The 58,429-nt window shown below is 40.9% G+C and overlaps 1 protein-coding gene across 1 annotated transcript; it reads right to left on the bottom strand.

Annotated features, from left to right (window-relative positions):
- Window positions 1–32,190: 32,190 nt before the first annotated feature.
- Window positions 32,191–36,210, bottom strand: LOC138871721 (uncharacterized). Its single transcript, XM_070149618.1, has 2 exons — window positions 35,786–36,210; window positions 32,191–32,377 (listed from the first exon to the last, which is right to left on the bottom strand). Exons 1-2 carry the CDS (start codon window positions 36,208–36,210, stop codon window positions 32,191–32,193), a joined length of 612 nt encoding a protein of 203 aa, XP_070005719.1.
- Between the last annotated feature and the right edge of the window lie 22,219 nt (window positions 36,211–58,429).

Raw genomic sequence — 58,429 nt, 5'->3', positions numbered from 1 at the left:
CAGATCCAAAGCGTACCTGATTACAGCAATTACACAATGAGAAAATGAGTGGAAATTTAAGGAGAAGCAGCAGCAGCAGCAGACTTGATTCAATAAACCAGCAACCAAACAGACTTGAAAACCAACTTTTAGTCAAAAAACTGACCCCAGAAATCCTTTGTAACTTTCAGGTAATGTAACTAACAAGGAAGTTGGGCTAACTCCCATACAAATGACAATAAATTTCAGTGTTTCTTAGGCTCAGTTGTTTTTTTTTTCACTATTTTTTATCTCTGAAATACCTTGAATGTCAAGTTAGAGAGCCTTTATAGGCAAGGCATTTAGGGCAGCTAGATGAGGATCAGATTTGCACCTAGACTCTTTTGCAATTTTCATTTTAGCTTAAGTACCCCTAGTTTAATTTTCAGAACTTCAAAATAGTCCCCAATCCAGCTTCTTAGGAAGCTTTCTATTCTGTTATTAGAGATTCTTTCTCTTAGAGTTCCTAAATTACCCCTTTAAACGTTGTTAATTACCCCAGAAATCCAAACAAATACGGATCAAATTGAACCAAGTCCGTACTGGCCTGAGTCTACAAATTCTGGGCTAATCCTTTTCTTTTGGGCCCAAATTCGACTCGGAACTTCACAGAGGATTCGATGAAGAAGGGAAAGAAGGAGGCCAATCAGAGTCATTAGACTCTCTAAACTAAGGTTTTAAAGGCCCAAAACAAACGGGCAAATCTAATAAAACTACACTAATTCATGAAGATACTAATTAACCTAAAAAGAAACACATGTAGAAATGATTGCAATAACGGAAAAACAGAAAAAATCAAAACACAAACAAAAGAAACAGAGGAAGATGAGAAGGGAAATGCACATGAAAATTAAAACTCAAAAGGCAAAGAACAAAATACCTAACCATGGCCTGGACCATAAGAAATGCAAAAAACCTTCGAATCTTCAAATTTTCCGGCCAAGTTTGACATTAATCATGTGTTCTTATCAAGAACACATGAATAAAGTCGAACTAGACCTAAATCCTTACTGAAATCTCGAATTTAAGGTTTTTGGGATTTTAGGGCTTGACTTAGATTTAAGATTCGAGGAGCTTGGGTCTGATTCGATGGTAACTGGTTTGTGATTTAGGAAAAGGGGGTCACGGGGCTCATGGGTTGTAATTTTAGTGGTGAGCATAGGTGGCGCCGCCACCCTAAAGCGGCGAGACAGTGGGGGCGGCGTCTAGGGTTCTTGGGGATTCTCTGAAGGGACGAGGGTGAGAGAGAGATGATGAAAGGGAGGGGCGGAGAGTAATTCGGACATATAAGTATTAGAGGGAACCCAGTTCCCGTCCGTTGGATTAAAAACAATCAACGGCTCAGATCAAAGGCTGCCAAAACGGTGTCGTTTTGGGTTGGGGTGGGGCTAGACCGGGTAGGAGACGGTTTGGGCCGGCTTTAGTTGGGTTTGGACGGGTTTCTGAATTGGGCCTGAGGATTAAAATGAAATATCCCAAAAATCTGATCTCCCACTTCTTTTCTTTTTAATTATTTCATTATTCTTTTTTACTCTCTTTTTTTTAAAAAGAAAAATAAAAATAAAAATAAAACCTAAACTAATTCCTAAATAAAATTAATCCTACCACATTGAATTAATTAACTAACTAATAATTACCACAATTAATTAAAAATCAAATTAAAGGAAAAACTACCAAAATTCAAAACTAAAATTAAAAAGTGCAAAATAAGTTATATATTTTTTTTTTGTGATTTTTCCACATTTTATAAAACAACTAATTTGATAATTAATCTAAAAATGTGAAATTAAATCATAAATGCAAATGCAACATATTTTTGTATTTTTCATTAATTAAACAAAGTTAACATGTGCAAACAAATGCAAACAATTAACAAAAATGCAAATAATGGGAAAATTTATTTTGTTTTGAAAGATTTGACTGCACCCCTGCTTCTGAGGTTGTCTACATATCCTTGTCTATAAAGGAATCAGGTCAGTGTAGTTCGAGAAGTTTTGGTAGCTGGGACTACCATGAAGCTGTGATTTCATTGTTGTTGTTGTTGCTGCTACTGCTTACTGAACCCCTTATTACACCATGACAAAATAAAAAAAAACTAGACTAAACTATGATCTATGAATTACAAAAGCCCTATCAATATCTTCAAACTTGATCTTGTGATTCTTATTGCCTTGTTGACTTGTATTCTCCCGGTGAAGTCCCTTTGTTGCCGACTTGAATTGTAATCTGAGATACTTTCCCTTTTCTCCATTGGACGCCTGACTGCTGAACTTGAATTGTATTCCCGTGCTCTCTAGGTGGGTGCCTGATTGCTGAACTTGAATTGTATTCCCGTGCTCTCCAAGTGGGCGCCTGACTGCTGAACTTGAATTGTATTCCCGTGCTCTCCAGGTGGGTGCCTGACTGCTGAACTTGAATTGTATTCCCGTGCTCTCCAGGTGGGTGCCTGATTGCTGAACTTGAATTGTATTCCCGTGCTCTCCAGGTGGGTGCCTGACTGCTAGACTTGAACTGTATTCCCGTGCTCTCCAGGTGGGCGCCTGACTGCTGAACTTGAACTGCTTCTCCCTATTCTCCAAGTGGGTACCTGATTTCAACAAAAATAGACAAAACAAAGAAAACTTTTTGCCCCAGTTTGGTAGTTGGGCACATATGTGAGTGTTAAACTGAATCATATTACCAAATATTACTAAGAATTTGAAAGCTAGATCGTGTTATCCAAGAGGGTCCTGACAGCTCCTAGTTAAACGACAGTTTTAAATCTAAATTATATCTCCTAAAGGTATTACTTCCGCTACATCTTGTTATCTAAGCCGATCTTTAAACTACACCCCATTATCCAAGAGGGTCCTAACAACTCTTAATTTAAACAATAATTTTAAATCTAAGTTATATCTTCTGAGGGTAAGAAAGTATTAAAGCTACATCCCATTATCCAGGAGGGTCCTGAAAATCAAAAGTCAAGTTTTATCTTAAGAGTGACTATTTTATGGCTAAATTATATTACCCTACACCAGAACTTACGCTAAATTTTGTTATCCAATGGAAATTTTAAAGCTAGGTCCCATTATTTAGGAGGGTCCTGACAACTCTTAAGTAAATCCTATATTAAATATGCAAACTTTGAAACCAACTTATATTCCTTGGGGTACATTAGATTTTGCTACTTATGATTGTTTCGATTTTTAAACTAGGTCCCATTTTCCAGGAGGGTCCTGAAAATCGAAAGTCAAACCTGTCTGGTGCTTGCTTTTCCCCTACGGAGGGCTTCTCTGAAACAATCTTTTTCTTCCCCTATTTCAATCACAAAAAATCTTGTCAGTTTAAAATGTGGTGGTTGGTTTGTGGCATTCTTGCTGAAAGTGGCCTCCCCACTATCGTGCTTTGTTTTGATTGACTTCCCCTAAACTGGCCAAGAACCGCTTGACTTCCCGACTGACTTTCAAATCCCTATGACTTTGGATGACCTGAGTGTTCTATACCCAAACCGTTGTGTTACATCTCTGACCCATCTATTTGAACCTCTGCATTTCCTACAAAATTACTAAACCGTTTCACCGATGGAACTTCCACTGACCTTTTATATCCCATTTCACATTGTACTATCTCTAGCAATGCCTTGACCGCCCTGTGCCTTGTGCAATTTTGGAAGTTGGAAGTAAGATTTGAAATTCCTTCTTATTTGCTTAAACAGAATTGACATTGGTAACATCTTAGAGAAATAAACCCGAAAGAAATGAAATGCAATGACTTTCAGAATTAAGGATCCAAAAACTGGAAAACTATCTGAAGGGGAAAAAGAACAGAGACTTATCTGAGTGGAGCAGCTGGAACCAATGATCATGACATGAATTTCGGATTAATCGGCCCAATCTGTCCAACCAATCAACTTTCAGTTGTCGTACTTTGCCCCGAGATCTTCAAAACTCAATTTCTTCGCCAAAACCTTGACCTTGTTTGACCTGCGGTGCCCTGAAGGGTTTTCACCGATAGACCTCTCTCATTTGTTCATCTCTCAACTCACTTTCGCCTTACGGTGCCTGTGAGGGTTTTAACCAATAAGACTCTCTCATTTTTTATTTCTCTCAGCTCTCGTTGCCTTACGGTGCCCGTGAGGGTTTTCACCAATAAGACTCTCTCATTTTCAACATTTTTCTGCTTGGAAAAGTGTGTTGCCCCTGATATGAATTACCTCTCCTTTCTTGACTTGGCATTTCTCGAAGACTGATCGGAATGTCTTTCTTTGGACCGTAATGTGGGCTTTTGGATAGGGTTTGAAAGAAAGGGTATCAAAGGCTCAAAGCAATTCAAAATGGGTTCAAAATTACAACTTTCGAGATCAGATTTCTTACAACAACCACAACTTCCGCACCCAGTTTCTTTGCTTGGGGACTTTTGGATTTTATTTTGATGGGACCGAACCGTGAGGTTGCCTAAGTATCCTTAAAAGGGATCAGGTCGAACGTAGTTCATGTCATAGAAATTGCTTTGTTGTTGTGACTTGTCCTTTTTCTTTTATTTTCCCTTTCTTCTTCTTCTTTGTTTTTTCTTTTGTTGCTTTTTCTTCTTTTTCTCTTTTTCTTTTTCCCTTTTTTTTCATTCTTTTCTTTCTCTTTTCATTCTTTTCCCTTACTTATCTTTTGCTCTCATGTTTCTGAATTTTTCCACTGATTCCAAAAGAGGTGTATGAAAGAAAATAAATAAGGCTCAAGGGGATAACAAAGGACAAAGTGTTTAGATAGCAGAACAAAATGCCTTCGTCATTCCAATCTTCAAAACATGCCAAGTACAAACAAATACAATTTAAACAAAGAAATCATACATAATATCTCTTAACCGCATCGGAATTGATGGCCATTTATACACACTCGCCTTCTATGTCTATTAAATACAAAGCACCATTGGATAACACTCTAGTTACGATGAACGACCCCTGCCAATTTGGGGCGAACTTGCCTTTAGTCTCTGCCTGATGTGGAAGGATACGTCTCAACACTTGTTGACCCACTTCAAACTTCCGCGGACGCACCTTCTTATTATATGCTCTTGTCATTCTCTGTTGATACAACTGGCCATAACACATTGCTGCCAACCTTTTCTCATCGATCAAACTCAATTGTTCTAGGCGGGTTTTAATCCATTCATCTTCGTCAATTTCGGCTTCTACGACAATCCGAAGGGATGGGATTTCTATTTTCGCGGGTATCACTACTTCCGTGCCATATACCAACAAATAAGAAGTTGCCCCTACTGAAGTACGAACAGTAGTTCGATAACCCAACAATGCAAAAGGTAGCTTCTCATGCCATTGCCTGGACCCTTCCACCATTTTCCGAAGTATCTTCTTTATGTTCTTGTTGGCTGCCTTGACTGCTCCATTCGCCTTGGGGCGTATGGGGTGGAATTGCGACGTGTAATCTTAAACTGTTGACACACCTCTTTCATCAAATGACTGTTGAGATTAGCGCTGTTATCTGTGATGATCACCTTTGGGATCCCGAACCGACAAAGATATTTGAGTGCACAAAATCGACCACTGCTTTCTTGGTCACAGACTTGAAAGTTTTAGCTTCAACCCACTTGGGAAATAATTAATGGCCACCAGAATAAACCTGTGCCCATTGGACGCTACTGGCTCGATTGGTCCAATGACATTCATGCCCCATGCAACAAAAGGTCATGGTGCAGACATTGTGTGTAATTCAGATGGTGGAGAATGAATCAAATCTCCGTGCACTTCGCATTGATGACACTTGCACACGAAACTGATACAATCTCGCTCCATAGTGAGCCAATAATAACCTGCTCGAAGAATCTTCTTTGCCAGCACGTACCCACTCATATGCGGTACACAGACTCCAGAACGTACTTTGGTCATGATAGTCGTGGCCTGTCTAGCATCTATGCATCTTAACAATCCCAAATCTGGGGTTCTTTTGCACAACACTCCTCCACTAGAAAAAAATCCACTTGTCAAACGACGAATTGTTCTCTTTTGATCACATGTGGCTTGTATCTGATATACCCCCATCCTAATATATTCCTTTATATCGTGAAACCAAGGCTCACCATCAAGTTCTTCTTCTACCACATTGCAGTAAGAATGCTGATCGTGGACCTGAATATGCAATGGGTCAACATAGGCCTTATCTGGATGGTGTAACATTGACGCCAAGGTAGCTAAAGCATCAGCAACCTCATTATGGATCCTTGGAATATGCCTGAACTCTACTGCCCGAAACTATTGACAAAGATCATGTAAACATTGCCGGTACGGTATAAGTTTTAAATCCCTTGTTTCCCATTCCCCTTAGATCTGGTGCACCAGAAGGTCCAAGTCTCCCAAGACCAAGACTTCCTGGACACCCATGTCCGCAGCCAACCTCAAACCCAAAATGCATGCCTCGTACTCAGCCATGTTGTTAGTGTAATAGAAATGAAGCTGAGCCGTAACATGGTAGTGATGCCCTGTTTCGGAAATAAGTACAGCCCCTATCCCGATGCCTTTCATGTTAGCAGCTCCATTAAAGAAATGTTTCCAACCTGGCTCTCCAACTGGTTCCAACTCATCAATGTGCATTACCTCTTCATCAGGGAAGTAAGTCTTCAACTATTCATATTCTTCATCCACCGGATTCTCGGACAAATGGTCGGCCAATGCCTGGGCTTTCATCGCAGTCTGGGTCATATAGACGATGTCAAATTCTATGAGCAAGATCTGCCACTTTGCGAGCCTCCCTGTAGGCATAGGCTTCTGAAAGATATACTTTAACGAATCTAAATGAGAGATGAGTTAAGTAGTGCAAGATGACAAATGGTGCTTCAACTTCTGTGCTACCCAAGTTAGGGTGCAATATGTCCTCTCAAAGTGAGTGTACTTAACCTCATAAGATGTGAACTTCTTGCTGAGATAATAAATGGCCTACTCCTTCCTACCGGTGATGTTATGCTAACCCAACACACAACCAAATGAATTGTCTCGGACCGTCAAATACAGAATCAAAGGTCTCCCCAGTTCTGGTGGCGCCAACACAGGTGGGTTTGACAAGTAACCCTTTATCTTATCAAATGCTTCTTGACACTCATCTGTCCATTTGACCGCAACATCCTTATTCAACAGTTTGAAGATAGGCTCACAAGTTGTCGTGAGTTGAGCAATGAACCTGCTGATGTAATTCAATCTCTCTAATAAACTCATCACCTCAGTTTTGTTCCTTGGGGGTGGCAACTCTTGGATAGCTTTGATCTTTGACGGGTCTAATTCAATACCTCGACGGCTGACTATGAATCCCAACAATTTTCTAGATGGCACACCGAATGCGCATTTTGCAAGATTGAGCTTAAGATTGTACCTGCGAAGCCTTTGGAAGAATTTTCTCAAATCTCTGACATGATCATACTGCTTTCTAGACTTTATGATTACATCATCCACATAAACCTCAATCTCCTTGTGTATTATGTCGTGGAATATGATTATCATTGCCCTCATGTAAGTTGCCCCAGCATTTTTCAAACCGAAAGGCATGACCCTGTAGCAATATGTTCCCCATGGTGTGATGAATGTCGTCTTCTCCGCATCTTCCTCATCCATTAAGATCTAATGATAGCCCGTAATAGTCCACAAAAGACCCAAGCTCATGTTTGGCGCAATTGTCAATCAGAATGTGGATATTTGGCATTGGGAAGTTGTCCTTGGGACTCGCCTTGTTGAGATAACGATAATCAAACACACCCTGGTCTTGCCATCCTTCTTTGGAATAGGTACTATATTGGCTAACCAAGTGGGATACCGAGTGACCCGAATAACCTTTGCATTGAACTGCTTGGTGACCTCTTCTTTGATCTTCACACTCATATCAGTTTTAAATTTCTTCAGCTTCTGCTTGATAGGAGGGAATGCCGGGTCAATGGGCAACTTGTGAAACACCAAGTCAGTGCTTAAACCTGGCATTTCGTCATATGACCATACAAAATTATCTTTGTATTCAAACAACGCTTTAATTATCTCCTCCCTGAGTTGAGGTTCAAGATGGACACTTATCTTAGTTTCTCTGATATTATCTGGGTCCCCTAAATTGATTTCTTCTATATCACTCATGTTAGGCTTGGATTTTTCTTCAAAATGGCTTAATTCTTTACTAATCTCTTCAAAGGCCTCATCCTCATCATATTCCGATTCATCATCACACTCTATTTCTTGAATTACTATTTCTGAATTAGATTGGCTTTTAAGACTGGGCCGGAGATTCCTAATGCATGTCATGCCATTGAAACCAGCATAAAAAGAACTGTACAAGGAAGAAAAGAAAATCAAACTAAAACTATCAGGAAAGAAGAAAAAGGGAAATTGCATTTCATTGAAATTAACGATAACAAGGTTTATACATCCAAACGGACAGAACATAGAATCTGAATTACAACCCTGGAATAATCCAGATAAACTAAAAGAAAATCAAAGCAAACTACCAAAACTCCTTCCTGGTGGGGAGAGGAGTAGCTTCCCAATTGTTAATCTTTGCACTGGGCCCAACAAATTACACATCCGCCTTGCTAGAACCCTCTCCAGCTTCCACCATGTTCACATAGGCGAATAACCTCTCGAACCTTTCAATCAACTATTTATCAAGACCACCCACAGAACTGGGAACTGTTGTTACTGGGCGTTTCTTGGTGCCAGGCCTGACAAATGATCTGGAGAGCCGTGGGATGGGCTTTGGAAGGACCCAGGCTCTCTATTTAAACTTTCCAGCTCTTTTTATGTCTGCAACTGTGGGCTTGAACCCCAAACCAAATGTATCCAAATTTTTGGGGAGAGACACCGGCTGTACGATACCTTGGGAAGATGCACCCAAACCCTTTCCTGGTATAAAACCATTTTTCAACATTTCAACGGCTACCATGACTGATGCAACAGCTACCCTCGGAATTGGGACGCACTTCCCTTCTGGAATTTTCTCTACTGACACCGTGTAAAAAACCTGGTAGACCCAAGGACCCTTATTGTCTTCAACCTTAATGAACGGAACAATGGTATCACCGGGAGCACATAAATTATCCTCGCCATGCACAACGATTTCCTGTCTATCCTATTCAAACTTTACCATCTGATGCAGTGTAAACGGGACTGCTTTGGCAGCATGAATCCAGGGTCGACCCAACAACAGATTGTAAGAAATAGCCACATCCAGCACTTGGAATTCCATGGTAAATTCAACTGGCCCTATCGTCAGCTCCAGTATTATATCACCGACTGAATCTTTGCCTCCGCCATCAAATCCTCGAACATAGATACTGTTCTTGTGAATTCTCTCATCCTCCACTTTCAACTTGTTTAAGGTGGAGAGAGGGCAAATGTTGGTGCTGGAACCATTGTCGATCAACACCCGAGTAACCACGGAATATTCGCACTTTACCATAAGATAAAGGGCCCTATTGTGCTCAGTGCCCTCTACGGGCAACTCATCATCAGAAAAAGTGACTCGGTTTACCTCAAATATCTTGTTAGCTATCTTTTCTAAGTGGTTTACTGAGATTTTGTCAGGAATGTGGGCCTCATTCAGCATTTTCATCAAAGCCCAACGTTGCTCGTCTGAATGAATCAATAAAGACTATAGTGAAATCTGAGCAGGTGTCTTCCTCAACTGCTCCACAATGGAATAATCCTGCACTTTCATCTTTCTCAAAAATTCCTCTGCTTCTTCCTCGGTCACAACTTTCTTCACCAGCACTGGGTTATCTTTTGAAATCTTAGCCTTTCTCAACTCTTCAGGGGCAAAGCATCTCCCCGATCGAGTCAAACCATGGGTCTCACAAACTTCTTCTTTAACCTCTTTCCCCTTGTAAGTCATTGTTACTCGTTCATAATTTCATAGGACAACCTTGTTGTTGACTATTGGTAGCTGAGTTATAGGTTTGATAATGATAGGATCTGTACGAGCACCCTCTACAATTATGACAGGCTTGTTCACCACCCCTGGCACCATCACTTTTGCTTTTTCTTGTTTCACTGCAACACCACTCGAAAACCCCTTCTTGCCTACCGTAGATGGTTCATTGTTTGTCCCTTTCAACTTGATCACTGACTTCTCACTTGTTGACCTTTCAATCAACCTGACTTCACTAGACCGAATCATCATGATAGTTTGTGAAGGCTTCTTGGGCTCTCCTCCCCTATGCACTATCTCGATCATATTTGTCTCAGGATGGGCCAGCGACAGATTCTAGTTGATATTGGGCGCCTCCGGAGCTTGGACCTTAATCCGATTAGTATCAATAAGCTATTGAATAGCTATTTTCAATTGTCAGCACTTCTCTATGTCATGCCTCGGAGCACCAGAACAATATTTGCAAATCATAGAGTGATCAAGATTCCTCGGGGGAGGGTTTGACAGCTTTGGCTCGATCGGACTCAGCATACCCAATTGTCTCAACCTGTGGAACAAACTAGTATAGGATTCTCCCAATGGAGTGAAGGTTTTCTTCGTTTTCAACCTCTTGTTCTTAAATGCTTGGTTGGGCAGGAAACCTGATCTAGTGGTTTTCGGTAGGCTCTTGGGGGTGGATAGGCATTTTGTGGAGATGGGTATGTATTTTGTGGGACTGGCGCACGCCATTGTGCGTGGGCCGGAGGTTGGTTGTATGTTTGGGCATGGTGGACAGAAAAATGGGGTCTTGTGGTGGGTAGTAGTGTTGGGGTGGATTATACGGGGTATGGGGGTAGGTTTGGTGGTAGGGACGAGGCTGATGATAGTAGTGAGGTGAACCCCTGGGTCCGAACCAAGCTCCTGAATCAATCGTTGCTACATCCTCTTTCTTCTTCTTTCCAATTACTCCCCCAGTTCCGCTTTGAATAGCTTGGGTGGTTGCCTTAATAGCCGAATAACTCATGATTTTGTTTGTCTTGAGTCCTTCTTCTACCATATCACCCATCTTTACCACTTCATTGAAGAACTTACCTATAGCTGATACCAGATGGCCGTAATAAGTAGGTTCTAAGGCCTGCAGAAAATAATCCACCATTTCACTTTCTTTCATTGGAGGGTCAACCCTTACTGCCTCTTCTCTCCACCTAAAACCATACTCCCTGAAACTCTCATTGTGCTTTTTCTCAAGTTTCTTCAAAGACAGATGATCTGGAATAATCTCGAGATTGTACTGGAAGTGGCAAGCAAATGCCTGGGCTAGATCATCCCATGTGTACCACTCTAGTACCGAACCACTTAGACTTTGACTGAAATATGCCATTAGCAACTCATCTTTCCCTCCAGCTCCCATCATTTTGCTACAGAAACCTCTCAAATGTGCTACTGGATCACCGTGACCATCATACAAATCAAACTTAGGCATCTTAAACCCTGCCGGTAATTGCACATCTGGAAATAGACATAGATCTTTGTAAGCCACACTTACTTGACCTCCCAACCTCGCATGTCTCTGAATGACTGTTCCAGGCTTTTAACTTTCCTGAACATCTCCACCTGTTCGGGATTTTTAGATGGTTTTTCGATTTTCGCAGGGAGGTCAAAATGAGGAGTGTAGGAATAGGGTTCTGGAACCTTGAAAGTGGGCTCCCGGGGATAATACTGGTTGTTGTGAGTCTAGAACTGTCACACCTCCTTTTCGCGCGCCCGGCCCCGAAGGGTTAAATGCGCGGGTGGAGTTTTTCCAATTTAAGTGACAATATTTGAAATGGGATTATTTATTTAATTCAGAGTCGCCACTTGGGAAAGGTTTGGTTTTGGTGTCCCAAGTCACCGGTTTATCTTGAATCCCAAATCGAGGAAATTTTTGACTTTTCCAAATGAAGTCTGCGAACCAGAAATTCTAAGTAAGGAATTCTGTTGACCCGAGGGAAGGTGTTAGGCACCCTCGAATCCCGTGGTTCTAGCACGGTCGCTTAAATTGTTATAATGGCTAAGTATCTGATTTAAATACAGGTTGTGACTTATGTGCTTTTATTAAGTTTAAACCGCTTTTATTATTATCATTTATTTTATAGAATTGCAACGTCGTGAAAATGCATCTCGAACCACGTCACAGTCAATGCACCCGTAGTTGTTAATACATTTTGACTCCGTTGAGACTTGGATTTGGGTCACATCAATGTGCACCCGATTTTAAGAATATAATTTACTTAAAGTCGCGCCTAAAGAATCTAAACGCGTTATTATCTTTGGGGAAGGCAGTGGAATTCACTAAACAGTCCGTCCCAAATTCTAAGTATTTATCATGATCAATTATTGAGGGCCCCGCAATTTGCATTTTTATTCGGCGAGGCTCGTCTCATTATTTTAGAAGGGTACCCTACAGTGGCTACATTTCTACTACGTTTATCTTTAAAGGGAAGGATGATACCGAACTTTGCTTGTTTGAGCAAATACAGACTGAATCCTTATTATGTTTGCTGAACCTAAATTTGTTTGATTACCTGATTGATTGTCCATGAGGTGAGAGTTACCTCATGCTTTGTCTTCATCGAGTGAATACGCTTATTAATCTGCTAAGTGAGATTGCAAACAAACTAACAACATGTATTGAGTTCTGTTTAACAACCTCCAAATTCTATTTTAACACTCTAACCTATTTGAAATTGATAAACGAAATCGGCTGTTTATTAGGAAAATTACTACTAATTGAACTCAAGATGACTATTAGTTTTTCTCAACAATCATCACATTATTTCGAAACAAAGAATCTATACCGAAACCCGATATCGAACCTGCATTGGAACAAATAAAACTGACAGGAGAACTGGCATTCATAGCCAGACTCTTAATGTGACTGCATGAGAGTTTGTTTGGGATACATTTATCCCAGACCTAATACCACAGATTTGTCAATTCAGTGGTCTAGGCAAAAATACATACAAGTGCCTGCCATGACTCTATGTTATACAGTCATAATTAAGCCAAACAGAGCGTTATACTGAACTGAATGTATACTAAATCAGACATGTTGTCTATGTCATACTGTCATTACTATTGAACAATGTTATCTAACAGTCCATCTCAAACAGAATGTATGCTAGTTTATACAAAGTATTTGCAGTTTGCAGTAAAAATACAATCCCAACTAACATTCGACCTATTTTTTAACACCCATGTTATAACATGAATAGCTGTTCGTTTCTTTATTTCTGTTTCAACTTCAAACTTTCAACAATACAATGTTTCAGAGGTTGTGTACCTGGAAATATTTGACAATTGAAGAAAAGGGCAGTCAGCAGAGTACAATGACAACAAAATGCAGCAGCAATCACAGCACTATCAGTAGCAGCAGGGCAGAATAGAAGCAGGCAAAGCAATACAGCAAGAAACAGGCTCGAGTGCAGAAATGCCACTATGGCCAATAGAAAGCAATAGCCAAATGACAGCAACACCCAGTGGAGTAGAATCAGAACTCCAAGCAGACCAAATCAGTCGTAAACCAATGGAAAACACTTGACTAAATAGACACAACTGGAACTTCAAAGAATCAGAATTGATTTCAACAAGTTGAACAACTCAAAACCCAAATAACAAATAGGAAGAAGCAATTTCTGATTGTAGATTGTATACTTTCTATCTCTTAACCTCCCTCTATCTGTGTTTTCCTAAAATCAGTTCTATCCTTTTCAATCCTCTCAGTCTAAATATCCCTCTATGTCTGTATCTCTTTGTATGTCTTTCGAGCTCTCTCTTTCAAAACTCCTCACAGTGTGTTTCCCCTTCTTCCTCTATTTTCTGATCTCCTCCTCTGTATCTCTCAATGTGTTTCTCCTTTTTCTCCGATCTCCCCTTCTGTATGTCTATATCCCCCTTTATAAGCCTCAAAACTATCTCTTTTAACAGCCTGTTTTTCAGAATATCACAGTACCCTCCCATGTGCCTTCCATTTTCCATCCCAACTTTAGCTAATTAAGTATTAGACCCCATTCACATTCCCTGGCAGATTCAACTTTTCCATTTTATTAACTAAAAGCAAGTATGGGCAGTAGAATATATCTGACAGCATATGCTGTCAAACCATTTTAAAATTGAAAGCCCTTTTATGCAGGAAAACAGGCTGTGCACAAAGCACATGAGGTGCACCAATGCACATGCTGTGCACGAGTGCACATGCCTTCCAATTCAGAATTTAAACCAAACAATCCTTTTTACATTACTGATCAATTCAAACAGCTACAAGTAAACAAAAACTGGTTCTTAATTGACTCAACAAATGCTTAGCAGAAGTAAATCGATTTGTTATTGTTCGGACAGTTGAAACTAATTGACGACACATGTCGACTCGACTATATTAGCATTAACATACACAATCGTAACCAAAAATCCGACATTTAACAGTATCGACCCATAATTCGAATTATACTGACTGAGCAAAGTGGTACTCGAGGAACCAATTGCTCAGTCAACATTTGAAGCTCAATTATTGTACAACAAATACATATGTCTTATCAGAATAGGAGGGGGGATTTTAGACAAACAAACAGAGGTTCAGGCAAAGCGGTTGAAGCACAGTTGATAGAAGTCAAGGACAGAAAACGAACAGACCCTTACAACAATCAAACGAACCAAAACAACTAAGAAAAGAAAGAAACTCACCTTAAACCGCAAAAGATCAAAACCTTAACTCGGACTTGGTCAGGCCTTTCTTAAGGCTGAACGGACTTTAAACGAAGTGTTTCTCAGATGAGAAACACTTTGATTAAAGTCCATTAGACCTTAATCTCTTCGGTTGAACCAGTGACGGAGGAACACAAAACTTTCAAAACTTAGATCTGGGATTCAGGCTTCCCTGATCAGATTCGGACCAAACCAAGTATGGTTTGGTCATGAGGAGGGTCTGGGGAGTGTCTGGTGTGAAGCTGGGGTTGGTTGGTGTAGATCGAGTTTTGACTCGAATCTTCAAATGAAGATTCGAGGACCTGGAGGGTGATTCGAACTAAACGGTTAACAGGTCTATGTTCAGGGTGGTGAGGGGGTTCTATGGTGTTCAGGGCAAGGTCACCGGCGTTCATGCCGCCGGTTTTTCATGGTGAGGAGTACAGGGGCGGCACTAAAATATTTCAAAACAGGTAAAGTCAAACAAAATAAAATCACGGACGAAGATGCCTATTCATGATTTTCTATTTAACGACCGGATTACGGTTCGAATTATGCAGGACACATATATTTTTTGAATTTTGTTTTAATAAAGTAAATAAATAAAAATGGGCCGAAGTCACAAATAAATCAACAAGGTGCCGCATAGAAATCTAAAAATTGTACAGCAGGGCCAATTATTATTTTTTATTTCTTTTTGGAGCGATTGTCGTGCGAAACAAAAATCATGTGCTCACAGCTGCCCCTCTTTGTTCGGAAACATGAAGGGTTTTCGTGCAAAGATAAAGTGAGCGTATATGAGCGATTTTTGCCTATAGACCACTCCGTATGAAGCATGTTTTTTTTGAAAGATCTGACCGAATCTTGCTTCAAAGATTTCCTACATATCCTGGGCTAAACAGGAATCAGGTCAATATAGTTCGAGAAGTTTTGGTAGCTGGGACTACCATGGGATTGCGATTCTTGCTGCTACTGCTGTTGCTGTTGTCACTGCCGCGTCACTGACCGCCTTATTACAACCAAACGAAAATTAGAAACTGAACTAACTACTTATATGTATGTCAACTGCTAGTTACAAGATTCCTATCTATGATTCTTTTACGACTTGATCTTGGGTCTTAGCTGATTCTGCTTGTAGACTCCGATCTGAATCTTGATGCTTGCGAGTTGCGGCGACTTGTTTAACCTCTGGGATACTGAGTGAGACGCAATTGGCAGGGTTTAGGACCTTAGTCAAATGTTGGAGTCGATCTGCTCTCCATTCACTCTGATATCTCGGGATGTCTTCTTTTGTCTTTTTCTTCTTTGATTCTGAGTCGAGACTCATCTCGTGGGTCATTTCGATCCGTGTGGCTCGAGGTTAGACCTGCGGGAAAAAACAAACAAACGAACGAAATTTTCTGCCCCAGTTTCACTAGGAAAATTTCGTTAATTATTCACCAGGAAGTTCATAAAATTGATGAAAGAGGATATGCATGCTCAGTTCAGGGTTGGAGCCCTAATACCGACTAGATGGGGAAAGGTTCAGTTTAGGGTTTAAAACCCTAATGCTGATTGCATGAAAAAGCTCAGTTTAGAGTTTAAAACTCTAATGCTGGCTGAAAGGAAAAAGTTCAGTTTAGGGTTTAAAACCCTAATGCTGACTAAAAGGAAAATTCAGTTTAGGGTTTAAAACCCTAATGCTGATTGCATGAAAAAGCTCAGTTTAGAGTTTAAAACTCTAATGCTGGCTGGAAGGAAAAAGTTCAGTTTAGGGTTTAAAACCCTAATGCTGACTAAAAGGAAAATTCAGTTTAGGGTTTAAAACCCTAATGCTGATTGCATGAAAAAGCTCAGTTTAGAGTTTAAAACTCTAATGCTGGCTGGAAGGAAAAAGTTCAGTTTAGGGTTTAAAACCCTAATGCTGACTAAAAGGAAAATTCAGTTTAGGGTTTAAAACCCTAATGCTGATTGCATGAAAAAGCTCAGTTTAGAGTTTAAAACTCTAATGCTGGCTGAAAGGAAAAAGTTCAGTTTAGGGTTTAAAACCCTAATGCTGACTAAAAGGAAAATTCAGTTTAGGGTTTAAAACTCTAACGCTGATTGCATGGAAAGCTCAGTTTAGAGTTTAAAACTCTAATGCTGGCTGGAAGGAAAAAGTTCAGTTTAGGGTTCAAAACCCTAATGCTGACTAAAAGGAAAATTCAATTTAGGGTTTAAAACCCTAATGCTGATTGCATGGAAAAGCTCAGTTTAGAGTTTAAAACTCTAATGCTGGCTGGAAGGAAAAAGTTCAGTTTAGGGTTTAAAACCCTAATGCTGACTAAAAGGAAAATTCAGTTTAGGGTTTAAAACCCTAATGCTGATTGCATGAAAAAGCTCAGTTTAGAGTTTAAAACTCTAATGCTGGCTGAAAGGAAAAAGTTCAGTTTAGGGTTTAAAACCCTAATGCTGACTAAAAGAAAAATTCAGTTTAGGGTTTAAAACCCTAATGCTGATTAAAAGGAAAATTCAGTTTAGGGTTTTAAAACCCTAATGCTGATTGGTTGGAGATAAAGCTCGAGAATACTACACGATCTATTTTTGAGTTTTCTTGTTTCAATAGAAGATAAAAGGGAGTTTTGCGGGAACTTACCTTTTGAGTGAATTCCTTATTGCCAAAATGTTTCTTGTACCCGTGTACCTTCTTCTTTGGGCGACACCCGCTTCTTGCATGGTTGTCTTGGATCATTCCTGTTTCAACTTTTCAGACAAAGAACAATTGTTAGTTCGGAAACGACGGTTGGTTCGGTGACCTTGATCGTTCCCAATTGCTTTGTTGCGTCTCTATTTCTGTTGCGAAGTCCCGCCATTGATTTGATTCGAATGGCGAAACCTTTAGACTGCTCAGGCTTGTATTTCCGGATTCTGTGATGATTTGCCTCGTAAGGCCTCTTTTTTTCTTTTTGTCCCGTTTTGATTGAAGGTTCTCAACGGGGATTTTATTGGAGGTGTTCTGTGGGAACTTGTACAAAAGGAAGCTATGTGGGGGGGAATATTTACAAAGTGGATTCTTTGTGCGGATTCTGTACAATGGGGTATGCTGGGTTTTTGTTTCAAAACGGGCTTCCCAGGGTTTGTTGGGGTAAGCTTGTTGGGGAATATTTACAAAAGGACTCGCTGGGGATGTGCTGATGAAATTCCAACGGGGATTTTTTTTTTTATACTGGGGAGACTTTGTGGGAGATTGTACAAAATGAGAAACTCTGTGGGGATTTGTACAGGGGGAGACTCTGTGGGGATTTGTCCGAAGGCGGACTTGCTGGGGAAGATTTCAAGATTTCTCTCTTTCCTCTTTACTCTGAAACACCATCAAATGTCATGATTCATCATGCTTGGGTAATCATACCAACGAGATGAGGCGCTTTCCTTCATGAGACGGGATTCCGTGCAAACAAACCATGCCACCTGTCCTTTCCGGTGTGTCCTAAACTCGGGGTTAAAAATGCAAAAGGGATTCGAAAAGAAACAAAGAAAGGGGAAAACAAATCAGAAAAGGAATACCCTTTTCGGGACGAGAAAGACTTATCTGAGGAAGATAACGCTGGCTTTAAATGACATGACATGCTCTTTGGACTGGACGTCTGACCTTCTAAGAGCTTGCGTTTTCCTGAACCAGAACGGATCTGTGATTCCAAACTGGTGGCATTCTGCCGAAACCTTCTTGGGGTAGAGTCATTCTTTTTCGGCCAACAGCGCCCTTTGCGGGTTTTCGCTGGCTGACCTCTCTCATTTCTCTTCTTGTCATCGCTTGATAGCACTCTTTGCGAGTTTCTACTAATCAAGCTCTCTCATTTTGGTTTCTCTACTCCCGTCGCCTCGTGGTGCCCGAAGGTTTTCACCGCCGAGACTCTCTCATTTTATCTCTCTCAATTCAGAGTGTGATGGTCTTCGTTTGTGACGCTTATTGATTCCCCACCATATTTGGTAATTGATTTGAAGGCTTGTGCTTGGTAAAGAGAGGTAGTGATACTAACTTCTCAACTGCTCGACGTGCCCCGGTTTTCAATTTCAGGGTGAATGGGATTTTATTGTTGGTGTGACTGAACCTCAGGGAGAGGCTGCCTACGTATCCTTTCGGAATCAAGTCAAACGTAGTTCAGGCCTCAATCAAATTTTGTTTTTGTTTTCTTTCTTTGTTTTTTTTTCTTTTTTTTTGTTTTTCTTCTTTTTTTTTCTTTTTGTAGAGAGGGTTGGGTAGTGTTTGGGGAGTAGTGGGGAATAAAACCTTCGCCATTTTCAAACGTGTCAGGACCACTGGAGTATGATTTAGACGTAGTACCTCTTGACTGCATCTGCATTTACTGCTGTGTCGGGGTCATTTCCTTCGATATCACCTAAATACAATGCTCCTCTTGGCAATATTTTCCTTACGATGTATGGGCCTTTCCAATTCGGGGCGAACTTTCCTTTTGCTTATTCATGATGCGGCAGAATACGCCTTAGTACCAGCTGACCTACTTCGAAATTCCGGGGTCGGACTTTCTTGTTGGTATAACTGTCTGTGACAAACCGCGGCCATTCGCTTTTCATCAATCAACGTCAATTGCTCTAGCCGAGTCTTGACCCACTCGCTGTCCTCGATTTCTGCTTCGACAATGATTCGAATCAAAGGAATTTCTACCTCTATCGGTATTACAGCCTCGGTCCCATAAACCAAAAGATAAGGAGTCGCTCCCACCGATGTGCGTACCGTAGTGCGGTACCCCAATAATGCAAAAGGTAACTGCTCATGCCACTGTCGGGAACTTTGTATTGTTTTCCTCAAAATCTTCTTGATGTTTTTATTTGCAGCTTCCACAGCACCATTGGCTTTCGGCCGATAAGGAGTAGAATTCCTATGCGTTATCTTGAACTGCTCGCATACATCTCCCATCAAGTGACTGTTCAAGTTTGCTGCATTATCTGTAATGATAGTCGCAGGAATACCGAAACGACAGATAAGATTTGAGTGCACAAAATCTACTACAGCTTTCTTAGTGACCGACTTGAGAGTGACAGCTTCTACCCATTTTGTGAAGTAATCGATGGCAACCAGTATAAACCTGTGTCCATTCGAGGCCTTTGGTTCAATTGGTCCAATGACGTCCATGCCCCAGGCGACAAATGGCCAAGGCGCAGACATGGGATGCAGTTCCGTGGGAGGTGCATGAATCAAATCACCGTGCACCTGACACTGATGACATTTCCGAACGAAGCTGAAGCAATCCTTTTCCATGGTCATCCAGTAATAACCTGCTCTAAGGATTTTCTTCGCTAAGACATACCCGTTCATGTGAGGTCCGCACACACCTGCGTGTACTTCGTGCATGATCTTTCTCGCTTCCTCGATATCGACACATCTGAGGAAATTGAGGTCCGGGGTCCTCTTATACAACAATTCGCCGCTCAGAAAGAAACCACTTGCATGTCGCCTAATGGTCCTTTTTTGATCTCCAGTAGCGTGCTCGGGGTATTCTTGTGTCTTCAGGAATTTCTTGATGTCATGGTACCAAGGCTGCGTATTTGATCCCGCCTCGATTACACTGCAGTAACCGTGTCTTTCCTTGATTTGGATTTCCAAAGGATCGACGTGGGCGTTGCCCGGGTAGGGTAGCATTGAAGCCAAAGTAGCAAGTGCATCTGCCAGTTCATTGTGACACCTCGGAATATACCTGAACTCTATTGATGTAAAGCGCTTGCTGAGGTCCTCCACATGTTGTCGGTATGGGATAAGTTTGACATCCCGAGTTTCCCATTCGCCTTGAGCTTGCCGGATGATCAGGTCAGAGTCTCCCATAATCAGCAAGTCTTCGATATCTTGATCGATTGCCATATGCATGCCCATAATGCAGGCTTCATACTCGGCTGTATTGTTTGTGCAAAAGAAACGCAGTCTAGCTGTGGCGGGATAATGCTGACCGGAAGGCGAGATCAAAATTGCCCCAATCCCTACACCCTTGGCGTTCACGGCTCCGTCAAAGAACATCTTCCAAACATGAGCTTCTTCCGAGATCACTTCTACGGTGTTTACCTCTTCATCTGGAAAGTAGGTATCCAATGGCTGGTATTCCTCATCGACCGGATTTTCGGCCAAATGATCAGCTAACGCCTGGGCTTTCATGGCCGTGCGAGTGACATAAACTATGTCGAATTCCGTAAGCAAGATTTGCCATTTAGCCAGTCTCCCAGTAGGCATTGGTTTCTGAAATATATACTTCAAAGGATCCAACCTGCTTATGAGGAATGTAGTGTGGGCTTGGAGATAATGTCTCAGCTTTTGAGCAACCCATGTGAGAGCGCAGCATGTCCTTTCCAGCAGAGTGTATTTGGCCTCGTAGCCGGTGAATTTCTTGCTCAAGTAGTAAATTGCTTGCTCCTTCTTTCCGGTTACGTCATGTTGCCCGAGGACGCAGCCGAAAGAATTCTCCAAGACTGTCAGATACAAGAAAAGTGGCCTTCCTGGTTCCGGAGGGACCAAGACTGGGGGATTCGAAAGGTACTCTTTGACTTTATCAAAGGCTTCTTGACACTCAGGTGTCCATTTGATCGCCGCATCTTTCCTTAATAGCTTGAATATGGGCTCACACGTGCTTGTCAGCTGGGCAATAAACCGACTGATGTAGTTCAACCTGCCCAAAAGACTCATCACGTCTTTCTTTGTTCTTGGGGGAGGCAGATCTCTGATGGATTTTATCTTAGTTGGATCTAGCTCGATACCTCTCCTGCTTACGATGAAGCCCAAAAGTTTGCCCGACGGAACTCCGAAAGCACATTTGGCTGGGTTTAGCTTCAAGTCATACTTCCTTAGCCTATCGAAGAATTTCCTCAAGTCTTGGATGTGATTATCCTGCGTTCTAGACTTGACTATCACGTCATCCACATACACCTCTATTTCCTGATGCATCATGTCATGGAAAATGGCAGTCATGGCCCTCATGTAAGTAGCTCCAGCATTCTTCAGACCAAATGGCATGACCCGATAACAGTAGGTGCCCCAAGGCGTGGTGAAAGCAGTCTTCTCGGCGTCCTCTTCATCCATCAGTACCTGATGATATCCAGCATAACAATCTACGAAAGACTGTATCTCGTGTTTGGCGCAATTATCAACGAGGATGTGGATGTTGGGCAGCGGGAAATTATCTTTAGGACTTGCTCTGTTTAGATCTCGGTAATCTACACATACCCGAGTTTTCCCGTCCTTTTTCGGTACTGGAACCACATTCGCCAACCATGTTGTATATTGGACTACCCGGATCACTCCTGTTTTCAGTTGCTTGGTGATCTCCTCTTTAATTTTGTCACTGACCTCGGTTTTGAACTTTCGTTGCTTTTGTTGAACCGGAGGACAATCAGGATGAATCGGCAATTTGTGAACCACTAGATCGACACCTAGTCCCGGCATGTCATCATATGACCAAGCAAACACGTCTTTAAATTCAAGAAGAAGTTGAATTATCGCCTCTCGCGTTTTCTTGTCCGTGTGAATGCTTATCTTGGTCTCCCGGATTTCTTCCGGGGTTCCTAAATTTACCGGTTCAGTGTCATTCAGATTCGGCTTAGGTTTATTCTCGAAATATTCCAACTCTCGGTTTATCTCCCTAAAAGCCTCTTCCGCATCATATTCTGGTTCTGGGTTCATTAATTCGCAGTTAAATAACTCATTGTGATCCGGGCGTGAAGTCCGCAAGCATGTCATATTTAAAGCCGCATTATTAGGACTGAAAAGGAAAATAAAAGGAAAAATGATAAAAATCAGAACAAAAGAAAGAATAGGAAAGCAATGATGATTTTTTTTTATATATTTTCTTTGGAAAATTGGAAGACAACAATGTTTATAACTAGGAATTCAAAGCAACAATTGAAAAGAAGAAAACGTTCAAGTTATGTCCTGGAGATAACTTGTGACACAGGAAAGGTGGCAGGACAGGTCTACCCGGACTTCCGTCTAGTCGGGAATGGCGTAGACTCCCAGTTTTGGAGTTGGGCGCTCGGCCCCATGTACAGCATCTCAGCAGTGCTCGTTCCTTCACCTGGCTGAACCATGTGGATCTCGTAGAGCATTTCCCTCATTGCCCCACATATCTCCTCAATTTCCTCAGCTGTGAAGACCTCATCATCTTTTTCTTCAATGTACCTCGGACTCATGAAAGTTGCATATAAATCTGGCAGTGGTTGTGGTAACTTCCAACCCTCATTTTTCCTTTTCTTTGCCCACTCTTGGTCTGCTGGAGTAGGTTTGAAACCTAGTCCAAAAGGTTTCTTGATGATAGGCAAAGTAATGGGTTCTGTTATTCCCTGAAGGGTTCGTCCAAGTCCCTTCCCTGGCCTAAATCCGTGCCGGATCATTTCTTTGGCCACCATAACCGAGGCGTTAGACAAGAAAGGCTGGGGGCAGGGTATTCCCTCTTCGTGCTGCTCTGCCAGTACAACCTCGAAAGCTTGATAGACCGTATGTTCGCTTCCTTCTCTTGGTTCAAGGTACGGGATGGATGGGTCCCGATAAATGGCATGCTCATCTTCCCCATGGACCACGATCTCTCGGTCTTCGTACTCGAACTTCACCATCTGGTGAAGAGTGGAAGGCACGGCTCCTGCCGCATGGATCCAAGGTCTGCCAAGGAGGAAATTGTAGGATGTGTCCATGTCGATCACCTGGAAGGTTACTCGAAATTCGACTGGTCCTATGACCAACAACAGGTCTATTTCTCCCATGGTATCTCTCTTGATGCCGTCGAAAGCTCTTACGCAGACATTGTTGGGTCGGATTCTTCCGGTCCCAATTTCCATTCTTTGTAGCGTGGAGAGCGGGCAAATGTCAACGCCTGAGCCTCCATCCAACATTACCCGCTTGACATAATAGTCTTCGCATTTAACTGTTAGATGCAAAGCCTTGTTGTGTGCTGCTCCTTCCGGGGGTAAATCATTCTTGCTGAAAGAGATTTGGTTGACGGCGAAGAATCTTTCTGTCATCCGCTCTAGTTGCTCCACCGAGGTTTCAACTGGTACATATGCTTCATTCAGGGTTTTCAGCAGGATCTTTTGATGCTCGGTTGACCTCATCAATAATGACAGCATGGATACTTGCTCAGGGTACTTGCGCAGCTGATCTATCACTTCGTAATCCGGCATTTTCATTTGTTGGAAGAACAATTCCGCTTCCTCAACACTTACGGGCTTCTTTGGCGGGAAGCGCCTTCGTGTGGCGTTGTTCAGTTCTTGGGTATTTGAATACCTTCCAACGAAAGTATTTTCTGGGAGTTCTCCCATGACCTCTTTACCTTTGTACATCACCAACGTCTTTTGATAATTCCACGGCACTGTGGACGGGTTGGTCATTGGCTTTTGTGGCACGCGTTCGATAACCACTGGCTCCTTCAACCGAGGTGGTTGAATCGTCCCCCGGACCACATAGGCCCCTTTTGGCATGTACATAGGTTTTGTCTTTTTGATCCCGGATTTCTGCGTCTTCTCAGCTTGACCTCGTGGTATGTAAAGAACTCCACCCTTTGCTGGTACCACTTTCTTCTCCACCTTCTTTTCAGGCTTGCTCTCTGCAGCCTTGGCCTCCTCACCCTTTTCTGATTTCTAGTCTATTTCAGGCCTCTTCCCCGTGTAGACAATGGCAATTATGGCTTTCAAAGCAGGGTCGAACTCTTTGTCTTCACAAATCATGCCGATCAGCGGCCCATTATTGTGAGCCGGCAATGGATTGTTAGTCACATTTGGGATCTCTTCGTCCCTTAGCACTATTTTTCCCTGCTCTATCAAATTTTCGACCACTCTTTTCAATGACCAGCAGTCGTTTGTATCATGTCCCTCGGCTCCTGAATGATAGGCGCATCTGACTCCGGCTTTGTAAGAAGGCGATGTTGGGTTTTGCCTCGTTTGGGGAATTGGTTGCAAGAAACCCAACTGGACTAGCTTAGGGAACAAAGTAGAGTATTGTTCACCGATGGGCGTGAAAGTCCGCCTTCGAGGTGGCTCCTGAGGGCGAAAGTTATTCTGCGGGGGTTGTGGGTTATAGTGGTTGCGGTAAGGGGGCTGATTTCTGGGAGGTGGAGCTGGGCCTCGGTTGGTTTGTTGTGGTGGATGGTTATAAGGTTGGGCATTCATGACCATATAAGGTTGATGAGCATATGCCACATTTGAGTGGGGGTAATAGTGTTGTGGGGCTCTTTCCGGAAAATGGGGCCTGGGATGACGATACTCCCTTGCTTCAGAGGCTGCCATAGTCGTTTCTTCCTTCTTCTTCCCCCTTGTCGTTCCTCCGAACCCACTTTGGACGGCCTGGGAGGTTGCCCTTATGGCTGCTTGACTCAAAATCCTTCCCGTTTTCAACCCATTTTCCACCATCTCTCCAATCTTGATCGCTTCCGTGAATGGCTTACCCATGGCCGACATCATGTTTTGGAAATAGTCAGACTCTTGAGCCTGGAGAAAGGTAGTGACCATTTCCACTTCATCCATGGGAGGCTTCACTCTCGACGCCTGTTCACGCCACTTAATAGCATACTCTCTAAAGCTTTCCGAAGGCTTCTTCTTCAAATTCGACAGAGAGTTTCGGTCTGGCGCAATGTCGATGTTATACTGGAATTGTTTTACAAAATCTCTGGCGAGATCATCCCATATATGCCATCGGGACATTTCCTGATCCATATACCATTCCGAAGCTATCCCTACTAGACTTTCCCCAAAGTATGCCATTAGCAGTTCTTCTTTTCCGCCGGCTCCCCGCAATTGGTTGCAGTATTTCTTAAGATGTGCAATGGGGTCACCGTGCCCATCGTATTTCTCAAACTTGGGGGTCTTGAAACCCGTTGGCAGGTGCACGTGAGGAAACATGCACAGGTCGGCGTAAGAGACGCTCTTTTGCCCGCTCAATCCTTGCATATTCTTCAGACTTTGTTCAAGGCTTCTCATCCTTTTGGCAATCTCATTTTGTTCTGCAAATCTGGGGTTCTGATCCTGCCCGGGTGCAAGCTCGCACTGAGGCGGTAGAGGATTAGTATTGGTAGCGAACCTAGTTGGTTCCATTGAGAACGATGGGGCTTGGAATGTAAAAGATGATGAGTCAAAGCTTGGCTTGTATGTGGTAGGTTGTGCCGTAACCGGGCAAGGCGATGCAGTAAAGATGTTCATGCTTGCATCAGTGGCCGACATTCGGGGATGAGGTTCAGAAGGCGATCCAGCGGAGAAGGCTGAGGTGGCTGGGTACCCGAATGGGGTAGCAGGATAATTTATGGGGACATTAGAAGTCCCACTTGACCTGGAGAATAATTCAGGGAATCCGGGGACGACACTTGGCGGCTCTTTCCCATTGTTCCAGTCGTCCAGCATTTCCAACATGCGGAGCCGTAGGATTCTATTTTCCTCCGCAGTTGTGGATTCAGGTGTGAGGGCGGCTGAGATTGAGCTCTCCTCAGAAACAGGGATCATTTGCAATGGAATTTCAGAAGACATTTCCACACTTCCTTTCGACCTGGTGAAGTAAGTGTGAGTACTGCTTCTGGCCCTAACAACAGGTGGTTGAACACTTCTCCTTGACCTCGTGAAATATGAGTGCGAGGCCAGACTTTCACCAAACCAACCGTCTTTTCAAAAACCCTGGAAAAATTCTCAATGACAAACGCACGATTAATTTGTAGCAAATAACAGATAGTTAATCTCACATTGGGCATGATGCACCTATAGAGCTAAGTGGATTACTATATGTTTGCTACGAGAGCATGCGTCATTCCGGCGTTCTTATTAGTTTTCTTTTCTTTTTCTTTTTTTGTTAGTTTTCTTTTTTTTTTCTTTTTTTTTATTTATTTTATTTATTTTGCAGTAAAAGAAATGTGACCGGATACGATGAGGATTGCCTACGTATCACGATGCCTACGTGAATCAGATCATTACGTAGTTCGAAAAACACGAATGAGCGTAAAAGAAACAAACTCTTTATTGTTGAAACGTTCTATTACAAGCTACATTTTGCAAAAGAAAGAGCCAACTTTGAAAATAAACCTAGACTCAAAATAGACTGAAAATCACCCTGATGGAAAAACAGGCAGAAGATGCTAAGATACAGATTTGACCTATGAATGCATTATGGTTTTAAAAATTGGTTTCCGCGGGGCATCGTTCGGCCTCGCCGCGGTCCTAGGCGTGAGATCCCTCTCAAGTTGCTCCAGCTCATGCATAGTCTGCTTGACATAACCCATTACTGCCGAGAGGACGGTAACGCTGGACATGTTCTCACATCGTAGACATCGTCTGGTGATGGCATGGGCAATGGCCTTGATCCTATCTCTGGTTCGCTTCCTTTCTATGAGTAGGCGTTTTATCTGATCGCTACATATCTCGAATACTTGAGTATCCTGTATATGCTGATGCTTCAATCGCCGTACTTCCAAATTCATCTGGGCCATTGAGTCGTACCAGTATCTGCTCTCAATTTGGAAATCCTTGGCCTGCTTAACTGCTTTGATCTCAAGTGCAGCCATCTCTCTCTTTATCTTAGCAACAGTCTTCTCGTGGTCGCTTTCCAATTGATTCAGGTATCTGCGATGCTTATCTGCTCTTGTATCCCACTGCGCTTTGAGTTTTGCTATGACATCTTCAGACTTCTCCAAACCATCTTGCCATTCTCTGACCTCGCTTTTTAGCCTTTTGATCAAGTGCTCGTCTGATCGACGCCTTGGTTGTTTGTCTATATCCAACCTTATCTATTTGATCTGGGCTCTGAGCATTTCATTTTCTTGAATTAACCTGTTCCGCTCTCCCAGATCGGTGGCAATTTGCACGTTGTGCTCACATTTCATGCCTTCTACTTGTTTCTTTAACCTGCTGATTTCGGCACAATAGCCTTTTTCCTTTGCTAACCAATCCCAATGCCTTTGCGATGACTCGGTGAAATTCCGGATGTGGGGTCTCTTAGCTGGCCTTTCATGCTCAAGTTCCCTTCTATACCATGCAAGGTAACCTGGCGCCATTTCCCCTTTGGCTCGATCCCGCACGCAAGTATCTGATTTCAAGTGTTGACTCTCATTCCAGATTTGGCGAATCTTTGCTTCTGTGAACTGTCCGTTAGGACTTATCTCAACTGCTTGAGCGCTAAGATCTTCCTCATGAGGTACTGTCTGGCATCTTCCGAATTGTCTCAAAAATCGGCTGGGTGCGTAAGGTTGAATGCTCTTAAGCCCCATCAGCAAGAAATGAGTTTTAGCTGCAGACATATATAGGATCTCATCAACAGGCAACCATCCTAGCGTCCATTGTATTTGGCTGGCAGTAAGAGCTTGCAAGAACGAGGTCCATGCCAGGACTCCTTTGGGCCAAATGATCTCTCTGGTTCTCGTGTAAGATTCTTCTATGCGGGTCTTTTCCGGGGAACCATGGCTCAAAATCTCGGAATGATGGCAGAGGTGCTCGGTCATCCATATCTGTAGGAGCAAGTTACAACCTTCGAAGAAATTTCCCCTAGCTTTACAAGCTGTGAGAGCTCGAAAGATGTTGGATACCACCATAGGCGCGAGAGTACTGTCACTTTGCGTGAGTAAAGTGCTGACGACCCCAGATATCTTCAAATCAATGTTTCCATCTTTCCTTGGAAATACCAGAAGGCCCAGGAACATCATCATGAATGCTACCCGTCTGTGCTCGTCCCACTTCTGACGAATTCCTTTGCTGCACAGTTTGTTGATTGGATTATTGAATCCCCCCTCATGACCGTACCTATCATATATGAAGCATGGAGTACAGAATCCGGCTGCTAGATCCGGGTTGTGGACTGTTCTAGGTATTTTCAATGAATCTAGGAACCGATGTACCGTGACGACTCTTGGGGCGACCAAGTATTTTTCCCTCAAGGGAAGCTCAGTATTCCCGATGTATCCGGCCATTTCTTCCAAAGTCGGGGTGAGTTCAAAATCAGAGAAATGGAAAACATTGTGCGCCGGGTCCCAATAGGTAATCAAAGCTCTTATGATATCTCCCCGGGGCTGGACTTCCAACAGACCCACAAGACCTTTCAGATATTTCTTAACCTCATTTTGTCCTTCAACACCTAGATCATTCCACCATAGCCGTAACTTGACAGGGATTTTGGTCATTATTGAAAAATGTTCATTTTGCATCGTGCTCATCCTGCACATTTATTAAGGTGATTTTAACAAAACGACTTGACTCAAAATATTTTAAACAGAGGGGATCAAGTTTTGAACACGGCCTTTAAACACTTCGGGGATGAAGAGTTTAAGGCTGTGCGGGTCAACTGGACAAAAATGCTAAACAAGACCCAAAAGGTGGCTGTTTATGCAAAGTCAGCCTTCCGGCGTCCCTTTCGGGAACGTTTGGCTATTTATGACAAAACAGCGTCACCTGATTTATTTATGACCCTTTTAAAATTTGACACACGTTTTTTTTTTTATTTATTTATTGATTTTGGCTGTTTTAGCAAAAATGGGGGTTGAACCCGACGAGGGTTGCCTACGTATCTCACATCCGGTGAGAATCAAACCGGCGTAGTTCGGGCTATCGTAAAATAGGAAAAAATCGAATAAACCTAGAAATCAGGGATGCGTATTTTTTACATTTTTTTTTTTGAAAAGAGATAAAGATTAAATAAACTATTTATTTTTTATATTATTTTTTTTTAGGAAAAATTTGGACTATTAGTCTGAATTCATAAAAGGGGTACTACGAAAGAAACAACACATTTTTTTGAATTATGAATTTTCGATTTTTTTTTTACTTTTAAAATAAATACCTTTTCTTTTTTTTTGATTTTGAAAGTGATAAAAGAAAATTTTTATATTTTTTTTTAATAACTCTCAATAAACAAGACAGTTTTTTTTTTAGAAAAATTCCGGCGAGGTTTTGACACTACTTGGACATTGGTTTTATTTTCTAAAAATAAGTAATTATCTCCCCTACGCTGCTATTTTCCCCTTTTTTTTAGGAACCGGTCGACATGCGGAACCGAAGCAAATAAATGCACAACACAGATAGGAATGCAGCATGATGGTCTTTTCCATTTCAGGTTGCCTGTCCTAGACGGACCCAACCCCTGTGTTGAGTCCCCTAAGTCAAATGCAATATGATGCAAATAAGCGTTCCTACTAGGGATCCGGCATGAAGTTTAGTTATTCTAGGTTCGTAACCTGGGTATTTGTTCTAGACTGTGTACCCGAGCGGACAACTCGAGTCGAGGAAGGGGCTACGTACCGGGGACCCGCGAGATCGTCCGGCTTTGTAACTTGTCCGACCTCTTTCTTATTTAAGGTATTGACACTAACAGAATAGGGAGTCTCGACCAGCGAGCTTCTCCCCGGAGGTAAGAAGAGAAGGGTTTCGGCACAGTTTATATACAGTTCAGATAATATCAAAGCGGTAAAAACAACATTTAGCACGTTATGCACAACACGTAATAAAGATCAGATAATAAATCCAAGTATAACAATTATTCTAAGCTCGAATTCTTGAACCCTGAACCAGTGGTTCTGGGTTCTCCATCCCCAGCAGAGTCGCCAGAGCTGTCACACCTCCTTTTCGCGCGCCCGGCCCCGAAGGGTTAAATGCGCGGGTGGAGTTTTTCCAATTTAAGTGACAATATTCGAAATGGGATTATTTATTTAATTCAGAGTCGCCACTTGGGAAAGGTTTGGTTTTGGTGTCCCAAGTCACCGGTTTATCTTGAATCCCAAATCGAGGAAATTTTCGACTTTTCCAAATGAAGTCTGCGAACCAGAAATTCTAAGTAAGGAATTCTGTTGACCCGAGGGAAGGTGTTAGGCACCCTCGAATCCCGTGGTTCTAGCACGGTCGCTTAAATTGTTATAATGGCTAAGTATCTGATTTAAATACAGGTTGTGACTTATGTGCTTTTATTAAGTTTAAACCGCTTTTATTATTATCATTTATTTTATAGAATTGCAACGTCGTGAAAATGCATCTCGAACCACGTCACAGTCAATGCACCCGTAGTTGTTAATACATTTTGACTCCGTTGAGACTTGGATTTGGGTCACATCAATATGCACCCGATTTTAAGAATATAATTTACTTAAAGTCGCGCCTAGAGAATCTAAACGCGTTATTATCTTTGGGGAAGGCAGTGGAATTCACTAAACAGTCCGTCCCAAATTCTAAGTATTTATCATGATCAATTGTCGAGGGCCCCGCAATTTGCATTTTTATTCGGCGAGGCTCGTCTCATTATTTTAGAAGGGTACCTTACAATGGCTACATTTCTACTACGTTTATCTTTAAAGGGAAGGATGATACCGAACTTTGCTTGTTTGAGCAAATACAGACTGAATCCTTATTATGTTTGTTGAACCTAAATTTGTTTGATTACCTGATTGATTGTCCATGAGGTGAGAGTTACCTCATGCTTTGTCTTCATCGAGTGAATACGCTTATTAATCTGCTAAGTGAGATTGCAAACAAACTAACAACATGTATTGAGTTCTGTTTAACAACCTCCAAATTCTATTTTAACACTCTAACCTATTTGAAATTGATAAACGAAATCGGCTGTTTATTAGGAAAATTACTACTAATTGAACTCAAGATGACTATTAGTTTTTCTCAACAATCATCACATTATTTCGAAACAAAGAATCTATACCGAAACCCGATATCGAACCTGCATTGGAACAAATAAAACTGACAGGAGAACTGGCATTCATAGCCAGACTCTTAATGTGACTGCATGAGAGTTTGTTTGGGATACATTTATCCCAGACCTAATACCACAGATTTGTCAATTCAGTGGTCTAGGCAAAAATACATACAAGTGCCTGCCATGACTCTATGTTATACAGTCATAATTAAGCCAAACAGAGCGTTATACTGAACTGAATGTATACTAAATCAGACATGTTGTCTATGTCATACTGTCATTACTATTGAACAATGTTATCTAACAGTCCATCTCAAACAGAATGTATGCTAGTTTATACAAAGTATTTGCAGTTTGCAGTAAAAATACAATCCCAACTAACATTCGACCTATTTTTAACACCCATGTTATAACATGAACAGCTGTTCGTTTCTTTATTTCTGTTTCAACTTCAAACTTTCAACAATACAAGGTTTCAGAGGTTGTGTACCTGAAAATATTTGACAATTGAAGAAAAGGGCAGTCAGCAGAGTACAATGACAACAAAATGCAGCAGCAATCACAGCACTATCAGTAGCAGCAGGGCAGAATAGCAGCAGGCAAAGCAATACAGCAAGAAACAGGCTCGAGTGCAGAAATGCCACTATGGCCAATAGAAAGCAATAGCCAAATGACAGCAACACTCAGTGGAGTAGAATCAGAACTCCAAGCAGACCAAATCAGTCGTAAACCAATGGAAAACACTTGACTAAATAGACACAACTGGAACTTCAAAGAATCAGAATTGATTTCAACAAGTTGAACAACTCAAAACCCAAATAACAAATAGGAAGAAGCAATTTCTGATTGTAGATTGTATACTTTCTATCTCTTAACCTCCCTCTATCTGTGTTTTCCTAAAATCAGTTCTATCCTTTTCAATCCTCTCAGTCTAAATATCCCTCTATGTTTGTATCTCTTTGTATGTCTTTCGAGCTCTCTCTTTCAAAACTCCTCACAGTGTGTTTCCCCTTCTTCCTCTATTTTCTGATCTCCTCCTCTGTATCTCTCAATGTGTTTCTCCTTTTTCTCCGATCTCCCCTTCTGTATGTCTATATCCCCCTTTATAAGCCTCAAAACTATCTCTTTTAACAGCCTGTTTTTCAGAATATCACAGTACCCTCCCATGTGCCTTCCATTTTCCATCCCAACTTTAGCTAATTAAGTATTAGACCCCATTCACATTCCCTGGCAGATTCAACTTTTCCATTTTATTAACTAAAAGCAAGTATGGGCAGTAGAATATATCTGACAGCATATGCTGTCAAACCATTTTAAAATTGAAAGCCCTTTTATGCAGGAAAACAGGCTGTGCACAAAGCACATGAGGTGCACCAATGCACATGCTGTGCACGAGTGCACATGCCTTCCAATTCAGAATTTAAACCAAACAATCCTTTTTACATTACTGATCAATTCAAACAGCTACAAGTAAACAAAAACTGGTTCTTAATTGACTCAACAAATGCTTAGCAGAAGTAAATCGATTTGTTATTGTTCGGACAGTTGAAACTAATTGACGACACATGTCGACTCGACTATATTAGCATTAACATACACAATCGTAACCAAAAATCCGACATTTAACAGTATCGACCCATAATTCGAATTATACTGACTGAGCAAAGTGGTACTCGAGGAACCAATTGCTCAGTCAACATTTGAAGCTCAATTATTGTACAACAAATACATATGTCTTATCAGAATAGGAGGGGGGATTTTAGACAAACAAACAGAGGTTCAGGCAAAGCGGTTGAAGCACAGTTGATAGAAGTCAAGGATAGAAAACGAACAGACCCTTACAACAATCAAACTAACCAAAACAACTAAGAAAAGAAAGAAACTCACCTTAAACCGCAAAAGATCAAAACCTTAACTCGGACTTGGTCAGGCCTTTCTTAAGGCTGAACGGACTTTAAACGAAGTGTTTCTCAGATGAGAAACACTTTGATTAAAGTCCATTAGACCTTAATCTCTTCGGTTGAACCAGTGACGGAGGAACACAAAACTTTCAAAACTTAGATCTGGGATTCAGGCTTCCCTGATCAGATTCGGACCAAACCAAGTATGGTTTGGTCACGAGGAGGGTCTGGGGAGTGTCTGGTGTGAAGCTGGGGTTGGTTGGTGTAGATCGAGTTTTGACTCGAATCTTCAAATGAAGATTCGAGGACCTGGAGGGTGATTCGAACTAAACGGTTAACAGGTCTATGTTCAGGGTGGTGAGGGGGTTCTATGGTGTTCAGGGCAAGGTCACCGGCGTTCATGCCGCCGGTTTTTCATGGTGAGGAGTACAGGGGCGGCTCTAAGGTTTGTGGGTTTGGGTAAAGACGACGAGGCTGGGGTATTGGATAGGGGGGTAGGGTACGATTATGAACTTATATAGTTAGCGGGTGGACGGATCTCGGCCGTTAGATCAATTTAGATCTACGGTCTGGATCTGGTGGTTAAATGGAACGGTGTCATTTCAAGTGTTGAGGGTTTGGGTTCGGTCCGGTTGTAAACGGGTCGGGTTCCTCAGTGGGTTGTGGGGAAGTGATCTTGGCCGTTGATCAATCTGAGATCAACGGCCCAAATCACACTGGACCAAAACGTTGTCGTTTGGACGTCCTGGGCATCAGGTGGCCTGGACCTGGCAGGCCTGGGTCTTGGGCTGTTTGTTTGGGCCAATTTTGTTAAAATTGGCCCAAGTCCGGAAGGGAAGGGGTCCTTTCTTTATTTTTTTTTATTTATTTCCTTTTTTCTTATTTATTTTAAAACAAAACTAAGCCAAAAAAATCAAATTAAAATTAAATACACACTCAATACAATTATTTGCACACACACTAAAATATTTCAAAACAGGTAAAGTCAAACAAAATAAAATCACGGACGAAGATGCCTATTCATGATTTTCTATTTAACGACCGGATTACGGTTCGAATTATGCAGGACACATATATTTTTTGAATTTTGTTTTAATAAAGTAAATAAATAAAAATGGGCCGAAGTCACAAATAAATCAACAAGGTGCCGCACAGAAATCCAAAAATTGTACAGCAGGGCCAATTATTATTTTTTATTTCTTTTTGGAGCGATTGTCGTGCGAAACAAAAATCACGTGCTCACAAGAACAGAGGCTCACTGGAGGATAGGTGTAATGCAGCAGGTAGGGGTGCCACAAAAATAGGAGTGACTGGTGGAGGAGGGTAGGGGATTTGTTTGGGTAGTGGAGCTTGTGATGTATGGGAAGTGGTGTCGTGGCATTGTTGGTAGAGGGGAAAGGCCGGAGATGAGTTCACAGTGGGAGGTTCCTGGGGCTGAGCCAGTGGCAGGATAAAAGTAGGGTTGGCGGGGTAAACTGGCGGTGGGTGCCCTTTCGCCCATGCTTGGTACATTTCATCCATCTGCTGTTTCAGCTTATATAACTTATCTTTTAGATTAACCTCCGATTCTTCCACCTCTTTTGACGGATCGACAATACTTGCCTCAAGTTTTTGGTTGGCCATGTTCAGCTTGTTTTTGGACCGGGTGTTATAGGAGTGAGTTTCTAGAATGCCAATCAAACTAACCACCTGCCTTAACTGGAATTTCATCAATAACAAACTTGTTAGCGATTAGGGCTTTAACAGATAGGCAACCGCACATTTAAGGAGTGAATGAACCTAAGCAGTTAACCATTTCTATTATGCATTTGATCGGTTGCTTGCGTCATCCTGGCTTTTTCTTATTTCCATTTGCAACTTCTCTTTTTTCTCTATTTTTTCTCTTTTTTATTCTTGCCTTTTCTTGCTTGATCTCTCTTTGTTTTTATTCTCTCATGTCTTTTTCTTGTTTTGCCATTGTTCCCTCCCCATGGTTTCTTATTTTTCTCTCTTTTCTTTTCTTGTTTTTCTCTTCTTCTTTTTTTCTCCTTTTCTTTTGGTTATGGTCGAATCCTATGGAGATTGCCTATATATCGTGACCCTGCATGAATCAGACCAAGAGTAGTTCTGGGAGATAAGTGCATAAAATAAATAACAAAACATTTATGGGATTTCAAATTTTTCCATAAAATAAAACAGTTTTGATTACAACTACTCATTCTACCAAATTATAAAATTAACAGACTCAAAAAGGGAAATTAACAGAATCTAACTCAAAACAAGACCAACGGACGCTGATAGAAAGGTGAAAACAACAGACTCAAAAACCAACTAATAGACTCCAATAAAAGAAATACAGACTCGCAAACAGACTAATAGACTCTAATGAAAATCATGAATACATTAATGCCTCAAATGCTCATGGGGCCCGCGGGACATCATTCGGTCTCGCCACGGGCCTATATGCAAGATCCCTTTGAAGCCTCTCCAAATCACTCATTATCTGTTGGACAAACGTCATCACTGCTGCAAAGAAAGTGGTGCGAGTCATATCCTTACATGCTTGGCATTTCACAATAATGTAGTCGGCAATGGCTCTGACCCGCTCTCGGATTCTACCCTTTTCCTGAAGCAGACGCCCGACCTGTTGATTCCGGGCTTCTAACACCTGAGTGTCATGGAGATGTTGATTTTGCAACTGTTGCATTTCTTCCTCCATCCGAGCCATCAAATCATAACAGTGTTCCCTATTAGCTTTAAAGTCCCTGGCCTGCTTGGCTGCCTCATTCTCGAGGGTAGTCATTTTTCTTTTCAGGCTGGTGATTGCCCCTTCATACTTTCTTTTCATTTGCCGCACAAATTGTGCCCGCCCTTTTGCATTTTCCGCCAATTGAGCCCGAACTTTTGCCAGACTGGCCTCAGACTTTTCTAGGTCATCTTGATACTCAAGGGCTTTCTTTTTTAGACTGCTTATAAGCTTTTCATCCGCTCGGCTTCTTTTCGGGTTTCTAGCAGCTATTTTCATCTTCCAGATTTGAGCTTTGAGGGCTTCATTTTCCTGAGTTATCTTCTTCTTCTCGCCTTCTTCGGCGGCTTGCAACCCATTCTCAAACTGAAGGTCCATGACTTGTTTTTCCAGCCTGCTTATGGTGGCTCGGCACTCATTTTCTTTGGTCAACCAGTCCCATTGCACCTGTGCTCTGTCGGTAAATTGTTGGACATGGGGTTTCTTTGCGGGCCTTTCGGGCTTATGATAAACTCAGGAACTTTTACCATACCAAGTAGTGTAACTAGGCTCCACCTCACCTTTGGATAGATCTCGTACTTGAGTTCTAGGCTCTAAGAATCTGCACTGATGCCAAATCCGACGCATTTTTTCTTCTGGAAAAGCGGTTTTTGGTTCCAACTCAATAACCTTCCAACTCAAATCCTCATCGTGTGGGATGGTCTGGTACCGGCGTAACTGACGTAGAACTTGGTGCAGAGCATAAGGCTAGATACTCCGAAGACCCATCAACAGCATAAAGCATACCTCAGCCGACATATAAATTACTTCACTGACCGAGAGCCACAAGAATGTCCATTCGATCTTATTTGCAGTCAAAGATCTCAAATGAGCATGCCATGCTTCCGTACCATCCGGGAACTCATAACCCTCTACCCGCTTTTCATGTTTTTCAATGCACTCGAGGCAAGTCATACCACAATTCAAGTATCCGGGACGGTGGCAAAGGTGTTCCTCCATCTATAATTGTAACAGCATATTGCACCCTTCAAAGAACTTTCCCCCTTTTCGACAAAGGGTCAGAGCTCGGTAAATTTCTACCAAAATCATCGGCACTATGGTCCCATTTGCCTTTTTCATCATAAAGTCGGCTATACCCACGAGTCCCAACTCTATGTTCCCGTCTTTTCTGGGGCAAATCAAAGTACCCAGGAACGCCATTATAAACGCTAATCCTCTCCGAGCTTCCCACTTGTCTTGGTTTCCCGCGTGAGTAAGACCGGTATCTGGCGTCTCAAAGCCACGGGGATTCCCGTAATGTCGGTAAAAAAAGTAGAAGGTACAGAATCCTTTAGCCAATTTTCCGTCTCGGATGTCCTGACTGATGCTTAACAAGTCCAAAAATTTGTAAGGGGTTACTGTTTCCGGTGCTACCGGGTATTGATTTCTAAGATTTCTCTTGAAATCGGCGTAGCCTGCTATCTCTTCTAGTGTAGGAGTTAACTCGAAATCAGCAAAGTGGAATACATTATGTGCTGGGTCCCAAAATGGCATTAAGGCCTCAATTATGTCCTTTCTCGGCTTAACCTTCAAGAGCCCGACAAGACCACCCAACGCTTTTGTCACAACTTTCCTGCTATTGTCCCCTAAATCATGCCACCACATATGTAGCTCCAACAGGATCTCTTCACGGACTGAGAAAGGTTCATTTTGAATTGTGCTCATCCTACACATTTATTAAGGTGATTTCAATTAAAAAAACTATGACTCATTTTGACTCAAGAAAAATGACCATTTTTTCAAAAGTTTCACAAAAATATCCGGCTTTGACAATACGGCCTTTCAGCACTCTGAAAACGAAGATTTTAAGGCTATGTTCGCTAACCGGCAAAAACCTTGAAAATGACCAAAGGTGGCTATTCTTAAAAAAACGGACTTCCGGCGCCCTTTTGGGGACATTCGACTATTTTAGACAAGAATGACATCACCTTACTTATTTGCAATAAAATTAAAAATTTTGTTCTTTTTGGGCTATTTTTGCAAAAAAGGAAGTTGGACCCGATGGGGTTGCCTATGTATCTCACACTCTGTGAGAATCAAACTGGCGTAGTTCGGGCAAATAAAATAAAACCAACTATTTTTCAAAACAAAACCGTTTTTTCCTTTTTTTCTCATTTTTCTCAAACAATTCGACAGAGTTTTAGTACCATTTAGACATTTGTTTTCCCAAAACAGGTGATTTAACTCACTTAACCCGCATATTGCTATTCTCTTTTTTCCAACTTTCTCCCATTATTCAAAAGTCGGTCAGCATGCAAATCTAAATCACATAAATGCATAAGTAGCAAGTAAGATGCATCAGGATGGTCTTTTTATTTTTGGTACACCTATAATAGTCAGACCCAACCCCTGTGTTGAGTCTTCAAAGTCAAATGCACGTGATGCAAGCAAACGTTCCTATTAGGGATCCGATATGAGGTCTTGTTATACTAGATTTAAAACCTGGGGTTATTGTTCTAGACCTGGCTTACCCGAGCGGATAACTTGAGCCGAGAAGGGGCAGCGTACCGGGAATACAGAAGCTTTACCGGCTTTGCAACTTGTCCGAACCTCATTCTAAAATTTAGAATATGACTCTAACAGAAGAGAAGTCACACTAAGTGCACACTCCTCCATGACATAGAAGACTCAGAGAGAAGAAGGGTTTCGTGGCAGTTAATATACCGTTCACAGAATATCAAAGCGGTAAAAGCAACACGTAACACATTAGGCCAAAACATGTAACAAAATTAGATAATTAATAAAGACAACTATAACAATTCATCTAAGCTCGAATTCTGAACCCTGAACCAGAGATTCTGGGTTCTTGTCCCCAGCAGAGTCGCCAGAGCTGTCACACCTCCTTTTTACCTACACCCGTAAAGGGTATAAGGGAGTTTTTTTCAATTTAAAGTGACAATCGAAACGGGATTATTTTTTATCAAAATCAGAGTCGCCACTTGGGATAATTTTTGGTGTCCCAAGTCACCAATTCAAATCCCGAATCGAGGAAAAGATTGACTCTATATTATAGTCTGCGAACCAGAAATCTGGGTAAGAAATTCTGTTAACCCGGGAGAAGGTGTTAGGCATTCTCGAGTTTCGTGGTTCTAGCACGGTCGCTCAACTATTATTATTGGCCTAATTATCTGATTTTAAAACACTTTCAAACCTGTGTGCTCTTTAACTTTAGCCGCTTTTATTCTTTTTTAGGAAGATTGCAACGTCATCTAAAACACGTCTTTGGACCACGCCACATGAAATGCACCTGCAGTCCGAGACACATTTTATTTAATGTTTCTAAGATTTGGATTTGGGTCACATGAATTGCACACCCGAGTTTAGGAAAGTAATTTAAATTATGCGCCTAAAGCAACTACGCCTTTCAACTTCGCGAGGGACATGAAAATTCAACTAAATGGCACACCTTGATTTCTAAGGATTCAAATATTAATTAAGCGAGGGCCATGCATTTTGAGATTTTATTCTGGCATGGCACACCTCGATCCCAATTTTGAAGGAAATTTGAAACTAAGCTCTTGAGAGCCACAACTTGTACATTTGGCTAATACGGCACACCTCAAACTAATCAATGGGCCTAATTAATCCACTAGAGACTAAAGGAAATTTCGAATTTATTTAAGGCTGAAGACTAAACTCAAATGAACAGACAGTTAGCTAGGTGATGAACGAAAACCTAACTTTGGTTTGCTGAAGAGGCCCAAACCAAGGATGGGGGCCTCGTTACTCGTCGTCACTTCCTTTGGCAATCGAACAACACAGTTGGCTTAATATGAAGCCCAAGTTGGGAAGGCAATTGCTAAAGAGGAATTTTATCACCACTAGGCCAACACAAGGGGGCCCATTTCAGTGTTTCAGTTGGAAGATTTCAAATCTGAACAAATATGGACAAAAACTTAGTCACATGTGAAGAAAATTTGAACATCAATATACATCCTATATGGAAAGTATGATTCCTAGTGATAACAAAACCCTTTTACACAAATTGTTCTTCATTCAACATCAAAATTCAGAGGTCCATTCGTCTGCTATGTTCTGATTTCATACTAACATATTTAAACAAACTATGTGATTCAAGCTTTTAAAGAAAATCATGTAAAGAACTAGATTGAATCTGATAAATTCTCAAGACCAAAATCAAACTTGACTTCCATTTTAAGTTCCCCTATTTAAAAAGTTCATTACATGAACAGGGGCAAAATTAAACGACAATCTTTCTGAAATCATTGAACTATACCTCAAACTATATAAGAGCAGGTTTAAAAGATTAATTGGAAAATAAAGCATGAATCAAGTCTGTTAGACCAAGGGTCTGAACTAATATGCATTTTAACCATGGCTATGAAAGGCACATCAAAAACCATACAGTTTCAGCTAATTAAACTAAGAGTCACAGTCCTTAAATAGTACACATTATAAAGTCTAAAACAGTCTTGAATCAGTTGCATTCAAAGAAGTTCAAATCTAAACATTAAAACAAAATGAAATGCACATAAGAAGCTAGACTAGACTGAACACAAAACCAAATATAGCCAATTCAGATGACTGATCATGCAACAAGGAACTAGTATTGATCAATTTCTTCAACTCGAATTACAGGGCTTCCTGCTTGCACTTCACATGCTAACAGATCAGAACGTACCTGATTATAGCAATTACACAATGAGAAAATGAGTGGAAATTTAAGGAGATGCAGCAGCAGCAGACTTGATTCAATAAACCAGCAACCAAACTGACTTGAAAACCAGCTTTTAATCCAAAAAAAATGACCCCAGAAATCCTTTGTAACTTTCAGGTAATGGAACTAACAAGGAAACTGGGCTAACTCCCACACAAATGACAATAAATTTTAGTGTTTCTTAAGCTCAGTTGTTTTTCTTTTTTGGTACTTTTTATCTTTGAAATCCCTTGAATGCCAAGTTAGAGAGCCTTTATAGGCAAGGCATTTAGGGCAGCTAGATGAGGATCAGATTTGCACCTAGACCCTTTTGCAATTTTCATTTTAGCTTAATTACCCCTAGTTTAATTTTCAGAACTTCAAAATTGTCCCCAACCCAGCTTCTTAGGAAGCTTTCTATTCTGTTATTAGAGATTCTTTCTCTTAGAGTTCCTAAATTACCCCTTTAAACCTTGTTAATTACTCTAGAAATCCAAACAAATACGGATCAAATTGACCCAAGTCCGTACTGGCCTGAGTCTACAAATTCTGGACTAATCCTTTTCTTTTGGGCCCAAATTCGACTCGAAACTTCACAGAGGATTCGATGAAGAAGGGAAAGAAGGAGGCCAATCAGAGTCATTAGACTCTCTGAACTAAGGTTTCAAAGGCCCAAAACAAACGGGCAAATCAAATAAAACTACACTCATTCATGAAGATACTAATTAACCTAAAAAGAAACACATGTAGAAATGATTGCAAGAACGGAAAAATAGAAAAAATCAAAACACAAACAAAAGAAACAGAGGAAGATGAGAAGGGAAATGCACATGAAAATTAAAACTCAAAAGGTAAAGAACAAAATACCTAACCATGGCCTGGACCGTAAGAAATGCAAAAAACCTTCAAACCTTCAAATTTTCCAGCCAAGTTTGACATTAATCATGTGTTCTTGTCAAGAACACATGAATAAAGTCGAACTAGACCTAAATCCTTACTGAAATCTCGAATTTGAGGTTTTTGGGATTTTAGGGCTTGACTTAGATTTAAGATTTGAGGAGCTTGGGTCCGATTCGAGGGTAACTGGTCTGTGATTTAGGAAGAGGGGGTCACGTGGCTCATGGGGTATAATTTTAGTGGTGAACGGAGGTGGCGCCGCCACCCTAAAGCGGCAAGAGAGTGGGGCGGCGTCTAGGGTTCTTGGGGATTCTCTGAAGGGACTAGGGTGAGAGAGAGACGATAAAGGGAGGGGGAGAGTGATTCGGACATATAAATTTTAGTGGGAACCCATTTCCCGTCCGTTGGATTAGAAACAATCAACGGCTCAAATTAGAGGCTGCCAAAACGACGTCGTTTTGGGTTTGGGTGGGGTTGGACCAGGTAGGAGACGGTTTGGGCTGGCTTTTGTTGGGTTTGGACGGGTTCTTGAATTGGGCCTGAGGATTAAAAATGAAATAGCCCAAAAATCTGATCTCCCACTTCTTTTCTTTTTAATTATTTCAATATTCTTTTTTACTCTCTTTTTTTTTAAAAAGAAAAATAAAAATAAAAATAAAACCTAAACGAATTCCTAAATCAAATTAATCCTACCACATTGAATTAATTAACTAACTAATAATTACCACAATTAATTAAAAAATCAAATTAAAGGAAAACTACCAAAATTCAAAACTAAAATTAAAAAGTGCAAAATAAGTTATATATTTTTTTTTGTGATTTTTCCACATTTTATAAAACAACTAATTTGATAATTAATCTAAAAATGTGAAATTAAATCCTAAATGTAAATGCAATATATTTTTGTATTTTTCATTAATTAAACAAAGTTAATGTGTGCTAACAAATGCAAACGATTAACAAAAATGTTACAAAAGTCTACGAAATTGCAAATAATGGGAAAATTTATTTTTTTTGAATTTGTGGGAGTAATTCATATAGGGCAAAAATCACGTGCTCACAAGCATTATTGGTGGAGGAGGATGAAGAAGGATATTGTTGTATATGTGGCTCGGTATTTGAATTGTCAACAAGTGAAGTATGAGCATCATAGACCTGGTGGTTTGTTTCAGAAGATCAAGATTCCTAAGTGGAACAGGGAGCGTATCACTATGGATTTCGTTCTTGGACTCCCACAGACTCGGAGGAAGCTTGACGCAGTATGGGTTATTGTTGATAGGCTGACCAAGTCAGCGCATTTCATTCCTATGGCAGTCTCCTATTCTTCTAAGAGGTTAGCTGAGATCTATATCCGGGAGATTGTTCGTCTTCATGGTGTGCCCATATCTGTCATTTCGGACCGAGGTACGCAGTTTACCTCACATTTTTAAAGGGCTGTTCAGCGAGAGTTGGGCACACAGGTATTTCATCCTCAGATAGATGGGCAGTCCAAGCATACTATTTAGATTTTGGAGGATATGCTCCGAGCTTGTGTCATTGACTTTGGAGGCTCGTGGGATAAGTTTTTTCCTTTAGCAAAGTTTGCCTACAACAACAGCTACTAGTCGAGTATCCAGATGGCTCCTTATGAGGCTCTATATGGTAGGCGGTGTCAGTCGCCAGTTGGATGGTTTGAGTTGGGAGAGACTCAGTTGTTGGGTACGGATCAAGTACAGTATGCCTTGACAAGGTCAGGATTATTCAGGATAGGCTTCGTACAGCTCAGTCCAGGCAAAAGACTTATGCGGACCATAAGGTTCGTGATTTGACATTCATGGTCGGTGAGCGGGTATTGCTTCGGGTGTCACCTATGAAGGGCGTGATAAGATTTGGGAAGAGGGGCAAGCTTAGCCCTAGGTTCATTGGCCATGTTGAGATTCTTGATCGAGTGGGAGAGGTGGCTTACAGACTTGCGTTGCCGCCGAGCTTATCAACCATGCATCCAGTGTTTCATGTGTCCATACTTCAGAAGTATCACGGTGATCCATCCCACGTGTTTGACTTCAGCACTGTCCAGTTGGACAAGGACTTGTCCTATGAGAAGGAGTTGGTAGCTATTCTAGACCGGCAGATTCGTCAGTTGAGATCGAAGAGTTTCCCTTCTGTTCGTGTTCAATGGAGATATCATCCTGTTGAGGCATTGACCTAGGAGTCTGAGCCCGATATGCGGAGCCGTTATCCCCATCTTTTCTCCGACTCAGGTACTTCTTTCTTATATCTGTTCGAGGACGAACAGTTGTTTTAGAGGTGGAGAATGTGGTGACCCAAAAGGTCATCACTTGTGTTGCAAGTCCATTCAGTGTCATGAGTCCTTAAAACCTCCTTTTTGTCTCACCTCGATATACGTGCATAGTCCGGACGTGTATCTGAAAAGCTATTTTGTGAAAATTTGTGAAAAGGGATGAATTTTGCTTCTAAAATGAATTTAAGTTGACTTCAGTCAACATTTTGGGTAAACGGAACTGGACCCGTGATTTGACGGTCCCTGAGGGTCCGTAAGAAATTTTTGGGACTTAGGCGTATGCCCGGAATTGAATTCTGAGGTCCCAACCCCGAGAAATAAATTTTTGAAGAAAATGTTTTAACTAAAAATTTTAGAGTTTTGGAAATTTGAAATGCAATTGAATGTGATGGTATAGGGCCCATATTTTGGTTCAGGAGCCTGGTACAAGTCTTATATGTTAAATATGTATAAATCGGACCCTCGGTTGTTAAAAATGGAACTTAAGAGTTTATGAGATATTTCTTTGATCTTGATTCTAAATTCGTTGTTAAATGTGTTAATTTAGCGATTTGATCGCACGAGTAAGTCCATATGATATTTTGGAGTTAGTATGCATATTTGGTTTGGAGCCCCGAGGGCTCGAGTGAGTTTCGGATAGGTTCCGAGATATTTTTATGCTTAGAAAAAATTGCAGGTTCAGAGAAAGTTGCAGGTCTCTGAAGTCAGGTCTCTCGTTCCGCGGAAAAACCTTCGTGGCCGCGGTGGGGACTTCGCGATCATGGTGGGAATCATGTGATCCGCGATGGGGCAAGGCCATTCCTTTGCTGCCGCGCTCGATTTCTTGCGGTCCGTGGTGGAGCTCTATGGCCGCAGTCCATTTATGCGATCCACGGAGTGGGCCTAAGAGGGGTATATTTAAACGGGACCTTCAGTTATTTTTCACTTTTCAAAACCCTATAAATATAAGAGACTATTTTCCAAACACTCTTTCTTCTCCAAAACCCTAGTAAGTGATTTCTAACTTATTTCTTTCACTCCTTAACTTCTTTTAACAAGATTTCATCCTAGAATCTAGCTTTCCATGGTGGAATTAGGAATTTTGGGTAAAACCTAATAATATTGAAATTTGGGGATTTAGACCTTAAATTGAGGTCGGATTCCAAAACCAATTATATATCCGGGCTCGGGGGTGAATGGGTGATCGGGTTTTGGTTCGAATTTCAGGTTTGGACCAAGCGGACCTAGGGTTGATTTTTGACTTTTGGGGAAAAACTTTATAAAATTTATTTTATGAATTGGAGTTGATTTATTTAGCATTTATTGATATCATTAAGTAAATTGTGGCTAGATACAAGCGAGTTGGTGGTGGAAACAAGAGGTAAAGCGGTAGTTGAGGCTTGAATTGTATTCTTGACATCGAGGTAAGTGTTTGGTCTAACCTTAGCTTGAGGGATTAGGAGTTGAGTCTTATTTGCTATGTGTTAATAGTTGAGGACGATGTATAGGCATGGTGACGAGTATCTAAACGTTGGTGTCAAGCATGCCTGTGAGTCTTATACTATGATTAATGTGACTCTGTTTGTATTGTTCCTGCCTTATGTGATAATTTCTATTGTTGAGAAAAGTTTGTAGAAGAAATATTGGTATTTGAATATTGAAAAGCATTGGCTCAAGTTGTAAAACGATTTGTGGAAGTATAATTGGCAATTGAACATTATAGAGCATTGGCCCAACTTGTGAATTGAGTTGTGAAGTAAATGTGAAAAAAAAAAAAGAGGATCATGATTTTATCTCCCTTGCTAGGATGTTGTTGTCTTAATGTTATTTTCCTTGCCGGGATATTATTGTTGATATTGTTTCCCTTGCCGGGATATGATCGTTGTACTATTTTTCCCTTATCGGGATTTTTATTGTGAATTTATTGATTCCCTTGCCCTTATTGCTTTGTAATTGTTGTTTGGGTGAGGAAGTGTGTTAAAGCATGAAGGGTGATGTCGTGCATTGTTTTGGTGAGAGAGTGTAAAAGCATGAAGGGTGATGTTGTGCCGCACGATGTACAATTCTGTGCCAATTATATTGATTTTAATGGTGAGGACGAGAGTAAAAGCACGAAGGGTAATGTCATGCATTATATATTGATTTTTATGGTGAGGACGAGAGTAAAAGCACGACGGGTGGTGTCTTGCAGATTATATTGATTCTTATGGTGAGGACGAGAGTAAAAGCACAAAGGGTGATGTCGTGCACTTGTTTGATTTCTGATTCTTGTTGATAATTGAGTTATGGTGTACCTTATATTTACCTGTTGTTCTTCTGTTATTATTTGATGTTTCTCCGTAGCATGTTCCCCCTCCCATCATTAACTGTACATTCCTGCTTTTATTTTCTATTTTATATGATTTAACTGCACAGGTTTATTTGGTAGTCTGGTCCTAGCCTCGTCACTACTTCGTCGAGGTTAGGCTAGGCACTTACCAGCACATGGGGTCGGTTGTGCTGATACTACACTCTGCACTGTGTGTAGTTCCCGGTACAGCAGTTTTCGGACTGTAGCTTTGGGTTGCTGCCTTCAGTCCAGTCAGAGATTTCGAGGTAGTCCTGCAGGCGTCCGCAGGCCTTGGCATCTTCTCCTGTCCTTTTATTCTGTTACTTTTATATATTTCAGAAACAATGTTGTAATAAATCTTTCAGACCTTTAGTTGTAGTATTCCTACACAGTCTGTGAAGTTGTGACACCAGTCTTGGGTAGCTTAAGTATGGATTGATATTGGCACCTTTATTAATATAGTACGTTTCAGTCTTCCGCTTTTAAATTTTCCGTTGTTTATATAATGTTGGTCCTTAACTGCTAAAGGATTAAAAATGAAAAAAAAGGTAAATAATTCAAATAGCCGGCTTGCCTAAATTTCACTAGTAGGTGCCATCACGACTCCCGAGGGTGGGAAAATTCGGGTCGTGACAAAGTCCTAGCTACGTTTTTACAAAGTCAACATTGACCAAACAAAGTTTGCTTGGAATTTAGCTATCACATGTTCTAGCGAATGATTGTGAGGGATTAGTGCCAAGAAAATATCCGTAGCTATATTAGTAACGGATAACATATTTTTCTAGCTAATAAAATTTAGCTAAGAGCATATTAGCTACGGAATTGAGCTAAGGTCATTTTCCTAGCTAAAGCGACGTTAGCTAAGAGTGTCGGTAAGTTAGCTAGGATTTTGGTTTTTAGCTAATGGCTTGTTCTTGTGATGACCTAAAGGGTCACCACCTGTTTCCCTATCCATTTTGTGCTTCTGAAGACCTCATTTAGAGTCGCCTCGATTTGCGTGCGCATTCCAGGCGCGAGGAAATTGTAGGAAGTATCCATTTCTAGGACCTGAAAGGTCACCTCGAAATCCATAGGACCAATAGTCAAAATCAAATCGATCTCTCCTATGGTATCTCTCTTGATGCCATCAAAGGCACGCACACAGACATTGTTAGGCCTAATTCTCTTAGTCCCAATCTCCATTCTTTGCAAAGTTGAGAGAGGACAGATATCAACTCCAGACTCGCCATCTAGCATGACTCTCTTCACATTGTATGTTTCACATTTAACTGTCAGATGGAGGGCTTTGTTGTAGGCGGCCCCTTCCGGGGGCAAATCATTCTTGCTGAAGGAGGTCTGATTGATTGCGAAGAATTTTTCTGCCATCCTTTCCAGTTGCTCATCAGTGGTTTCAATTGGGACATAAGCTTCATTGAGGGTTTTTATCAACACCTTCTAATGCTCGATTGAATTCATTAATAGAGACAACAAAGAGACCTAAGCATGATACTTTCGGAGTTGGTCAATTATCTCATAGTCCGCAGTTTTCATTTTCCTGAAGAACTCTTCTGCTTCTTCAGCACTAACTGGCTTCTTGAGTGAGAATCGCTTCTTCGTGGCATTATTCACTTCCTCCCGATTTAGGTATTTCTCAACCGGGTTAGTTTCATTTTCTTCTCCAGGACTTTTTTTCCTTTGTAGGTTACTACTGCATTGTTATAATTCCATGGGATGGCAGTAGGATCTGTCATGGGCCTCTGCGGTGCGCGGCTAATAACCACGGGCTCATTCAACTTTGGTGAAATTACTGGGCCCCGTACCACATAGGTCCCTTTAGGCACATACATTTTAGATCCCTTATTCAGCTCAAACATTCTTGGAGGGATCAATGTCACTTGTCCTTTCCTGTGACCCCGGGGAACATAGAGAACGACATTTTTCGAGGGTATTGGCTCAACTTTGGTTTCCACTGCCTTTTCTGTGTTTTGAGGGGTGGGTTTACTCTTCTTCTCCCATTTTTCTTGCTTTGCATCAGCTTTGGCTTTTTCTTGACATCAGCGATTGCAATGATTGCTTTCAAGGCAGGATCAACCTCTTTATCTTCGCAGATTATTCCAAAAACCGGTCCGTTGTTGTGAGCCGGTAACGGGTTGTTGGTCACATTAGGAATGTCTTCGTCCTTTAGCACTATCCTCTTTTGTTCTATGAGATTTTCAACAGCCCTTTTCAAAGTCCAACAGCTCTCAGTGTCATGCCCTTCCACCCCAGAATGATAGGCACATCGGGTGCCAGGTTGGTAAGAAGGTGACTCTAGGTTTTGCCTATTCGGGGGTACGAGTTGTAACAAACCCATTTGGACCAATTTAGGGAAAAGGCTAGAATATGACACACCAATAGGTATGAAGTTTGTTTTCCTGGGCGGCTCCCGAGCACGGGCATTATAGGGGAAATTATTTTTGGAGGTCGGGGATTATACTGAGCTTGGTGAGTAGGTTGATTTCTAGGAAATGGAGCTCAGTTTTGGTTGAATTGTTATTGTGGCCTAGCGTATGGTTGGGCATTCATTACTGCATACGGCTAAGGAGCCATAGCATAGGCCGCATCTTGATGGGGATAATAATGTTGTGGGGTGCTTGTAGAGAAGTAATTTCTAGGTGGACATGGTTTTCTTACACTTGAAGTAGCCATTGCCACTTTTTCCTTCTTCTTTCGGTTCACTACACCTCTAAACCCGCCTTGAATTGTTTGGGAGGTAGCCCTTATAGCAGATTGACTCAATATGCGCCCTGTTTTTAGACCATTCTCGACCATTTCACCAATTTTGATGACCTCGGCAAACGGTTTCCCCATCGCAGACATCATATTCTTAAAATAATCAGCCTCTTAGGCTTGAAGAAAAACACTAACCATTTCTGTTTCATCCATCGGAGGCTTGACTTTGGCCGCTTGTTCGTGCTATTTGACAGCATACTCTCGAAAGCTTTCCGAGAACTTCTTCTTGAGATTCAACAAAGAATTCATGTCAGGGGCTATGTCGATATTATACTGAAACTGCCTGACAAAATTCTGAACCAGGTCATCCCAAATATACCAACGAGATATATCCTGATCCATGTACCATTCAGAAGCAATGTCGACCTGGTTCTCTCCAAAATAAGCCACGAGAAGCTCCTCTTTTCCCCTAATCCCCGCAATTGGTTGCAGTACCTCTTGAGGTGGGCTATGGGATCCCCATTCCTGTCATACTTTTCAAACTTTGGGGTTTTGAAACCCAGGGGTAAATGCACATGTGGAAACATACACAGATCAGTGTAGGATATGCTCTTTTGCCCGCTCAAACCCTGTATATTTTTGAGACTCTACTTCATGCTCCTCATTTTTTGGGTAATCTCCTCTTGTTCAGGGTTCTTTGTGGTTTTCTCATGTCCCGCGGTAAACTCGAACCAGGGTGGCTGAGGGTACATTGGTAGTGAACTGGGTAGGTTCCGGTGGGAAGGATGGTACTTGGAAGGTGAAAGATGATGGATAAAAACTAGGCCTGGGCAAAATGGGTTGTGTCGTGGCCGAACAAGGTGGCGCAGTGAATATGTTGAAGACCGCACCTGAAATCAACACCTGGGGGAGAACCTCAGAAGGTGTTCCAGCAAAGTGGGCTGAGATGGTAGGATATCCAAGTGGGGTGTTCGGATAACTTATTGGGACGTTGGAAGTCCCACTTGACCTGGGAAGTAACTTAGGGAATCCAGGTATCGCACTCGGTGGTTCTCTGCCATTGGACCAGGTGTCCCATATTTTCATCATGCGGAGACACAAAATTCTATTTTCCTCAGCAGTTGTTGACTCGGAAGTTGGGATGGCCGAGATCGGGCTATCCTCCAGGATATGAATTGTTGGCAGATGACTTTTCGACGACATTTCTAAACTTTCTTTTGATCTTGTAAAGTACGGATGTGAAGCCAGATTACCACAAAACCAACCACCTTAATATGGAACTTAAACTGAATAGTAGACAACAAACCGGTTAGTTTAAAGCAAATAACACATAGGTAATCGCACATTGGGGTGTGATGCACCTATATAGTTAAAAGTGTTTCTACATATTTCGCAACGGTTGCGTATTTCATCCTGGCTTTTGTTTATATCTCCACTTTTCTTTTCTTTCCACTTTGGCTCTTTAATGTTTGTCCTCTTATTCTTGTCTTCCTCTCTTTTCTTTCCTCTCTTTTCTTGCTTTCTCGCTTTTCTTTTGCTCTCTTTCTTTTCTTTTTTTTGGTTTTTCTTTCATTTGAGTTATTTATAAATCATGACCGGATCCGATGAGGATTTTCTACGTATCACGACGCCGCGTGAATCAAGTCATCACGTAGTTCAAGGAATAAATACAAAAAGTAAAGAAACAAATTTTGGGGTTTTCCAAATTTTCATTAATAAAACTTCTACTTTACCGAGTTACAAAAGACTCGAAACATACTTTTTCTTGGAATTTCAAACTACAAACAGACTCGAAACATACTTTAAAAATGAAAATACAGACTCGAAAAAGAGAAAACAATCAAGAGTACATCAGTGCTTCCAAATCTGCCCTAGGAATGCCAACTGGTCTTGTTGCGGGCCTCTACGCCATGTCGTCCTGGAGGCGATAGAGATCATCCATTATTTGGCGGACGTAGATCATCATTGTGGCAAAAAACATGGAGCTAGTCATGTCCTCGCACTGATTGCATTACATCACAATGTAGTCGGCTATTCTTATAACCTTTTCCCTGATGATGCCTTTTTCTTACAACAATCGCCCAATCTGCTGTGATCTAGCCTCCAAGACCCGGGTGGTTACATGATTCTATTCTTGCAAATGTTGTATGTCTCTCTCTAGCAGTGCCATCAAAAGCTTAGCATTGTTCTCTCTTGGCTTTGAAGCTCTTGGCTTGTTTATCCATTTTGCCTTCGAGGCTGTTAAGCTCATTTTCCCAATCTATGACCCCTCTTTCATATCTTTCTTTCATCTGTCGAACGAAAGCTGTCCGTCCTTCTGCATTTTTGGCCACATTTGTTCGTACTTTTGCTAGCTCAGACTCAGTTTTTTGCAAATCATCTTCACAGTCATGTACCTTTTGTGTAAGGTTGTAGATGAGCCTTTCATCTTTTCTACTTCTGCTCGGGTTCTCAGTTGTCGAACCTGGGCTCTGAGAGCTTCATTTTCTTGGGCCAGCCTTTTTCTTTCACCCTCGACCTCTCGTTCTTGTAGCTCATTGTTGAAGGTGACATTTCTCAACTCTTCTCGCAAAGTGTGAATGTTGGCTTGATATTTCTTTTGCTTTTCTCCCCAGGCCAACTTTTCCTGGATTTTATCATCAAAAGCTTGAACATGGGGTCTTTTGGCAGGACTCTCGGGCTCAGGCTCTGGTTCATTGTTCACATAAAACCTTCTTTCAAAACATACAACATAATTGGGATCAACTTCGCCACTAGCCGGGTCTGGTACCTGGGTGTCACTTTTTAGATATCGGTAACTGTTTCGGTCCCGTTGAAATAAAGCCTCAGGTAGCATTGCTTCTAGGTGTAATTCAATGACTTGGGTACTTAGATCTGCATCTTCGGGTATCACCTAATATCTTCCCAGTTGTCTCAGAACTCTTTGTGGTGCATATGGTTGGATACTCCTCAATCCCATCATCATCAAGTAGCCTTTTGAGGCTGTTATGTATATGACTTCTACTATCGGAAGCCATCTTATGGTCCATTCAATTTGATTTGCTTTCAGATTTCTTAAATGGGAAACCCAAGTTACAACTCCTTCTGGCGGTTTGTAGTCTTCCACCCTTTCATCATAATTCTTGATGAAATTGTTCCCGTCCGAGGCATATCTCATGAACTTAGGATGACGGCAAAGGTGTTCGATTATCCACATTTGAAGAAGAATATTGCAACCCTCGAAGAATTGAGCCCCAGATTTGCACAAGGTTAACGCCTGGTAAATATTTGCCAGCACTAACGGGACAAGTGTGTGATCTTTTTTGGTAATGAGGATCTGTGCAATTCTGGCCATAAGAGTGTCTATTGTGCCTTCCGCATTTGGAAAGATCATGATTCCTAAAAATGCCACGATGAAAGCAAACCGATGATGAATTTTCCATGTATTATTGTCTTGTTTGTTATTCAATCCCTTTTCATATGTTTCAAACCCGGCTGAGTGCCCAAACCTGAAATGCAAGAAGTAGAAAGAACAACATCCTTTGCTCACATAGGCCTTCTTCATTTGTTTACTAATGTTCAGAAGATCGAAGAATTTGTGCACAGAGAGAGACCTTGGGAATATGAGTTGCTGCTTTCTTAACTCTTGGCCAAAATCAATATACCCGGGCATTTCTTCCAGCATGGGGGTGAGCTCAAAATCCGAGAAATGGAACACATTATGGACGGGGTCCCAAAATGTCACCACGGCTTTGATCAAATCTTCTTGGGGTTTAACGCTCATGATGTCTATAATGGAACCTAATTGCTCTTTTACCCAATCTTTGTCGTCTTTATCCAAGTCATGCCACCACATGCGCAGTTGCAGCTTAGCCTGCTTTATGACCAACTGTGACGGGTTCTGGACAACATTCATTTGTGAGGGGTCTTGGACAGTATTCATTTGTGACGGGTTTTGGAAAATATTCATTTGTACCTGCGGAGGGTTAAGGTTAAGGTTGACTCTTGTGGACTCTTTTTGCGAAACAAGTCTTTCAATTTGTAAAAAAATCAACGGAAAAAGACCCCTTTTATTGCTACTTTAGCAAAAATGGTTGTTTTTGCAAACGTTGCCCCTTAGCAATTCCAAACAAATTTTGTGGCCGGGGGTAAGTATTTTACTGGAAAAGACACCTTTTAGATAGAATTGCCCGTTCTTCCCGATAATAGCCTTTCGACTATTGAAAGGTAATCTAAGGCTATTCCGGTAAGAACGACTTAAAATACAACCGAAGCTGGGTAGGCTTATTCTTTTGACCAAAGCCCTAAACTACACTTTACTCGACTATTTATTTTTTGTAAAAAATGAGGCCGAACCTTATATGGGTTGCCTACGTATCCCACATCCGGTGAGAATCAGACCTGCGTAGTTTGGTTAATTTTGGCATAAAAAAATGATATTCGACTCACTTTTTTTAAGCACTTTTTCCCTTCTTTTTTTATCAAAAAAAAATTTTGGCAGAGTTTCGAGGCGTTTTTCAAATACCTGGATTTTTTCCAAAATCGGGTAAATTCTCTGTCCTATCTCACTCTTGGTTTTTCTCTTTACTTCCTCTTCCTATCCAGTCAACATGCAATCCGAAATAAATAAATATTCACATAGCACGTAGGATACATCAAGATGGTCTTTATTTTCGAGTACCCCTGTACTAGACAAACCCAACCCCTGTGTTGATTCCCCAAGGTCAAATACACGTGATGCAAATAATCGTTCCTACTAGGGATCCGGCATGAGTTTGCGTTATTCTAGGTTTAAAACCTGGGGTTTGTGTTCTAGACCTGGCTTACCCGAGCGGACATACTCGAGTCGAGGAGGGGGCAACGTACCGGGAGCACTAAAGTCTGCCCGGCTTTGTTGCTTGACCAGCCCCGTCCTATTTGGTATAACTCTAACAGAAAAGTGGGTCACGCGAACGTGAGCATCGTTTCTTAGAAGACTCAGAGGGGAGGCGTAAAAAGACATTTAAATATAGTTCAAGTAATATCAAAGAGGTAAATGGCAATTAGCATATTCAGTCCACAAAATACAGTAATATCAACAATAAAGCCAAATAAAAGTTACATTAACAAGCTCGAATTCTTGAACCCTGAACCAAAGATTATGGGTTCGGTCCCCAGCAGAGTCGCCAGAGCTGTTACACCTCCTTTTTACACCCCAAGGGTAATATAAGGAAGTTTTTCCACTTTAAGTGACATTATTCGAAATGAGATTATTTATTCAATTCAGAGTCGCCATTTGGAATATTTTATTTGGTGTCCCAAGTCACCGGTTTATTTTAAAATCCCAAATCGAGAAAATATTTATTTTTTAAAGTCTGTGAACCAGAAAATCTAGATAAGGAATTCTGTTAACCCGGGAGAAGGTGTTAGGCATTCACGGGTTCTGTGGTTCTAGCACGGTCACTTAGTGATTACTACTTGGCTTAAATTGTTTAACTACTCATTTTTAGGACCTATGTGCATTTATCTTTTTACCGCTCTTAAATCACTTAAATTATGCGTAATTAAAGAATTGAGTTACGCGTACGTATACTCTCTTTTTTTGGCGCGTCAAAATCATGTCGCGCGAACGCGTCCACGATTAATATAGCTTTTGTTGATTTATTAAGAAAGTTTGATTGAAGTTGCGCAGACGCATCCCTCAAGTCTTTTTAGAGTTAAATTTGCAATCATATTACGCGAACGTATATATAATCGCAATACTAATCTAAATCAGGCCTAAAGCAAACTATGATGGTTCAAATTAATAAGAGGTTTGCGAGGGCCATGGAAAATTTAATAATGGCACACCTCGATATTAAAGAGTTATTACTAATTATACGAGAGTCATGGACTTAGGGCTTTTGTTTATCATAGCACACCTCAAATTCACAAATTTTAATTAAAGTTGTGAGGGCCATATGTTATGGGTTTTAGAACATGGCACACCTCAAATGGTTTTGGAAGAAAAAACTTATTAATTAAGGCCATCTAGGATATTCCTATTTGAAATTAATTAAGCTTAAAAAGGGCTAACTGATTATGAAAGGTTTTTAAAAAAGTTTTGGGACAAGGAAGATGGGCCAACAACAGCCCGCTATTGAATCAGCTTCGAAAGCTGAAATTTGGGCTCACAATTGGCCCAGAAGTTAGAAGCCTAAAAATACAATTGTTGATCCGGAGACAAACAATCCACATTGGGCTTAAATTCTAGGCGGGCCTAGTTATGCATTGGCACCGGCTGGGCCTATCCACCTCTTTGCATTTTTTAGCCATGGTATATACATAAATCAAGAACTACGAATGAGCTTTCCTTTCGAATTAAAGAGATTCAGATTCACAATCGCAAAATTGAATGCCAATCATAATACACACTATCTGTAAACCTGAACTATACATAGCTGGATTCAAAATGTACAACTAATTATTCATAGGAACATACAATGAGAAATCAAATTCATTGTTTTAATTAGGCCGATTCCAGCCCAACTCTAGACAAGAGAACATTTGTCATGCTTGAGGAAATGGAACAGGAGCTCAAAGGCCATTTGGGCCTGAAGTTGAGCCTCAAAGGCAAAGAGTGAACTCAAATAAGGGTAGCCCAAACACAACTTTCAACAGGCTACCTTGACTTGAACCTTAACCAAGTCCAAACCAAACACTCAAACCTTTAAAACATCCAGCAAGAGACGCCTTAATTAAATAAATGTTGTTCACAAAATTATACCTTAAATTTACCAAGAACACACACTTAAGAGCATGAATTGCAACCCAGCCTGTGAAATGTAAGTTCGAATTTACACATAGAACTTGTTTAACCAAACACTTAGACAGTCTAATTATTGCAAAACTCCTAGTATTGAAAGACAAACTTTACACCAATGACAAACTGTTAATTCATGCCACTGCCTTCTTGAAACAAATATTCTAAATGATAAGCTAACCTAACACTAATTGACTGACCAAATCTCGAACTAAACTATTATAGATTTGTATACTAGTAGAAAATTCCTACCTCTTTTGAACATAGCTTTGTCCATAGTAGCTTCATCTTCTTTTGTTAACATATAAATCCCACTTTAGAGCTTCTAAATCAACTGATTCAACCAACTGGTGGCTGAACCAACAGGTTATAGCTCAAGACCAAATAATAAGAAAAGAATAGAAAAAGATATTCAAGTGAGGAAATCAGATGGAGGAAGAGAAAAATACTACTTAAAAGAAGCATAAACAACAATCTCAACTAAGTGTCTTATTATGAATCAAGGCTATTGATACCAGTTTTAATATTATTTTTTATACTGTTGCAGTGCATACCAAAATACCAAACAAGCTTGACAGAAATAAACACACATTGCCCTCAACCATACACATATTCATGAAGAACTTCAGGTTTGCACAAATAGGTTCATCTCATAGTTAGAATAGGGTTACATACCTAAAGATGATTCAATAAGAGAGACTAAATGGAAGTCACTAGAACAAAACTGAAGTTCCAAAGAGAGGGAGCAGCAGCAACAGAAAATATCCCAACAAGCTAAGTGCAGCCTTTGAAAACTCAAAACTTTCAACCAAAAGAACCCAGAAAGAATGGCTTACTTCAAGTCATTTTCAGCCTTTTTTAAAATCCAAAGAGAAAAAGTTTTTCTAAAAGTTCTGAAAACTTGAACTTTTCAGAAGAGGAAGAAGTGATTCTTTTTGCAGTAAATTATTGCTGAAAATGTCTTTCTCCAATATGTTTTTTTCAGAAAGATAGAGACTATATATAGGCGGCCAAAGGTGAGGGCATCTTTTAGCATATTCCTTATCCTAATAGTACAATCCTTTTTAATAGCCCTTGGTACAATTGTCCTATATTTCAGCACATTTTTTAACAGCTAGGATAGTTGTACACTTTTCTAGAAATATCTGATTTTCAGCCCAAGTGAAAACCCCTTTTTACCCTTTAGTTTATTACTTATTTCAAGCCTAAACCTAAACTTTCATGGTTCAAACGGGTCCCTAAAGTTTCTCCTGATCTTCACATCAGGGCAAATAACTTGAAACAAATCAAAAGATGCAGCAAATGTTAATAGAACAGTGGAAAGTTAGAAAAAACTATTGTCAATTGAATTTGAATCAGCCTATCTTTATTAAAACTGTTCTTCCTAGCTAACTACAGCAATCATAAAGAAACCCTAGAATTTAAACTAATCCAGCATACAGATCAGCAGGCTAACCGATCAAACACAAAAAATCTAATTTTAAAACTAGCAGAAAGAACAGAACCAAGGAAACTAGTTTATTGAAACCCTATTTAGACTTAACTCATGTAATTCAGGCATAGAAACTTAACCAATTACTGATTAAACAACTAATCAAAAACTAGCAATCAGATGAACATGCAGCTATGGACATAAAAACAAAATAAAATAACAATTCAACAAAAAACCTAAATGAGCCTGAACTTTAAACAAATTAAACATGCTTTAATTAAAACGGATGATCGAAAACAATTAACAGTCACAAGAGGAAAAAGAGAAGAAATCTAAATATGCTGTCTAAACAAACAAAAACATGAACATGCAGAAAACAAACAAAGATAAGATTTAAATAAACAAAAAAAGAATATTTACCTAAATTGTTCCGGAATTAAGTCAAATTGGAAAACCCGTCCAAAAATCCTCCGAAATGGACTTTGAGTACCATTAATCGACTCTTCTTAACAAGAACAGTCAACTAATGGAGGTTTTAAGTCCATTCGACCAACCGCAGACCAGGAAACGAAGAAGAGGAAAATTATAGTTCTTCGGAATTACCAGATTTAAAATTCGAGGCACTCAAGGCTGATTCGAAAGGGGTTAAAGCTGGTTTGGGGCTTAGAGAGGGGTAAGGGTCCTAGGGTGTGAGTTTGAAGCGATTTGGAGAAGGTAGGGTCCTGACTGAGTTTTTCGATTTAATTCGAAAAGGCTGGGGATGATTTGAAGAAAAAGGAGTAGATATTTGGAATATGTATGTGAATGGGAGTTCATGGTATCATTTTGGGGGCGATTGGACCACCAGAACCGCCGTGAGGCAATTTCCGGTGGTGGTTCATGGTGGAGGCGGCGTGGGGTTCATGGGCGGCTAGGCTTTGGTGTTATCTTCAGAGAGATGGAGAGTGAGAGGTTTGGTTTGGGGGGTAGACTCTCTTTCGGACAGTTAAATATTAAGGGATAGTTCAGTTCCGAGCCGTTGGATGATTAAAATCCAACGGCTGTGATGTGGTGTGACCAAAATGGGGTCGTTTGGGATTGAACGGGGCTGGACCGGGTTAGTTGGTGTTGGGCTTGGGTTCTGGGATGGATTTGGCCGGGTTTTGGGAGATAATTTGGGCTGGTTTGGAGACCCAATTCCGGAAAATTAATACCCCCCTTCTTTTATTTTCAAAATCTTTTCTTTTTCTTTCTATGTCCTTTTTTTAAATTAAAAATCCTAAATTACCTAAAATGTGAAATTAAACTAATTAATTAATTAATTATAAAAATTGTAAACATCGCTTAACTCTAGATTTAAAAGACAAAAATCAATAAACTAAGAATTAAAAGATAAAAATATAAAATGAGCTATTTTTTGTGATTGTTTTTCAAACTTTATAAAACAAATAATTACTAATTAATTCTAAAAATCTAAAAACAAATCCTAAATGCAATACATGATATTTTGGTATTTTTTTCATGATTTAAATAAATTAAACATGCACAGAAAA

This window comes from Nicotiana sylvestris, chromosome 6, assembly GCF_000393655.2.
Source record: "Nicotiana sylvestris chromosome 6, ASM39365v2, whole genome shotgun sequence".
NCBI classification, from domain to species: Eukaryota; Viridiplantae; Streptophyta; class Magnoliopsida; order Solanales; family Solanaceae; genus Nicotiana; species Nicotiana sylvestris.
Note: the sequence above shows the minus strand (reverse complement) of the source record. Positions and strands in the feature narration are given on the sequence as shown.

Coding starts and splice junctions, on each gene's coding strand:
- LOC138871721 (XM_070149618.1), bottom strand. CDS start 36,210: ATGGACCTTCAGTTTGAGAATGGGTTGCAAGCCGCCGAAGAAGGCGAG. Junction 32,378..35,785: donor ATGGAGGAAGAAATGCAACA/GTTGCAAAATCA, acceptor GGAAAATGGAAG/GCACATGGGAGGGTACTGTG.